This window comes from Tauraco erythrolophus, chromosome 2, assembly GCF_009769465.1.
Source record: "Tauraco erythrolophus isolate bTauEry1 chromosome 2, bTauEry1.pri, whole genome shotgun sequence".
NCBI classification, from domain to species: Eukaryota; Metazoa; Chordata; class Aves; order Musophagiformes; family Musophagidae; genus Tauraco; species Tauraco erythrolophus.
This window is the reverse complement of record NC_141466.1, coordinates 13,199,020-13,270,175: the sequence shown is the minus strand read 5'-3', so window position 1 is coordinate 13,270,175 and position 71,156 is coordinate 13,199,020. Positions and strand designations below refer to the sequence as shown.

Here is a 71,156-nt window from a genome sequence, read left to right as displayed (position 1 = left end):
TTGGGGTGCTCATTCCTGAATGTTTAGAACAAATTTTAAATATCTGAAGAGTTTGAAATGCTTATCAATAAATAGTAATAACACTGGGTATTGAAAAGTTTTTTTTCTCTTCACAACTGTGAAATTTCTTTTGAAAGTAGTAGAATGCCCTTGCTTACGCAAGTTACCTGTAGAGGAAAGAGCTACAACTGTAAGTAGATGTGGCTTAAACATAAAATTAACCTACTAATCAGTGATAGAAATGTTTTTTAACTTGATAAAAAACTCATAAAATGTCTTTTTTTTTACATATTTCACTGCAGATAATGCTCATGACACAAGTTTTGCAGCTTAATAGTTTACAACATGGGATCAGAAATTAAATTGACCTCCTTTATCTGTTCAGATGTAGAGCCCACATACCTCTGTGTCTGGGGACAGTAAAAATGTGCAAATTGATAAGCTCCATCCATTTTGGAAAGATAAACTCCTCAAATGTGGGTTTACAATGTGGAAATCATGGCCATTTCCTTCATGGTCAGCATAGGCTGTATGAGGAGGATTAAGTGGTTGTGCATCTTCTCAGGGTTCAAAGATGCTTCACAGAAGGCAGAATTCCTCACTGCTTGTCCAAGCCTATACAAAATCCCCCTTTTTGAGCCCTGTCCTGCATCTAAGATCCTGGAAATGCTCCCCAGACTTCAGCATGAGTCAGATAAAATATTCAATCCATGTTAACTTCACATCTTTATTTCATAGAATCATAGAATCATAGAATGGTTAGGGCTGGAAGGGACCTTCAAAGGTCATCTAGTCCAACCCCCCTGCAAGGAACAGGGATATCTCCAACTAGATCAGGTTGCTCAGGGCCTCGTCCAACCTGGCCTTGAACGTCTCCAGGGATGGAGCATCCACCACCTCTCTGGGCAACCTGTTCCAGTGTTCTACAACTCTCATGGTAAAAAATTTTTTCCTAATATCCAATCTGAATCTACCTCCCTCTATTTTAAAACCATTACCCCTTGTCCTATCACAATAGGCCCTCGATTTTGCTTCAAAGCCTCCAAGGACTGTGTAGGCACCACACTGAGGTGGGGAACAGTCATCCAGGTCAATATAATTATACTGGACCAAGGAGGAATTGTGATAAAGTTTTTTTTCATTGGAGAGACCATGTATAAGCCTCTCACAAAGAGGACGGGGAGATCCCTGAAGCTGCTCTGCGTGCACATTAAAGATGTCCTATAAAACCACTGCACAGTCTAAACTGATGCCATATTTAGATACTCCAGATGAAAGAGCCAGTTAGCCTCTTTCGGCCAAAGAGATGCTATAATGGCCGTCAGGGGAATAGATGGGAAGCCTGAAGAGAAGGCTTTGTCTGTGCATTGAAGTTCTCATCAGTCACCTGCTGTTGAGCTGTACTCGGCCAGTAAGCCTGTGGATTTCAATAGCTGGCATAAAATGCCTGTCAGTAGAGGTCAGCACTTCAGAGGCTGCTCGGGACAAAAATGCAAACTCACCTGAAGGCAGAATGAGGCAACTGGTAAGTATGTCCAGAACCTAATTGTGAGGGCCTCCATGTGTAAAAACGACTTCTTTAGCAGTGTCTGTGGGCTTCCTTTTTCTGTGTGTGATGGATAGAGCTGTCTCCTCTGGGTTATCGTTCTCCAGTCCATGGTATGGACAAAGAGCAGATGCACTTGGGTGATAAGTGTTTGGAGATTCCTTCACCCCTCATTCCAAAACAAGCGGGAATTAGGAGTGGTTATGCCTTCACTGGAAACAAAATGTGAACAAAAAAGAGTAGCTATAAGACGCCATTTACTTCTTTGTTGACCTGCCAGTTGCCTTTTACATTTCTATCTTGAGAATGGTTGGGAAAGGCACGGCTACCTTGGGAGAACAGTGGCAGGTGAGCGTCTAGAGAGTGCACTGGTATTTGTCATGACTTTTCTGTGATATACAAATCAGACATCTGGGTCCTTAAGGCTGTGCTCAAAAGTATTTGTCATTTAACAGCTCTTGGTGAAAATCACATTCAAATCCCCCAAAAGTTTCTTTTTACTCCAGATAGGTCAAATTGCTAGAACAAAGACAGAAGTGAAGATGGGGTGAGGAAGTGGACTCCTAAACAATGTGCACTGAAGAGCAGAAGAAAGACTTGGGCCCTGTAAGACGGGATGCCCCTAGCCCAGGGCAGGCTGGACATCTGCCTAATTTCACCGGACAGCTAGCTAGAGACTTCTGCAAAATGCTCCTCTTTACATGGTCCCGTGAAACACAGGTGGGGAAGGACTAGGGGTGATGGTAAGGTGCACACTGGAGTCTCTTAGCTGAAGTCTCGGCAGACAAAGGTTGCTGTGTGCGTGGGCTGGCAGTGAGTGTCCTCTGCCGTGAGCTGCCCCTCTCCTGCTCACGGAGGTGGTGGCTCTGGCCGGGGACGCGTGGCTGAAATCCACCGCCGATGCAGCTGGAGGAGAGGAGCGCTGAGCTGCAGCAGGTGGCAATTCCTTTTACATTTCACAGCTAGAAAATAGTGGTTGTCAAGTCTAAATTCCAGGTAAATGAATACCATAAATCTTCTCTTAGGAGACATGTCTCTGTCTTTAGATGTTTTTGAGCCTATTGAGGCAACTTCAGGCTGTGCTACCTACAGCGATGGGCTGAATCGATGCCCTTCTTATTCTGCTTCGGGGGGATGATGTTGGTATTGATGTTTTCAAGTTTAAATTCAGTCCAGCATCAGCCTCATCAATCACAGTATGAAGACAAACCCTGTCAGAGAATCCAGGCTTTATCTTTGCTTTTGCTCTTATTGAGACACAGAAAGAGGAGGGGAAAAAAGCTGTCAATGGCTTCTAGGTGACGGTACTGAGACTCAGAAATTAAAACGATACTAGGGCAAAAAAATCTTTACCAGAGGTGCCAGGAATGAGAGTCTGAATCTGAAAGGGGAACTCGGAAGGCAGACTTTCTGACTTGTTTTGCTTGCTAGTTCTGCTGTTCTGATTGTTTCCTTTTTATGGACCAAATTTTTATCATGCTGATTTTATTTCACTACTGTTTTACACTAGTACAAAAGGAAAATGTATTATCAAATCTAGTGGGTTTGTGTTTTCACTTGTATAAATAACTCTTTAGCAAGATATTTATTAGTTATTTCTACTGTACAGCATCAGGGGATAACAAGGAGTCATGGTGTAGATGCACTTGCACTACAATACGTTGTATTCCTAAGGGAGCACTAAAACTGCTCCTAAAAGGCACATGCCATGTCTACAGCCCAGTATTTGGTATTTGGAGTTCATATACATAAGGAAAGTAGTAAAGGAAGGCAACCTTAACAGAAAGCATCAATTTGGCATATGTTTCAAAACTTGCAGTATTGACAACTTCTACAGCATTGCCGAGTCAGCTGCGTAAGGGTGAAGGATTTGTGATCTTGCTGTCAGCAAAAGCATATGAAGACCTGCTAGAGAAAGTGATTGAAATATTTGTGAAGTTTTTGACCCTCACTGCTTTTTTTTTTTTTTTTTTTTCATAAATGGATATGGAAAACAAATGAATCATCATTTTCTGGTGCCAAGCATAACGTGATATTCTGTTCCTTAACTGGGTTTTTCCTGGGTGCCTGTGTCTGAATGCCTTCCAGGCGGAACTGCATGGTTAATTAGTCATTTATGACAAAGACCTTTCAGGGCGAGGGTAGACTGGTTTTGTGTGTTTCACTGCATGGATTACGTTGTTGCCTTTAAACTTAAGGATTTGGAAAAGGCGGGTTTGGGGCTCTCTCCTACAGGCAGATAAAGCACAGGAGGCACAGGCAGCATTTTTAATTGCTACAACAACTCACTTGCACTTTCCTGATCTTCCCTTGCCACTTACCTTTGCAAAAGGTAATGGGCGTGATTGAAGTACGGTCTCTGATCCTCACCAAAATCGTGGATCTCTTCTGCTATCTATTCCTATGCAGTTTGAAAACCATAATTGGACCCTTGGCATAGCATAAAACTCAATACTGTTGCTGACTTCTTCATTTTGATTTTGGAACATTACATTTCTATCGTTGAGGTCTGTTGCCCTGTCAAACAATAATGCCATTTACCGTGAGACGCACGTCAGCAGTGCAGCTGAATAAATGTAACTTCTACATGAGGAAAGCAGATTTAAAGCCCAACTTCCTTATGTGTAACAGGACTCCATGACCTCTTGTAAAATGTTAGACAGTACAAATACCTCGTACAGCTGCTAGGAGGTATCTGTATTGCATGACAACACATTGAGGGCCAAAAGCAACTGCCACGTATGTTTACATATCATCAATTCTCTTTATTTTCTAGCTTCAAAACAACATGCATCTTAGTTCTATCTCTGCTCCTCGCTATGCTCCTAGAGCACGCTTGTAGGATAGAGGCCAGTAGGAGAATAAAATTGGCAATTGGAATTTTTTCGTACATAAGCAAAACAAGTACGATTGACATTTCAGTTGTGATACGTGCAAAGTGACATGTATGTCATAACCACACAAATACTGCACTTTCTTTATTACAAAAATCTTGATAGCACTATTCTTGAAGAGGAATAGTTCCAGCTTTTTTCTAAGTGGTCATCTGATGATTTAAGTAGTCAGTCCTGGATGTGATCATCTCCTTGGGAATGAGTCGTGGGAGCATTTTCCCAATTGATTTTTGTGTACAGTCCTCAGATGAGCTCATACAACTTGTGGTAGCAGTTCATGTGCACATAACCTGTTCTGGTGGGTCAGCAATGAGGGAATGGCATGAAGGGAGTAGGTTCTAGTGACCTCAGCAAGCTTAGTAAAGGATGACTTATTACCTCCTTAGACTCATACAGCGCCTACTCCTGTTGTCCTTACACTCATCTCCAGGATGCTGAAAGAATTTCTAAGCAAATTTGTTACTAGCATCACGTCAGTTCGATATCCAGCTTTTGTCAGTCAATGGCATTTGGAAGTTCAGTGGCTCTCCTGTTCTGAAATCTCATCGAATAAAGGAGAGGCACTGTCAGACTAAATGATTATAGCTGTGACTTATTTGAAAAATAAAATATAGAAGGAATGGAAGATGACAAAGATGGAAGCCGTCTGAACAGAAATAGTCTTTTTCAAAGGAAAATGAAGAAGTGGTAGACTTTCAAATAATGAAAGTAGCGATAATTTGGGCATCTTTTCAGTGTCAACAAGAAACCTCCATCTGCAGTTTTCCAGGAGTCTGTTTCTTCAAAAAGATGTCTTCAGGATTGATTGGTATCAGGTGTGCAGTGCCATGTGATTCAGGCGTTACTATGGCAACCACTCTTTTTAGATGGGATGTCAGAGACTGTAATTGCACTTACAGCCCCCCCGTACGGTGTGATAACCTGCCCGGGAATCAGCCGCGGCCGCACTCAGACGTCCGTCTGTGCGTGGCAATTTGCCAACTGGCGACTGGAAGCCACTGAAGACTGCGCCCTGATGTTTTGGGGGAGATTTCTCTCCCCTCTCCCTTTCCGTGTGACAACCAGGCAGGACTGGCTCTATAGCAGAAGAGAAAGGACTAGGTCCTTTTGACCACCGTCCCTCCGCAGCCCCTTTTTGAGTCTGTGGCTCATTCTGTGATGTCCCAGTGCCTCTGTTTGTGTCCACCTTCTGCTAGGGTGTGTGAAATAAGGTGTTTTACTGCCATTCCAGCATCTGCGTGGTTGTACTGTAGACAGTGGCAAGCCCAAAACTCCTTCTCTGCCTTCTGTGTATCTCTGATTAAAATCAGGCTACCCTTCACAACGCTGCTGGCCCACCCTTTGCGTTTCATGGGTCCTAACACTGCAACCACACGTTTGCCTTTTTGCAGTGCATCTGGCAGTAATGTTACACTTGTTCATTACCTTCTGCAGGCTTAAGGGGGACAGGTTAACTGGCCCCTCTGCCCTCTGGCACTGCTTGTGTCCCTAGAAAGGTAGTTTGACCTTTTGGCCACCCACAGCCTGTAGATTCCTGGGTTTCTGCTTCAAGCTGAGCAAGTTGTAGCTGACATGAAAAGTAATGAGCTCGCAAAGTTTATTTGCTTGAATTCTGCACCAGTAAGATGGAAGGAAAAGAGAGAAGTTGGTAAGGAGTGAGGAAGCTATAATGTGGGTTCAAGGTCAGGAGGAGCAGTAGAGTTAGAGGGTAACGCGCCTTCCTGCCCCAATTCTCTATCACAGCTACTGTTTCTCAGCAGCAGCAGGGAGCTCCAGGCTCAGCCACCCATGGTTGCCTTTGGGCAGGATAGCATGAGCAGCAAAGGGAATCTCAGTTTTCCCTGGCTTGCTGCATCTTGGCTCTGTTGGTCTCCTCAGAGGGCCTGGGCTCAGGGCCACCACAGCACAACAGACCTACAAGAATGTGTGTCTGTGAATGGGGCTGTTACAGGAGATCAGGGAAAGGTCTACTGCTAGAAAAGGAAATCTCCCTGATGAAAGAAACCTTTCTGAGGAAGTCTTGCACATTCCTGCAATTCTAACAGGGCTTGATCTTTTAAGTTGCTAAACTTAATAACTTCAGCTCTCCCCAATGTCTGTAAAAGTCAACAATACTCAGCATTCTTCATAGTTAAGACTAGAAAGCTGAATATTTGAACCTGTTACTTTCTCTTAAGCCTGCAACTGCTATTTGAAAGACAAAATTAGAAAAGAAGATAAAATAAGTGATTATGGCCCCAGTTTAAATATGTGCTTAAGTATGTATTTTTAAGCATTCAATTACGAAAACTGAACACTTGATGGAGTGCTCCTATGTACTACAGCTATGTGGTACAACAGTGTATAGTGCTACAACTTGGAGTTCAAATGGCATTTGATTGTATATTGCACTTCAGTTTATTGATTTGACATTATCCCCTATGTATTTGAGTTGTCTTTTGCTAGGTAATAAGTGGACTCTAATACAATAAATAAATGGAACATAGTCAAATAGTTGAAGGTGAGTGTAGTTAGCAGTCCTTAAAGTTGACTTTGTCATGTCCCCACTGTATTAAGTATGTGCCCTTCAGCTGTGCTGGGAGTCTTGTAGAGGCCAGAGTGACTCCAGGAGTCAAACTCTTAAACTGAATTTTCCCATTGACTTTTAATGATATTCATGAATGAATTTGAGATCAACAAGCTGTAATTGAACATTTCCAAATATGGAAAAAAATAAAACAGACCCTAATAGAGACATCAAGCAGTTTGAAAAATTAAATATCAAAAGCAGATAAAGAGCAAAAGAAATCAGACTTTGTATAGCATAGAGCTCAGTCACTGATATGGAGACTGATTGAAATCTGAAGGGATGGCAAACAAGAGCATCTGTCCTTTCAAAGACCATGTTTGTTAATAAAGAAATAACAAGCATGTTAATTGACTGGTTTGCATCTAGCTATATAAAAAAGACTAGAAAATGCCAGCCAAAGCTACTACAGACAGGAGAGTCAAACACTGAATTGTTTGGCATAAAAGTGAGAGCTTTCACAGCTGGTTCCATACTTGAGAAAACTGTGACACAGGAAGTGACTTAACGTACTAATTATTGCCTTATTCTTCGCATTTTTACTTCTGTTTCCCTGATTTCTCACTTCTCTGTGGGGAAGGGCTTTCCCTTCTGATTTTGTTGTGTCCCTCTAAGCATCAGAAACACACAAGAGAAAACCATCTGGAAACCAGACTCAGTGCCAGCCCCATTCAGAATAAAAAAGCTGATTTTTTGATGCCTGGTTTGGAGTATCACATGCTCTGCTCTGCATGTCTCACAGCCGAACTGGAAAACTGTCACCATGCCCAGTTTCCAAAAGATGGAGGCTCTTAGAATACAAAGTCCTGCTGGATCTGCTGATAGTTCCCCATCTCTGGCACACCTGTCAGGATGAGCTGCTCAACCTGAAAGCACTTGATAACTGTGAGCATCTTATCCTGCTTTGTGCATTGCCTGCAATGAACTAAACATTGCTCACCAAGGAAGGTGAACTCATTAGACCATGTCTGCAAGACTGTGTCCAGTTTCACCCCTGCCTTACCAGAAGGATGTTGATAAACTGGAGCAGGAGACCACCAAGTTGGTTGGGGAAGGAGCACTTTGCCCTGTGAGGAGAGGCTGAGTGACTGGACCTTCTTCAGCTTGGAGAAGACTTTGAGGGGACCTCAGAGCAGCCTTCCCATACATAGTAGGTGTTACTGAGAAGATGGAGCCAGGCTATTTACAGAGCTGCAGAGCAGCAGAACAAGAGACTATGGTCATGAACCAAAACAGGGCAGATTCAGACTTGAGGTCAGAAAAAGCTTTTTCTTCATGAGGACTGACAAACCCTGGCACAAGTTGCCTGGAGAAGTTGTGAAGTCTCCATCCTTGGAGATATTAAGAAGCTGACTGGACAAATTCCTGAGCAGTGCGGTCTGAATTAAGTATTGACACTGCTTTGAGCGGGTGGTTGGCATAGATGACCTCCTGAGGTCACTTGCAAGCTGAATTATTCTATGATTTCGTATCACCAAGTTTTCAGCCTTGCTTTATCCTCTGTTTCTGTCTCTGTCCAGACAGCTCCTTCTGGCTGTGTATTCTGTCCCACTCTCAGAGGTCTAGGAGTAATGCAAAATATCATCCACCAAGTGAGCCTCGACATGATGAAAGTATGCTGGTTTGGAGATGTTGACAAACTTCTATTTTAACAAAACCCTACCTTGTCTTTATAAGGGAATTGCTTAGCCAGGACTTGTAGGCAGCTGTCCAACAGGAAAATCTTTGCTTTCCTTTCTTGCTTCCACCGTTTTCTTTAGAATGATGTTTTGTTGTCTTTAGCATTGCTGCTCATCTAGAAGCTAGTATTTAACTTCTCAAAACGATGGCTGGCAAGAAGCCATTGTAATAATTAGCAGGAAAGCAGAACAACAAATGCCTAGCTGAGACAGTTTAGTAAAACAAAAATGAAGTTTTATTTCTGCTTAATATATGAAGAAGTAATACAGTCTAGTGTTCTAGCCTCAAGTAAGTTCAAAGAACTTGTATTCAGGATCCAAATAAAGTGGAGCAATTTCTGGGAGCCGGAGCAAGAAGTGAGCCAAAGACAGTAGATACGTGTTCATTTAGGCAAAGAGACAGATGGAAAAAATAATTAAACCCCATACAACAAAACATTAGTCACTGGCAAGAGACTTAGTGACTTCCTGCATCAGGGAAGTGTAAAGCTTATTTCGCGCCCAGTCATCACCTTGACTGATCTGTACCGGAGTTCAAAGCTGCGCCAGTCTGTCCCTGTAGCCTTGTCAATCTGCTGGTGAAGGAAGGTGGTTCTGACCGATGCTGGATGTGTAAATTATTGATTTCCACCTGTCTGCCTCAGCCATTTACTCCCATCTGAACACAAGAACTGTGTTTGTTAACTTGTTTTCACTGTAAAAGAGATGATTATTCCTTTTTTATCCAGGAGATTGACATTTTAGGATATCCCTAAATTCTTTGTGTTTGGTAATTCTGAAGGAAGCATCAGTGGACTGTGGCCTCTGGGAAGCCACCAAAGTCTGTTTCCCTTCAGACTTTCTTCATGTCTCATTCACCCCATGTGTTTTTAAAGTGTTTGGCAAAGTCAAGTAGGATTCCTTGCTTTGGTTTAATTAGGTTGTGGATTTGTCTCTGAAGCAGTGACCCTAATTCATTTTCATATGCAGAACTCTTTTTTTAGAAGACTAAACAGGATAAAGTTGATCTAGTTAATTTTTTTCCTAATTATGTTACCACTTCTCTTCCTCTCCTCAGCTGACTTTTGAGAAAACTCAGAAAGCTCATGCTTTCTTCAGCAGGAGAGTCAGAATCTCTACAGAATATGAAGATACAAAGACTTCATCTAAGAAGTACCCATGAACAACCTAAATAGTGACTTAATAATAAATGTGAAATAAAGTCAGGAAAATTCCAGAATTCATTTTCTTTCCTAAAATTAAAGGAATTCAAAGGTTAGATTTCTAATGTGGATTAGTGACATGTAAAGCTTCTAAAATTGTCATAAGTAAAGTATATAACAAAGATACTTTCTTTTTGGGCCACTATTGAATGTTTGGTATTGTATCTTTTCCCCAAAACTGTTAGTTTGGAGCTAAAGTTTGCTAGATTGACTGACAATAAGGAGAGCAAGGAGTCTCTCCCAGAAACACAGGGCCTTGAGTTGACAGTGAGATAAAGTCATTAGTTTGTCTATCAAGAGTTTCATCCATCTATTTCATCTAGTTACGTCTACCTTGACAACTACTGATCTTCACTGTTTTCTTGGCAGTTGCTAAGAGTTCACCAACTTCAAATTTAATGATTAACTTGGGATGTGCTTGAGATCTTCTCTCAAAGTGGGAAGAAGCCTTTGCAGTGCTTGGGTAAATAGGCTTTCTGTGTGGTGAGAGAACAAAACAAGGGGCTTTTTTCTGATGTATGATGAAGTACGTGTTGGCATCGGTTCAGATTTCACCGTGTGATGATCCAGCTCTTGAAGTCAGTGTGGCTTGCCAGTGTTCAAGGATTGAGGTGGTAGTAGGAGACACACAGGTGATATAGATTGATAAACACAGAAATTGATGCTCAGAGTTTCCGAAATAATTGCATAATTATCTCTATTATTTTGGACATGTTGGTGGTCAGTTTTTCTCAAGCACTGTGTGTCTAACAGCCTATACTGACTTCCTTTACTTTTTTCAGGACTCTGACTCCAGTATTCCTGACAAACTAATGTATGCAATGCATTTAAATTTCACCAAGACTGGCAGGAGGCGTGACTTTTTTCCTGAGTTTAGTTGTATTAAAACTGTCTAAAACATTTTTCAGAGTAAATAATCACTGGTTGAGTGTGGTACATGCAAATAATACATATAATTGAAAACTTCTCTTCAACTTTCTTTAATCCTATCCTTTTCTTGTAGGTGTGGTAACTCCTCACCGTCAGGGACAAATTCTAATAACTGTTCCCCTAGGGAGGCAAGAACAGTCAGACTATTAGTTATGGTGAGCCAACATAGCGGCAGCAACAGAGACAATTACAACTGTCCTATCATCAGATAGCAGGTCTGTGTTGTGATTGATCTCATTTACTTTCAGTTACAGAAGCATGTAAACGTCCTCAGATGTTTTGCCACTGTTGTGGCTCCAAGAGAGCAGCATATTGTTGGTGTCCTCTTAGTGCTTTCTTTATCAGTATTTTCCTAATGTAGTACTGGCAACGCAAGGAAAATATGCTTTCAGAGAAATACTCAGCAGTTCCTTGCAGCATGGTCAAAGTTTTTAGTGTCAAGTCTTACTTAAATAAGCATAGAGCTTGGATTAATTTATTTTGGTTTTACTTATGTTTGGTTTAACCCCTTTCTAACAGCTCAGTGCTGCAGACACTTTTTACCCAGCCAGTTGGGAGCTAATTAGAGAAGAGGACAGGTAGAATTGATGGTTTGTGGGGACAAATAAGCACAGTCATTACGGTACTCAGCTGGAAACATGGGAGTTGTGAATGCTCGACTGACTCCAAGGCCTTTTCTTTTTGTATAAGAAATAGTCACTGCATAAATTACAGAAATAGTCTTTAGGTTTCAAGCATAATATTTTTCCTCTGTGTTTCAATGGTGGCCTGATGAATGCCAGTCCTGACCATTAACTTCTGTGACATACTTTAGTTCCCCCTCAAAGAAAGCATTCTATTAAAGTGTAAGACTAGGCAAACTTATGCTGACATCAAAAGAGCAGAATTTCAGCTACAATACTTCTGCACAGTAGAAAGTGCTATTGCTCAACTTAATCTCTCCCCTAGGGATCAAAGCATTTACCTAGGAAACAGAAGCTTAAGGCAATTTTTCTTCAAATCACTAGTATTCTCCTCTGGGCATGTTTTCCCAAGGAGGAATGAAGCCTGCCTGGCGATGTGGAGGAGTCATTGCAGAAGTGATCATTTCTTCATCAGCTGAAGTGAGCAGTGAGTAGGTGCAGATGCTTCCTGGCAACCCAGAGCAAGGCAAAGTCTTATGATGGGTAGGATCTCTAGGCATGCCCTTCTCCCAGGTATTACCTGTTGGTTAGTTCCAGGTAGCTTTCCTTTCATGTATGAGATTTGTAGGTTGAAGCAGTTTACTGAAGCATCCAGCTTGGTAGTGAAAACTCTGACATCTCGTTCTGCAGTTTGGCTTCTTTCTGCTTTGCAGGTCTGATACCTCAAGCAAAGGTGTCATAGCACCTTTCTTACACATACACATGCTCTTGGCTGAAGAACGAAGAAAAATCCACTCCCAGATGCTGTGAAAAATTGTGTGTGGAACAAGAGAAGAGGCAAGATGAGGTCCAGGGACACTAGTGGGCCTTCATCATGACAATCCACAAATACTCGACGTTGCATGTGGCTGCTTGCAGTAGAATTGACTCCACCTTATTCACTTTAGAGAGAAGGTGTTCTATTATCAGCTGTTGTGTGAGCCTGAACAGTGAAATCATCTTGCCTTAATGGCTCTGGCAACAGCATTTAGAGAAAAAAGAATTTGGATGACATATGTCCTTAGACTTCAGTGTAGGAGATGTGGAGTTATTAATACTTAATAATGCAAAATAAATTCAATTTACAAATAACATGAGATGCCTTTATATGCATAGGTAAGCATTTTATTTATAAACCTAATAGCATCCTGGACAACGAACCAATAATATGTCTCATGGCCTAATTTTCATTTCTTGAAAAACTTTGTACAAGATAACTTGGTTGGTCTATAAAAGGAGTGGTTCAGACTTAACTGAGCTTCTGAAGTGCACTGAACTCAAGTCGAGAAGATTTTCTTCATCTGTTAAAAAATTAATAAATAGAACTTCTTACTGTAGAAAAAGCCAGCAAGTAAGGGCCTTGGCAATATTATTTGGAAAATAAATTTCTTGAAATGAGAAATGCACAAGTTGTTTCTTAATAAATGAAGACATGCCAGAATAGGCTTTCCACAACTCAGACATGTTGTTTAGGAGATTCTGAATGCTCTCAGCACTGCAAGACCAACAAAGTTTATCTGACTTTACAGCAAATAATCCATCCTTACATATGTAATGGGCACACTTTCATTAAAGCACCCTGCTGCATATTAGGAAGCTATTACATCGTTAGTTTATCAGGCACCAAGCCACCTGTCAAACTTCCAAGTGTGAAAGTGTGGCTGCTGAGTCACAGGTTTGGAAGCCACAGTAACAGTTCAGAAAAGTCTATCCTTTAGCTGCTAGAAACCCTGGAGAGCTGCAAAGAGTATAATATATATGCTTTTGAACTTAAAATAGAAAAGAGAGAACCCATTGGCAGACCTTTTGTATGTGCATGTTGTTTTCTTCCTCTCCTCAGCACTTAGGTAACTATAAAGCAGCTAAAATCAACACATAAAATGTCAGGTTTGAAAGGGTATGTGTGCAAAGAAAGCATTTCAGGCAAGGATGTGGTTCAGAGCACAGACTGTGCCAGCGGTTTGTCCAGTCATACCTCAGCTGAGCTAAAAGCATGGTTTCTGGTCTTCAGGTGAGCAGCAGCTTTGGAACAAGAGGGCATTTTAACTTGAGATAACCTTCACCATTTTATGCTTCCCTGCTGATACCAGGTGTGTTTTATTGAAGGGAAGGGGAACAGAAGGAAAGAAAATGGGCTGGAAAGGGGGCTAATGGAGCTCTAGCGATTGAATTACCCCAGCTGGGTTGTATATGCACGTCAGCATGGTGGCAAACACATACTTCCTTTCCTCTGCTGCAGCACTGGCAGGTGTGACCCTGATAACATTTTCTGTCTCTTTTTATTCATGCTAGACTCTTCACATCCTGGTTCTTAATTAGAAACCCATTATTTCTGTGCCTTGCCAACTATACTTGTAAAATAAATGAATCATAACTCGTAACCAATGGCCAGGGACAGTCATGTCATTGAAGTTTCTTCTGGATAGTATTAATTAAGCAAAACCAATAAAATAGGCATAATCAGCAAGCACAAGCAGAAAACTACTTTTACAGAGTGCTGAAAGCTTCAGGGAAGATTGCAATTTTTCCTGTAAATTATGCTCTCTTTATTGTATCCGTTACTGTTGCAGAAATGCTGAGGTGGAAGAGAAGGTGCTGAGAAGTGTTAGAATTTATTTTGCAGTATTTTGAAACCCAGTAATCTCTCCATTACGAACCCTTGTCTACTTCCAAGTGCCAATCTGTGTAGTATTATTCTAATAACTTTCTGGAGCGGCATTTTTTATAACTAGCACCTGTGGAACAGGCAGGGGTTCTCTGAGCCCTTCGCAAAGTTTGTACTGGGTTTCATGAAGTATTATCACTTAATAGGAAAGAGAAGAGCGGGAAGAATGTTCATCCAAGAGAGAACATGGGGAAGGAAAGGTTATACTTGGCAAATGCTAAATTGTTGAATAGATCAGTGTAGACTTCAGTGTGGTTTCATACTGTACCCAAATAAATACATAAGTGATTTGAAGACTAACTTAATATAACCTTTTAAACAAATTGTTTCCTTTTTTCTCTTCTTTTTATGTCTAGGTTAAACATTTAAAACAGAGATGACACCATACAAAAAGGGAATAGGTATCTAGGCAAACTAATTTGTATTTCTCCTGCCTGACTTTATGATCCCACTGACATCCACCGAAATGTCTCATTTTCACTTTAATAACTAAGTAATTGGTTGCTATGAACGATTTGTGGGAAGACCCTGATCTCAGTTGCCACGGTGTGCATCCAGAGGAACGTAACTCCTGTGGGATTGCTCTAGATTTACAGCAGTTGAGTTTTACTCAGCTTGGGTCCTCTGTGTTGGAAGAAACCTATCCAGTGGTAAATAAAACACCACCTTCCCCCCAGTTCCCCACCTGTGAGCGACTGACCCTTGGAAAGTATCAGGTGGAGACTATCTTGACTTTATACAACAACTGAGAAGTTATTTTTTCTTCAGTGTTCCTTTCCTTTTTTTTTTCTTGCTGACGCACTCAGCACACAAGAAGCTTTTTTTATTTGTATAGCTTCAAATTGTTTCAGCCTTTCTGATCTTTAAAAGCAGGGAGGCTTTTCCAGTGTTGAATTGCTTCTCTGGTAGTTGTGTGATGGCAGGTTATTTTTGAGGAGGCAATGGAAGCCAGAGCTGCTGGCACCTTCCTGGGTGTTCCTCTGTGATTGCCCACAGCTCAAGCGGTGGCTTTCTTCTGTACCTCACGTCCAGCCCCGCTTCAAGAAGGACCATGCCGTGGGGCTGAAGGCGTGCCTGAACCATGAACTTGAAGGTACTTAGCATTTTGGGGGGCAGAATTGGGCAGATTGCCAAGAAACCATAGTAGATGACCCTCTTCCCTGCAGGCTGGTCGGGTCTCCGTGCAAATCAGCTGACAGCTAATACAAAATTAAGCAGTATTAAGTTATTTTCAGGTAGCTTTCTTGTCCGCTGTGAAACTCACTGTGCGTAGATGCTGAAATATGAACTCTGTTGTAGACATTTGCTGAAAATGTGGTGGGAAAGTGTTGTTTATCTTACAACAGTGTGAAAGCAGTTTTTATGACATAGTTAATTCGGATAGCAGAATGCCATTGAGTAGACACAGCTTGCTTTCTTACACCGTGTCCAGGCAGCAGTTGCCACCTTTGGGGTGAATGTAGGAGCACTCCTGATGCAGAGATATTCGCCCTCCTTCATAGGAGGATGTAGAATTTGGTTTATGACGTGGTTGTTAAGGACTTATTTTGTACCACAAATTCCCTGAATGGAAAGGCTGAAACCCAGAAGTCTGTCTGTAAGGCACATGCTCCTGTATGTGAATTTGTAGTCTGTTTATTTCTTTTTAATGTTATTCAAATTTTGTTTCCCTTTTGGCAACAGTTCAGCTTTCCCTTGGTGTTTTGCTGTAGTCAGCTGAAAGCCAGACATCGAGATCACGTTCTAGTTGTTTCTGGGTGTCTCTGGTATTCATCAGCCCCTTTCTGCTGTCCTGTAAGTAGTTTATTTTCGTATGCTCTTGTCTGCTGTGTTCTACCATTTGTGTTCTCTACCTCTTTTAGGCTGCTTTTAAACTATTTTAACAAGGTTTCATAAGCGTCTAGCATTCCTAATGAACTTTAGTTAAAGAGCTGTTCTTGTCTCCGTACTGCTTTGAACAAACTAGACAAACAGAGAAGTTCCCTATTATTTAACTGTCGTAGCCTTGCCAGTGTTCTCGTACTTGCTGGGCTTTACGCACCTCAGAAGTCACCTTTGTGTTTCTAGGCTCTCCGCTGAAACACTAGAGTAAGAATCTTGTTTTGTGTGATAAATGTTAGATTAAAAAAAAATAATACTCTAGATTATACGTTCAAACGTTGTCCTTTGGCTGTGACAGTCGGTGCTTTAGGGAATTCCCTGCTGAGAAGTACAGCAATGGGTTCAGTTTCTCTGTGGGTGCATCTCTTCCTCCTTCAGAGGGGAAGAGGGAACCATTAGGCAAAACCGGGGAGAGCCACCATTCACGTGGCCCTTCAAACACAGATTGTCATGTCGGTCCTTTAGAGACATCTGCAGCACAGCCAGGTTTCTGGAGCTCTCTGGGACCAGGATGAGTCTGCGATGGAGCACCAGCCGTGAACAGCTCTGAACTGAGCACAAATAGCTGCTTGTCTTTGGACCTCGCCTTCACACGGTCCTCACAAATTTGAGGGACTCTTTGCAGTTTAGGGAGAAGTGCTGAAACTTCTAAGGTGGCAACAAATCTTGCTCTTTGTTTTTTTTGTCCCTCTATCAGAAGAAATGAGCAGGGCTTTTGTGGAGGGATGTCTGCGGAGATTTGTTTGCTGTCAGCTCTCTCCTAAACCTCTGTTTCATTGAACAGATCTGTAGTGGTTTGGTGGATGTTGTAAGGAACGAAATGTTTCGCACAGTTTCAAACTGAGTGTAACAAACATGTCTGTTTGGTGGAAGGTCATGTCTTTACATCTGCAATCAAGAAAATTCAGAATTATTTCTGCCTTTTTTTTTAAGAAAAACTCAAGATATAAATAAAACAAACCTTTTGACTGCTCATTTTAAAGTGAGCCATAAAAATGTGGCAGAGAAGACCAGATGAAAATGTTTCCCATGGTCCTGTAGTCATTTATAGCTCTTCAAGAACAAGAGGTTATCTGCAGAAAAAATGAGCCCCCTGAAATCACACCATCTGCAGTTTTCCACCCAGATTCATGCAAGACTCTAGGGAGGAGATGTAGGCTGCACTCATCTCCAGTGTTGAGTGGAGTTTAGAAAAAGAGAATACACCATCTCTAAGGACATGCACTCATCAGGAGAGCATGGCAAGCATCCTTCTTATTTTTGACCTTTCAAAGATACAGTTTTTAATGCAGAAGTAAATGCCAGTGCATAAAACAAGGAGTAGGTGTTTTGAGTACTACAACATCAGCATAACCCCCACCAAGATCTGCACTTGTCAGTCAGTATCATTTCCAGATTTTTGTTTTGAAAAGCTCAAAGTCATACTTCCACAAACGAAAGTCTCATGAAGTTTCCATTAGGGAAAGATGCGTCTTTCTAGAATGTGTCCTCCAAAACAGTCTTGGTGTTGGTTTCCATCTATCTAGAAACAGAAGTGTCAGTTTGCAAAAAGATTCACTCTGATAATGCCTCACTGTTTTCTTCCTTCTCTCCCTCTCTATGCTTAATAAGGCAAAATGGGGAAAAAATCCACTTCTGAGGAATTTGCATGGGGAAAAAAGAAAGAAGAGATTAATGTACACTGTCAAGTGTCAGGCTGTAATATGATTATGCTGGCAAAGCTAAAAAAAGAAACATTCAGAGCTCATAGACTTTTTATAAGAGGTCATTAGCTTAGCAGCTGGGAAAAACTTGTTTTTGAGCATTCAGCAGTTCCTGAACTCACACAACATGTTACACAGGTACATTTACACACTGACCAAATGCCGTGGGGGCTGCAGAATCCTAAGAGGAGCTTGCAAGGGTGGTATGTCCAATTAAACTTAAAATCTGAAGGCTACAAAATGTCAGCGCTGAACAGTAGTCTTTAACCAACTGGGAATGGTTCTTTCAGGCGCCTCGTTCCTTGGCATCAGGGCGCCTTCAGGAGCGACCGAAGTGGCAGATGTGATTAACTCCTCCTCTTTGGGTTGCGTTGCTCGTTCTTCTTGTCTCTCCACTGGGAGGCTCACCCATGGTGCTGCCTGGGGAAGAGCTTCTGCGGGGAGCAGGAAGGCTCTTGCGGTGGTCCTCCTGTGAGGCAGAGTGGGAGAGGCTGGACAGGGAGACGGGCACTAGGACTTTCTGTGTGGAGTGAGAGTGTCCTGGGGGTGGTGGTGAATTTGCTGCTGTAGAAGGGCAGAGAAAGAGGAAGGCAGGCGTTTTCTGCCATGGGAGGGTAGGAAGAGAGGAGGCAAGGCTGGCGCTGCACCTTTCAGCAGGATAACTGAGGGAGGAGTTGAGGGGGAGGATGCCCTGTCTCCTACAAGGCCTCTGTGGCTGCCAGGGTTTGACCATCTTGGTGTCCATGCCAGATGAGAGCGTAGAGGAGCCACTCCGCTGTGATAAAGCCGAGCAAGGTTTGGGCTTTCCTGGCCTCCTCACATTTTAGGAAACGTCCGGTACCTCCGGGGCTGTACACAGGCTCTTTCCAGGGCGAGGAAACCCAGTGAGGTGGCGTTTGTGTGCTTGTGGGGATGGAACCAGCAAGTGAGACCTTCAGCGGTAACGAAGAGCCTAGCAATTAAGGCGCTCACTTCATCCGCAGTAGCTCAAGCTGACTGTCCTCCCACCCTGTGCCAGCCCCTGACCACAGGCAAGCAACTCTGCGGAGCAGTCGGCAGGCTCTCTCTTGCCTGAACCTAGTGAAAAAGTTGTGTTAAAATTGATGTGATTCAGGAACTGCATGGTTCCAGCAGACCCCTGTGCAGTGGAAGTGCAGATTCCCTTCCAACGGAAAACAGTTTTCCGTAGGAAAATCCTATCTGATCCTGCTCCAAAGGAAAGCAAAGTAAAAACATTTGCTAAGACAGATGTTGCTTGTTGCTTTTGCTACTCCTTGTGGGAGAATGGCTCTGGTCTGACATTGTCAAAATTAAACCCACTTCTCACTCTGAATATAGCAGAGTGAATCTTAAATTAAAAATAATAAAGACAAGGAAAGAGAAAGCTGATTGTTAAACTTCTAAAACCAAGAGATTCAGGATATGGACCTCCCAACTAATGTTGTTCATGTGACAAATAGAACAAGACTTGATGACTTTCTTATATTTTGGTTTCTGTCTCTCTACTTTTCCTTAAGTATCAATGGCCCATGTAGATTAAGACAGTTAAATAAAGTTTTATGCCTGGTGGCATTCCAGCTAAAATAGCTTAATAGTCCAGCCGTACTTCATTCAAGTCATTTATAAAAGGCACATTTTAACTTTCTACTCTGTCATCTTTTAAATGATCCTATATGTACTGGTTGTTTTCACAGCCTCATTATGATTTGAGATATAAATGCACTTTTTTTGGTCCTTATTTGAAGCACTTTATCCAGGTGTTTTGATAGCAGGGCATGTTTACTGAAGGATCATTTACCAAAATGGAAGAGACTCTTTTAAAGCCATCTGCCTTAATTAAAGATCATTTTAACTGAATTAATTTAAAATACACGCATTCGACTGCGCGGAAATTATCTGACTGCCAGCCCAGTACATGCCATGGAAATGACTGGTGCTTGTTCTTGAACAACAGATAGGCTATAACATTTGGAGGCAGGGAACTGCTTTTAGGTCTTACTTTTTTGAGACGCAATAATTTTCCTCAATCGCTGAGTAAGCTCAGGGAGACCATAAAATAATTTCCTTAGTATATTTTACTAGAATTTTGATTTAAATATGTCTGCTTTACCAAATTAGTCTATAACCATGAAGCTCTAAGATAGGAAGGCCGTTTCAATGTCCTAGGCTAAGGGCATTGGAGGGTAATAGAGAAGATTCATGCTTTCATAAAATAGAAGTATATTGAAAGGCTAAAGAAATGAAACCAAATGAATCCCAGGTGTAATACTACTGACTTGTTTAGACTTATAACTATCATGAATTTCCCCTATTAGGCCTATTCTCATAGGAAAAAGAGACACTGAAATAGCATGAAAATCAGGGAGGTTTATAAATCGCTGTGATCAATTGTATCCTTCAGCAGAGATGCAGAGGAAACAAATGGAGTCATCTAAAAATAGGAAGGCAGGAGCAAGCGTAGTACTGCAGATAAACCCTTCACCTGCAGTGTAAAATTAATCCAAAATAAGTTGCAAGAAAAAGGTCATTGTACATACTGTGGCTAATCATATAGCCTAGTTGTTTCTCTCATTAGTCCTCAAGAGATTGTGGGTTCAGGGTTATTCTATTCGTTTATTTGAACTTCTAATGCATCGGTGCTGTTCAGCGGAGCAGGTTGCAGCTGGCTCATTCCCAAAAAATTTAAGGACAAGATGGTCTCATATATATCTTCCACCATATTCCCTATTCTGTGGAAAATTTTGGTAAGCTTTTTCCCCAGTCTCAATATTTGCTGGCGGAGGAGTAAATCTGAGACTTGCTGTGTTCTATTGTTTGTGCCTGTGTGTGCACGTGAGTACCCTGCGGTGTCTGACCACTGAGGTGCACTCCCAGGCTCCGGTGCAGGCGAACAACCAGGGACTGTATCAGCAGGGGTCTCATCCACTGGAGACAACTCTTGCCTCCAAATCTGAGGGGGACAAATCCGACCCAGTGATCTGCTCCCGAACATTGAAGAGCACATTCCTGCTGCTGTCTCCTTTCTGTATTATCAAATTTCAGTGGAAGGAACAGAAGCCTTTCAATTAGATGAGTACATGCATAACTGCAGGATCAAAATGTAAACCTACACTATCAGGATATGTTTCAGTGAATTGTAATTGATTGAATTTATTTTTTTTATTTGTAAGTTAAAGTCTATTGTAAATATATTTGGGAAGTCTTCTGAATCAAGGTCATTATTTAACTTAAATTATAAGGCTAAAGGAAGACACCTTTCTTAAATCTCAATCCATTTTCTTGGTGAGTCACCATGGGATGGGGCAGATTTTTCTACCTGTAATTTCATTAAAATCAGTAAACAGAACTACTGCTAAGATTAAACAGGTATACTCTGGAGGATATGGCCTGAGTGGAATTATATTAGAGTAAGCATGATGTATGTTGGAGAATGAAATGAAAATGAAAAATTATTCATTTAATGTTGAAGAAATATTGTATCTGAAGCAAAGATGTATGCTAAAGAATAAATAAAATATAAATGGAACATACAGAGCAGGGAACTGAGGGTCCAGATTTAAAATGCAATTTTAGAAGGCTGTGCAGAAAAGTTGTATAACATAACTTTTCAAAATGTAGCCTTGTGTCCTATTGATTTTTCGTCATGAATGTTAAAGTCACTGCTATGTCGAGCACAGCAGTAGGAAACTTCAGTAACTCATTAAAGGGTGCTTCACTGCACCAAGGTGACTTGCAGCTGTGGGTTAGCTTCATTTTGTTTCTGTTAGACTTCACATGCCAAATGGCTCTTTTCTGCCCGGGCTCACTTACAGTCAGCAGATGGCTGTGAAAAAAAAGCACAGTGTTCTCTGTTGGTTCATCTTCCTCTGAGGGCAAACTGAGCCAAAATTATTTCACAGAACTTTCCAGCACCTATGGTGGCCTAAGGACATGGTCGAGACAGAGTTTTGAGGGAGAGAAAATACCTTTTATTAGTTAGAAAAATGTCATTGGAAAATTTTGAGTAGACCAGCTCTCCTTCAAGCAGAGATGGCTTTACACAACTATCCTACAATAGTTCACTTATATTTGCAAAATCAAAGCCCTTTTACTACCCTGGAATTGAGTTAATAAAATACTATTTTATTAACTAACTAAACATTTATTGAGTTGTGCAAACATGATTTTCTTTCCAACATCCTATCCATTGAAGAATGCCAAATGAAGTATTTTGGATTGGATTTCCAGTAGCATTTGTGGATGACCCAGGAGAACAGTTCAGGAAGCCCAGATCATTTGTGGAGTAGAAGCAGCAACTGAAGCGAGAGACAAAATAAATAATTATGGAGGGAAACAGTTACACAGAGCTTCGTGGTGAAACCAAAGATTGCTGAGACCCCTGAGAACTGTGTTTGAGTGGAGTGTTGGGGTGATGTCTACAAGATACCTTAGCAGCTCTCAGGCTGGTATTTGATCTTTGTGAATAAGGTGGAAGAGATGCTGGCATCAACAATAAACAGTAGGGAAATAGCTGAAGTTGTCAGCTGCTTTAACTTTCAGACTGGTGCTTAAGGAAGCTAGTGGAATAATAACAACTTGGAGTGTTAGATTTACAAACTCACTTATGATGAAGACAAGCAGGCTTTGTTGTAGTTTGCTGTCCTAAAGAAAATAAAATTAACTTTTAGTAGTACATTAGTACTTTTGATTGCCTAAAAAAGAGTTGAGGGTTAAGCTGAGTGCTTTAAATGCTGTCTCCAGACCTCTGTGAGTAAGTAGCAATTAATTACTAAGTTTCACTTCAGTATTTTTTGTTTGGTTTGTTTTTTGGAGGTGTTTGGGGGTTTTTTTAATCAGAACAGACTGCTATGAGTAATTCTTGGTCTGGAAACAGTGACTTCTCCTTGTGTGTGTTTGGCACTATGAAACCAGAATGCAGAAATGAAAAATTTAATAGGAAAGTTTTACTCCAACTTAAGGAGAAGAATGGTGCTTAGATTTGGTTACTCTTTAGCTTTTCCAAAGCATTCATCAGACATGAACCATGTCATTACAAGAGAGAGAGTATCTCCAGTCTTCAGGCGAAGAAGTGCTAAGGGGTGTGACTGCAAAACTGGCTAAACAAGTATTTCCACATCAGTAAGGTGCAGCCAAAGCTGACCAGGGAAGAAGTCCACGCAGAGAGTGGGATGCTCTCCAGATCTGATCCAGGCCATAAAAAAATACAGCTCACAGGGTTGAAGGAGAAAGAATCATACAAATAAGATATGATTAATCTGCCTTTATATATAATTATGGAATGTTATCTGGCCATGACAAAGACAATGAAGTAAAAAGTCAGCTTTCATTTGCATAACTAAAACTATAAAGTGCTTCTGAGAGCTTGCCCTTGCTTTTTAATGGAAATAGTCTCATGCTTTGAAGTGTTGGGGACTTAGCAAGGTGCCTGCTGCTGTTCACACACAGCTCACTGCCAGATTGTTACCACTTACCAGCTAGATGGAGGGAAGCACTGGGTTGTGTCCCGAGTTTCATAATGGCAAGATAAGCCTTTCACCAAACCCACTTCTGGCTCCGACGGACCCACTGAAGGTCTGAATATGAAATAAACAGGGACTTTTCTCCCTGGAAGGAAGCTGCTGGCAGGGCGGAAAAGAAGCACGTCTGTGCAGGAGCTCATGTTGCAGCTGCTTCTTCTTTTGAGGGCTCCAAACAACATCAGTTGGTAAGGGCTGTCACAAATACTGCACATCCAGTTAACAAGACGTTGCGGCACGTGCTGTGTTAACAAAATAATTTATCGCCCTCCAAAAAAAATAAATTCCTTGGTGTAGTAAACTGCTCTTCTATTTCCTGTGCTGACTCTTCTGATTTCCTACATGTGGGCATGCTGGGATAATTACACACATATTCTTTTAAGCAAAAAAAAATGCCTGCTTGCTGCTAATCCATAGGTTCTCGGTGGTGTCCATCTCTGTGCACATCCTCCGGCAGAGCTGGTCTCCTGAAACGCTCCCCAAACTTTACAAGCCTCTCACTCTCCCTGCCCCCATCCCACTTGCCCTCCAAAGAAGCTCCTCCTTACTGATTCCGTTCCTCTTCCTCAGTAAGGTTCCAGAGCTCTCCTTTCTTCCTGTGTCCCTTTAGCTTGCTGTGTCATTTTTGCATCTCACATAGACCCTCAGTTAATCTCTCCTTCTATGTACAAGCACACAGTTACAGGCCCCCCATGGCTCTTACTTCTCCATCATCCTTGTGCTCCTGACTTTAAGCCTTTTGTGCCCACATGTTGCTACCAGGCAACTTCTCCTCTTTCTCTGCAACTCCTGTTCTGTAAGCGCTTCCACAAGGATCTCCATTCCTGGGAACCTCCTGTGCATACTGGTACCCTTTGATTCACTATGAACTGGATGGAAGCGTTCCTCATACATGTCAGTAAGATCTCAAGGAGACGTGGGCCTTCTCCAGTAAGATAATTTGGGTACATAGGTGTGTCAGTTATGTGCATAGGATTGTCCTTTTCTCATATATCCACTAAATTGCAAAATTACCTTCTCTCAGTTGTGCTTTACTAGAGTGCATTATGCTGGTGGACTCCAGCATCCTACAAGCTGTTTGCTGCCTTAGCCTTTCCCAGTGGTTTTGTCAGAGTAGTTTTCTTCCACGGAAGTGGCAAGCAGAGAACCGAATCCCTCACTGCTTCCAATAGAGAATACAGTACGGACAAACGCATGCACAGGCGTAGGTAGCTGTTGAGTTGTCTGTGTTGCGGGAAGCATTCGTGGGATGCTGGGCAGCAGGTATCAAAGGGGAAGAGTCCTTTGATTCTGCCCCAAAGAATTCCCAGTACAAAGACTGAGGAACAGAGAGTTTGGAGAGGAAAGGTGCGGTGCATGTATGACTAGTAACAAAACTAAGTAGTACAGTAAAGATACTTGTTTCCTTGTGTGCTTTTGGCAATGCAAAAAACATAAATACGAGTTACCTGCGATGTTGTAGTTGCAGGGCCCCCATAAAATTAGCCTTAAAAATGGTGTCTAAATAATTCCTAAGTTACTCCTCAGGTATGTTCCCATGGATCGGCAAACTTCTTTTGGATTTCAGGCCAGATGCAAATCTCAAGAAAGGATTTGGAAGGGTGGAGCTCAGTGGCTGAACTCAGGAAGTGTACTGTGTATATTTGGGTATGTGGGACAGGTGATATTTATACATTTTGCAATAGGAATTGAAAACTCCGTGAGGATGAATGACTAAAATATAAGAGGAAGAATTGTTAAGTTGGTTGGTTCGTTTGTTTCCATTGAGTTTCATTCCTTATTCCATAGCAGGGGATGCGTTTGATTTCTTTTCAGCATAGCTGATGCATCAAAGTTTCTTCCCTGTTGAATTGTGTTTTTTTTGTGGAGTTGTCTAAAGCTTGTCTGTCATAGGTTTTGGTCACTCAGAGACATGTGGAAAGTGACTTGCTTGCTTGCCTGATATTGACTGCCTTCAGCTAGTGTCACTTCATTTATTACTTACTGCAGATAACTTCTGATTCAGTTGTCAGTATCATGACCCTATCTCCTCTCTTCCTTATTTTCTTTCACAATGGGAAAATTGTACCATTACTTAGAACTGCTGTTATTTTGTAATGTGTTCTTCCATGCATCAGAGCACTGTGCGTACTCAGGGTCAAACACAGCTCACAGTAAAGCTGTTCTGCTCTGTTTGGCTTTGTGGAGAGTGAACTGCACCATGATATCTGTGTGTTCTCTGGAACTGTAAAAGCAGCATGACTAGTAAGTACGTGGCTTTTTTTCTCTTGCCTTTTCCATGAGTAAAACACCAGCTTTATGGAAGTGATCAGAAAATTCAACTGAAAGTTTCAAAGTACCTGTCTGAGGAAGAAAAAGTCCACTTCATTTCATTTGTTTAGAAAGTGGTTTTGTGCCATACATACCTTGTAATGCTCATGTGGCATACTGGCTTATGCTAGTCCTTTCAGTTGCAGTACCTATACAAATGCACACATACACTTTTTAGGTACTGAATACAGAAGACAGCAAAAGCTGACATATATGTTGCATTTGGAGCTGAAGATTGGTGAGGTTTGTGGTCCTTAATACTTTACAAAATTAATTCCCCATCTTCAATCATTCCTCATGAAAGCATAGACAAGATTTATCTAGAAATTGGACTCACCAAGGGGCAAAATTCATCAGCTCCTGTCTTTATCCTACAGCTTTGGCCAAGGTTTTCAGATTCTGATGAGTCTGATGAGCATCTGAACAACATGATCAAGATCTTGGACCTTCATTCAATGTTCTGAGAGCACTGAGGCAGGAAATGGAGGAATGGGGTAATTTTGGTATCCTAGGCTGACCAATTTGGGACTAGAAATATCATGTATGGAAGCCATTTTTGCACATTATCAGTAAGGATGTTACCCCTGGTGCAAGAGTGTAGAGTAGGTCACGTATCCAGAGCAGAAGAAACACACAAGACACTTGTGTTAAACGTTTGTCCAGCTGTATGCACTGCAAAGAACCAAAAGTGAAAACCTGTAATACAATATACCAAACTTCCAAATACAGTCTCAAACATCCAGACTGAGAAAGATGTAGAAGGACTCAGACATGCTGCTTCTGCATTTTAGATTTACTGAGATGGGTTATAATTTAGTTTCCCTGTCTGGGAAAATAACTCATGAATTTTTCAGTGAACACGCACTAGAAAACCCGTCTCCATTGGTACCGGAAACCCAAATCATCTTTCTACATATGAAATAATAAAAGAAACTCTTGTTTTTACTTCAGTGGTGCATTAAAAAACCTGAAAGCTAACCAATTTACTTTTTTTCCTGAGTGATTCACTCCTAACTTTCGTATAGTTAGCTATATTGCTTCTGCGTGTTAAGAACAGTGTAGTCTCTTGTCCTAAGCCTCTAACAGAATCGAGGCTTCTGTGGTTGATATAGATATGGTGAAGACCACTTGCTTATCTGTCTGTGTGCTTCCCAGCTTTAGGCTTGTAAGTGTGTTACAAATGTTATTTATGTGAAAAAACACATAAAAGAAATTTTTCTCACAGAAATTGTTATGTGATTGCCCACGTTACTGTTAGTCATCATCATAATCTCTGGACTGTCTTCCTTAAGAGCATGAATGTTCCTAGCTTTTTTCCATTTCTGTGGTCCAGTAATGCTTCAGGATAAAGCATAAAGATTACATGAGTATGTATGAGAATCTTCCTATTCTGAGATCTTTGGGAAGAAGAGGCAAAGCTGTCAGGATGCAACTGCAGCAGAAGAGGATGTGAAAGCATGGCAACTGCATATCAAGGAGATGTGGTTTTCATCTCAGTTGCACAGTGGGAAGCACTTAATTCAATAAGTTTTCTGTTCTCCTTACTTAGAAACTTTTGAACCTGCAGGCTTTTGGGGTAAAGGTGCTTGGAGAACACGCTACTTGCAAGTAAATAAAAACCACCTAAACACAACTAAAAGGACTAAAGTTCTTTCTGAATAAAGTAAGATGTTGAAATGCATCTTAACCGTAAGAGACCATCAAGACACAAAATCAATCATTCTGGCTCTAAAAGTCCTACTTGGTTATTATATTTTTCAGGTGTTTGTGAGAGGATTTCATGCTTTTCCAGTTTGTTCCTACTAAGGTGCATTCAAAAGGAACAGCGTTTGGGAAGTGTAGCTTCCTCTGATAGTGCAGAGACTATTTGTAAGACCTAAGAGAAAAGTTTTTGAGGAAAGAAATGCCTGAGTGGCAAGGAGTGATGTGTTTGGTCTTTCAGTCTCCTACATGGAGTTGCAAAAATACCAATGGTAGGAACCTTTTGACATTTCCTGAGGAATAGTTTGTCCTTGAACAAAACCAGTATTTTGTCTCTGGGTAAGACAGTAAAAAGATCAGAAGAAAAAAGAGCTTTCACAAATACATATGGTGGTGATTTATCTACCTCCTAACAGATAGGGTGAGGAAGAGACAGCACTGACATTTAATGTGGACCATGGCACCTGCTACAATTGAGCACTCTAAAGCATTTTTTGCCCTTAATCCCCAACACAAGTTTTTTCAGGAGATTTATTTGTTCTTTTCCTTTGTCATTTATTTAAATACATTCTCACTTGCTTCTGTGACTCATTTCCCCCCAAGGGGCTGGCTATGCTGCCAACAAAAGAAGATTTAAAGATTAACAAATTAGCTTAGAGAAAAAACCACGGGTAGTTTACCTGCCATCGCTTTGCCTGAGGATGCTTACTTGAATGTCTGATAGGTACAGTAATTGAGTTTTACTTTTGTTTGTAGCCAGTTTGACCAAGCAGAGCATTTCCTTCCCCCTTGCGCACCCAAGTGGTCTGTAGCACATTCTGGGTGGTCCTGCAGGGATTTCACAGGACTATAAGAGAAGATTAACTAGTATTCCCAAAAACCCCTTAGCATTGTGTCATGGCCCAGTAATGAGCTGCAAAGTTAGTCTGGTTCCATGGAGTACTGATGGAGTACTAGTTGGGATACTTTTTATTTATTTATTTATCATGCCAGTCAAAGCCTTTGGGCCTCTAGTTTTAGCAGGAGAATTTTTCTGGGTAGTCCACTTGCCTTCCTATTGTTGACCTTCTGCAAACAGCCTGCTTCACTGCTCGGCTCTTTCCCACCCAGTCCCCTTCTGCTTTGGGTGGCCTGGTTTTTGCTATGAGAAGTAGGGAACCTTCTGTATGTCGCTATTGTTTTAGAGCCGCGCACCATTAGCCTGGTGAGTGGTGATATGAGAGAAAAACAACAACACTAATTTGGAAGGTGAGAGAAGCAACTGCATGGCGGCATTGGCAAGATGTAGGTATCTGTAACTTGGATACAGCAAAATGAGTTCAGTGAAGCTGAAGGAGACATTGCTAGCAGGAGGAGGAGGAGAAGTGGGAAAATAGATGCTGTGCACACTGTGATTATTATTTACCCTGTGAGGAAGCGTGAAAAAATACCACACATAGCAGATGCTGGAGTAGTCCCTCATCTTTCAGATATACTTAAGAGAACACCCTGTGCTAGCACAGTGGGTAGCCCTTAACTTTTGAATTCGGTCTTCTCCTCAACCTCTAGTACCTTAAATATAGTATAGAAAAAAACAAAAGTGAAAACTTAGTAGTAACTGCTACATGTATAAAGGATGGTATACTTTTACTATTTTTAGATAGCTATGTTTGAGTTATGGCCACTGTACTGATGAATAACAATCAGCTGATTTTCTGTCTGACAGATGTTCTAGATTTGTCTCTGCACACTTTTCAAATCAAGTGCATAAATCAAAATTTACGTACATCAAAGTGTGTCAGACTGCGTCCTTCATCATCTTCCCGGGTTGCCTAGTATTATGAGATGAAGGGAGATTACATCAGGGGAGAAAGGGATGAGCTAGAGAGGAAAGAGAGAGATTTGAAACAAGTGCACAAGGTAAGATAAAACTGTACTACAGAGTTTCATATAGCATGAGTTGTAGAGCAGATTTTCTCCATGTAAAAAGTAACTGTTTAGGGACCAAAACATCCATGCAAGAGAGAAAAAAAAAAAAAAAAACAACACTTGTCCACAAGACTTGTTTGAGAAAGTCTTTGGAGTGTTTTGATGTTAATGTCATTCTGTAGATCTTTATGTGAACAGCCCTCAGCTCACAACTGAGTATTATTGTCTCACCAACTAAATGACTGAACTGGTTGGTATTTTGGCATTTGGAACAAATTTTAACAGCTTTACCAAGCAAAAGGAGATCCTGGGTGTTTTGTATTCTGAAGCATAATTTAGTCTCTTTACTTGCTCTGGTGAGCATGTGGAGAAATATATTTAGGACACCTACAGTTAAGTAAATATGAACACCACAAAAAAAACATGAGACTTGTCTGTAAATATGGATGAATTCTCCTCATTTTGACATTTCTTGTCAAGTGCTGACCTCACCCATTTTAATGAATGCATAGTATAATGCCATATCTAACCAAGAACATTGATACTCATACTTCATATATTTTCTCAAAGTTGCATCTTGAATGTCCATGTACAGTTTTTATATTTTTGCTACTCATGGAAAAGATTCACTTGGACTTGACCTGGCTGTTTACATGCAAGACAGGAACTTTCTGCTAAATCTTCAGATCAGAACCTGCAGTTACTGACTTTGGTTAAAGAAAGTGGTTTATTTGCACGTTCAAGTTGTCTTTCAGACTTGCAGATTGTACTCATGCCTTCATTTCTCGCCAAGAAGGATTAATTTCTTTTATTACAAAGTACTTAGAGATACAGAGAAGATTAAGAATATTTATTTTTGTTGTTGAAGTGACACAGCTGAAAGGCACTTTGAGGAAGGAAAGGAAAATGTTCTTTGTGGTGGAAATGCCAGGTCAGCATCAGTAGTCAAATTTCTGCCCTCCCCCGCCCTTCCTGCACATCAGAGCAAGTCATGTTTCATCTCGTTTTTTCTGTCCATGAAATGAGAGCACTGGTATTTCCCAACCTGAGCAGAATTTTAGAAAGGGGACTATGATGCTTTGCTTCTTATATGAACAACAGTAAAATGACGGAGACTTTCCATATCCAATTCTTATTCTAAATACAGCCAGTCGTCAACCCAAAGCTGACAGCCCCATCTGTATCCCATCCCACACAAAGCACTGACCATATTTACACAGACACAACATTCCTGCTCCCACATTGCACACAGAACAGAAAATAGTTTTTAATTGAACAATTCATGTCTAATTATTAGAAATTACTCTGTTAATTATCAGAAATTATTGTGTACAATTCTGGTACCATAGTCTTTTGTGATTCTTAATAACACAGTTGCTAATGGCAGTTTTCGCACACTATCCCTGTGTTCCACTTGCAGCTAAGTATCACCTACTTCTGCTCCAGAGGCTCTCACTTAAGCTGGTACCCTGGGCTGGGATCCTGCAAACACCTCTATGCCTGATCCAAGGCCCATTTTGATCAGCAGTTTTCCCGTTCAGTTCAATGGGCTTTGAGATAGGGATTGAGGGAGATGAGCACCGTTGGTTCTATTATTTCCTGGATTCAGTTATTTATTAGATAAAAGTCACATGCACAAGCTGAGGTTCAACCAAGCTAACAAGGAGCAGAGGAAAACAAATGTATTGGTATCTGCAGGACAAAGAAATTTTATTAAGAGTTTTACTTTGTTTTTTGAAAGGTCTTTTTTGTATAATTTGCTCTTCTGTGAAAGTTTGTTCTAACAAGATTCTAAATAAGACTCTAAACAAGATTCATAATAAAGAAAACATGCTTTGCTTCATAGAGACAGTATGACAAAATAGAATTTCAGTTCCCTTCTGAGTTGTTGTATGGCAAAACCATTTAAAAAGAGAGATCAGCTCATGAAAAGACATACAAGTGGCTGGCAGAAAGGGCTGTTGCTGACCCTATCCACAGGCTTCTTGTAGGTACAGAGCTGTTCATTGTGCTAGTCTGATGTGCAAATGGCAAGGTAAGGAAATGCACAGAGATGCTTTTGTCTTCTTCTGGGGCACAAATAAAGCTTAAGCACTCAGTATTGAAATCCATTGCTTTTAATAACAAAAGACCCATTGGGAAAAGCCTATGGCTATTGTACTGTTGAGCAGGTGATTAGCATCCATCCGGGCTACAGCTGTTTTGTTCTTATGTTTGTTCTGTAAGCAGATGTTGCTATGAGGAGAGGAGTCAGCAATGACTGATGTGGAGCCTGTGGTCACAGACTTTGCAGCATCAGGACGGGCAGGCCGCCGGAACGCCTTACCAGATATTCTGGGCTCTCCTGCTGGTGCTGGGACTTCAGACCTGCCACACAAACTGGCTGAGCTCTCTGTTTCAGAAGGTAATGCTTGCACAGTCCAGAAATGGACATGTTTATGCAGTAGTCCTTTGCTTTCTGCTACCATGCAGTTTTGATGTCGATACTAATACTTCTTTCTTCATTTACTATTAAATTCAACCTTCCAAAGCAGTTACCACTTGTACCTCCTGATGAGACAAGTTAATTTTAACTCAGACTAAGTCTGCCGTATCCAACCACAGATTCAGTGTTCAGCAGCCTGACTAAAGGTGCTGAGAACTGAATTCCAGTTCCCCCGAGGAAGAGCAAACACGGTTGCATTGCTGGGCAGCTTGGAAGACCATCACTCCAGCTATAAATTAGGGCCTACTCCTGCACTGAGACACCACAAGACAGCAAGCTGTGTTGTTAATCCAATTACAGCTATTCTGACTCAGGCATATACATTAAGAGTAGCATTTACAGTGATTTCCTCCTGCTAGTAGGCTTTCAACTTTGCTATTTGAGACCAGTGTCCTCTTTTGTGATGTCCTTTAATTTGATAAGGTGCTCTGTTGCTTTAGCATAGATCTAATCAACACCAGCTTTACATTTGCGCATTTGCACGTGGGTCGGGGCAATCGCAAGCACAAGTACAGGCTGGACGAAGAATGGATTGAGAGCAGCCCTGAGGAAAAGGACTTGGGAGTGCTGGTGGATGAGAAGCTCAACATGAGCCGGCAATGTGCGCTGGCAGCCCAGAAAGCAAATCGTATCCTGGGCTGCATCCAAAGAAGCGTGGCCAGCAGGTCGAGGGAGGTGATTCTGCCCCTCTACTCTGCTCTTGTGAGACCCCACCTGGAATACTGTGTTCAGCTCTGGAGTCCCCAGCACAAGAAGGACATGGAGCTGCTGGAGCGGGTCCAGAGGAGGGCAAAGATGATCCGCGGGCTGGAGCACCTCTGCTATGAAGACAGGCTGAGAGAGTTGGGGCTGTTCAGCCTGGAGAAGAGAAGGCTCCGGGGTGATCTTATTGTAGCCTTCCAGTACTTAAAGGGGGCCTACAGGAAAGCTGGAGAGGGACTTTTTACAAGGGCATGTAGTGATAGGATAAGGGGAAATGGCTTTAAACTGAAAGAGGGCAGATTTAGATTAGATATAAGGAAGAAATTTTTCACTCAGAGGGTGGTGAGGCAGTGGAACAGGTTTCCCAGAGAAGTTGTAGATGCCCCATCCCCGGAAGTGTTCAAGGCCAAGTTGGATGAGGCTTTGGGCAACCTGGTGTAGTGCGGGGTGTCCCTGCCCATGGCAGGGGGATTGGAACTAGATGATCTTTGAGGTCCCTTCCAACTCTATCCATTCTATGATTCTATGATTTGAGTTCTTTTTACTTTCAGCGGGATTTCAGGGGGATTTTCAGATTCAGAAAAATCTGGTTTCTAATGCCTATGAACCGAGAATTAACAGGTTAGCCTGAGCATGGGTTGCCCTTAACTTTTTTAGATTCTGATTTGGAAGTAACTTTTTCCTCTCATGCCCATCACTGTTGCTGCTGTGACAAATGCCACCGCAACTGGTGGTCCTACATCGCAGAGCAGTGCTGGTGTGGGTGCAGCACAGTGGGAGGCTGGCCTGTGCTGAGGAGCAGAGGGTCCGTGACTCTGAACTGAAGCAGATTATAGGAGGGATTCCAGGCTCCGAGGATGCATGTCCTGCTTGTATGTTGCCCGAAGCAATTACAGGATGTTGAGTTTATAGCCTCCTAAAGGACCATAAAGGCTAGGAGGGGCTATTCCTTTGATTACAAGTTGTTCTTGCTGTGGTGATTTAATATATTTTCATGTATTTGAGGTTCTGTAATCTAAACCCAGCATGACCCCATCAAAGGATTGCTGAGCAGATAGAAAGAACATTTCCAGGAGGAGTGAGAAGGGACCGAATGACCACATCCTGGCTTGAACCTGAGAAAAAGAGGAAAATAAGAATCTGAATGGGTGCTGGAAGGAGGCATTACTTTTGCAAAAGGAAAGCATAAAGATTTATGAAGGAGAGAGGGTGGACATAAGAAAAAAAGGGAAAGACAACAGGTCAGATACCCTCAGACTGAAGGACGGTGGACACTGTGTTAGAGTATATTCAAAGTAAAGCTGGGAGCCCTGTGAGTCCACTTAAAACTCCTTTGTTTCAAGGAGAGGTTTTTCCCTAGGAATATGAAAAGCGTGTCCCTACAGATTTTCTCCTTCTGGTGTGTGCGACTGGAGCGCTGGAAATCCGTTCCAAAGTACAGACAGTCCCTTTACATGTAATGCTTTGGTTTTCAAATATTATGGGATTTTTTATTCCAAATAGCTCTTCTGCCTGGCACGGTTCATGCACCATGACCAGGGGTCAGGCTCCAGCAGGAGAGAACTGTTTCCCTTATCAAAGGGAAAGTAGATGGGAATTTATATTGTTATTAGTGTCAGGAGCTGTGGAAGTGAAGTGACCAGTCCAACCCACTGAAATATTCATTGCTACATTATGTGTAACTAACCTTTGTATTGTTTAGAGCAGTGAACCCTGAGGGAGATGCACCATGTTAACCAGAGCACAAAAGAATGCAACAGCTCTAGAGAAGTTTCATTTTGTTTCCTTTTGACCTCTGAAAAGTTTAGTAGTTGGAAAGAATATACTTTTCAAAGCATGCAAAATTTCTCTTTTCAGTCTTTTTTTTTTCTCCCTGAATAAAAATAAACGTGAAAGAGTGAAAGTCTTGTTAAAAGAAATGCTACAGTGCAGCATAAAATAAGTGCTTAGCCCTCCAGACAGAATAATCCTCCTCTCCTGATGCCCATCCAATCCATTAAGAACAAGAAATGAAACGCAGTTACATGAGTTTTAGCAAAATGTACTGATGCTTTCTTAGAAATACATGGACCAGCACTGCCAGGATTTAACGAACAATTAAGAGCATGGAATTATCCTTTGCTTTTGTCATTGACATATAGCCATGCCAGAGCGTGCCTGGAAGGAGCAGTTTCTGTTATCAGCAGTTTGCAGTAGTGATAATAGGAAGTGAATTCAGGACACAGTTAAGTCCACTCTGACTGCTTGGATGCTTTTCGGGGTTGGGAATTCTACAAATATCAGATGGGAATTACAATCTCATTGTGTTGTAAATTAAAGTTCTGGTGAGACAGCAAGCAAAACAAGAATTCATCAAAATGGGAAGGAAATTTGGAAGTTCAAATGCTGTGACAGGGAAACCGTTTGCTTATGAAAAACGTTTGGGGCTCTAACAGGCATCTCTTCTTGCCTGTTTCTGGCTTTAACAATGAGTTGTTTAAAAAATGGAATTTCCACCTCAGAACAAAGAAGATGGATAAATGAGAGAAGTGAGGAAGATGGAACATGTGGCTATATAAAGTATGCCCTATTTTTTTTCTACTCTGAAAGATTCAGTGAAGATTACGGAAATGGTGAGGAGGACTCTCTCTATCTTGATTCAAATTTAGCTAACGCTCATTGGATCATTCATTTCCTCTCTTTCTAAAATGCTGTCAGCTGCTGTCATAGTGAAAGGTCAGGAACAGGATGTGCTAGTACCTTTTGTCTGGCTTAGAAGAGAAAAGAGCCTTTGCTTTATTCTTTATGAATATACAAGGATCAGAGCTGTGTGATGTAAATTTCATGTACTCTGCAAACCACACCAAATTAATGTTCTCGTGAGATGGACAGGAGAGGTGTTGGCACCAGCTGTTTAGCTCAGAGCTGAACTCTGAAATGAAGGCCATCTGTATCCTGTGTGATCATCCTCCAACGGTGCATATGTTTTGGAGGGCTGAGACTTTCAGACTGGTGGCCTGGTGGGAGGCCATACTAGAATCATGTTAAACAGTTGATTGGTGTCACTGGTAATCCAAAGGATGAAGAGGAGTCTGCAAGAAGTTTGAGAGAAAAGAGGCTATACTGGTCTCCCACATTTGGTAATCTGTTTTAGGGCACCATTCTGCCAATAACCTTCATAGTTTGCTGAAATTTTTCTAGGCGATTGTGTATAACTATCTGGATACACTCAGCAGTTTAGCACTTGTTGCACACCAAAGTGCTACCAACTACGAGATTAGATTTCCTCTAACAAAACAGTTTTCCTCTACCCTGTCTGCAAGACTCCGCTAATATTGGACATCCAACTCCACACAGAAACAGCCAATAGAGGAGATTGCTCTGTCTCACTTTCCTCAACAGTGCTGTGCTACACATAACTCAGTTCTTAATTTACCAGTATAAAACTCTGAAGCCTACAAACGTCTGAGCAGACTTACAACATCAAGTGATTTCTGCCAAGAGCTTTAGCTGATGAATTGTGTACAGCAGTGTATATTTGCTGTGATATGTAGAGACCGAGATATATAACTCTTTTGGCTGTTTGTGGTATTTTATGGCAAGTCTTCAGGGCAAATAGCTGAAAATGTACCCCTTAAATTATGACTATTAAAGTGGAAGACGGTAGAGCCAGATACACTGAGCAGACCTCTCCTTGCCCCCAAAAGCTATGAGCTGTCTTAGATTTGGGTATACAAACTGTTCTGTTAGCACTGGTAAAGCCACGTGGGACTTGAAGATAGTGTGAAAATGATTATGTTTTGCAAGGAAATCGAGGCAAGAGGAGTTCCTCTTTGTCAGTGGGAGAATTTGAGCATCAAAAGCAACAGCGTGGAACTCTTCATCTAATGACCATACAAGCTGGGGAGCTGCTGAAATGACTTTGGAAAAAAGAACAACAGTAATAAAAAGTTATCTCTGATCTGCTTCTCACAACCAAATGCACATTGATCAGCATGTGCAAGGAGCAGGCAAATCAACACCAATAGGCAATTGCTTTTGGAAGATGCCTCTACAAGTTCTTCATCTTTCGCGTTAATCTCTCTTTCTAAAGCACCCATGAGTGTGGTAATAAAGAGCCAATCCAAACAGAGATGATCAGTGAACCCAAATATTTGGCTGCCTTAAAAAAGCTGTGAGAATGTGTGTGGTACTAATGTTTAATTCTGTCTTTTTTTAGATGAAGGAGCAGAGGGTGGAGAAGTGCCATCATCCAAAGCCTTGCTGGAAAGTCAAGAGGTGGAAGGAAAAAGCAATGGTTCCTGACACCTGAGAACTGCGGGATTAATGAAACCCATCAACAGACTGTCCAGTTTCTCTGTGTCATCCCTTCTGAAGTGTGGTAGCAACTTTAGCAGCACAGACAAGATTTTGCAACACACTTGTACCTAGATGCCATTAATGTGGAACTGCTGTTTTTTCTACTGTCATCCTTGAAAACCAATGTTCTACACATCCAAATGGGAAAAGAACTAAAGAATGTATTGCTTGGTTTGGGTTTTCTCATGGTTATAGTATTCATCCTAACTAATCTTCTTTGACAGTTTCAATTAATATACCTAGCAGATGTGCCACCAAATAATGATTGCTTTGAAATAAAAATCCTGTTTCTTAATTTCCAAAAATAGTTTCTTTCTCTCTGACACGGAGGTGTATTCATTCTCCCCAATTTAAGATGATATTAAGTATATATTAGATTACAGACATAATCTGTAATTTATCTCCTGAGATTTTTGTTCTCTTTAGGCATATGTAGATGGGTGTGGGAAATAAAAAGAGAAACCATTTTTTTCTGTCCTCCTTCTGTCTCTAAAAGGTTTTGTAAACTACGTAAACACCAGTGTTTGTTTTCAAATTCTCTTTAAACTCTGTTTATGGCAGATCATCTCAGTTCTCCCACTCTTAGCAGTCTTGCCACTTATGTCATTTCTGTTTTCAGGCTGAATATAGTAGCTGTTCATGTGTATCTAAAATAAAGTAGCCATGTTTGTAAGGGATTAAAATTGTTTAATCTCACTGTGGAAATTAAATAGTTATCATCTTTTCTGTCTTCTGTTGATTCCTTGGTGTTTCTCCTGTATGACAAGACTTAAAACCCCATAATACGTCTTTTTTTTATTTCATCAGGTTTTTGCTTTATTGTTTGCTGACAATGAAGATGTTTCAATCAATGCAATTTTTACAAAGATTTTTAAGCAAAGGTTTTTTTTCTCTGCTGAAAGGAATTGTATGCTTATGGAGGTCATGCTCCTGAAAATACTTAGCATTCATTCCCTTATTGTGGGAGACCTAATGTTCAGGTACAGACATGCACCTTTACTGCAGCCTACAGCAGCAGCCGTTTATGTACTTCCTGAAACCAAACCAACACTGACAATTGAATGCTTTATTTGCCCACACAATCTCTCTGCTGGGCTGTAGCCAGACGGAGGAAGCATCTCTGATGGGCACATTCCACGTTTGACCGCTATTCCATCTATAAAGTATTTGTGCATTTTATAGCTGGCAGAAAGCTTGTAAGAGGTCTCTGGGCACATGTACCATTCCTACTGTGCATTTACTCACACACCATCTTTTGGGGACCATTCAGTAAAAGATTCCATTTCATCCAACTGAACTGACAGTTCCCTCCACTTACCTATATTCATTTAACAAGTGCGACATCCCAGAATCATCTTCAGGTTTGGAAAGGTAAAATAACTTACTCCACTGGAGCAAAACAGGTGGCTTGAGAAACTCTGTGAGACTGAACAAGCTGACACTGGAGGACCAGAGTGGAAAACCCCACTGGAGAGGGACTTGGAGCTAACTATATTTGTGGTACACACTCTAGTTCTGGATTGCAGTTTCATTTTCATAAACCAGCCTCCTTTATAGCATCACAGTACATAAAATTGTTCAATTTTAAGAAGTTAAAACAATCCCATGGAAATCAAGTAGCTGAGTATTACTGAAACAGAACACCTTATATGCTTTAAGTGGAGCATATGCTAAAGTGCTCTTCTGGGTCACAGCCTGTATTGAATTCTCCTTTGACAAGTTGCAGCACTGGATATATTTAGATTCTTCTCTTACAGAATACTGAAATTTGGGTTACAGGAATAGATATTTTCCTAAAATGCTTTGAAGTTTTTTTTACTGTTAAAACACCGATTATGAACCAGCTGAATTTAGCAAATTATTCACATGTTAAACTCTATAAAAACCATCCCACAGCTATATACATACAGGGAGTTAACTGCTCAAAGACATACACCTTCAACTGGTCAGAGTGCTCAAAACTTTGGAAAATCTTTGCTTACTTTGTACTTGAGCTGTATGAACCCGTCATTGAGAAAATGCTGTGTAGAAAGAATTTTAACAGAAAATTATAAAAACTGCATAAGAAGTAAAGACTAATAGGAAGATTTAAAATGCAACTCAATTAAAAGCAGAATTGAACATTTTTGATCTAGAGTATGTGGGTCACATATTATACAGTCCTCATTTGCCTATGTATTATCTAGTTGCAGATTAATCGAGCTGCAGATGCAGAAATACACATGCATGTACAGTTTGTGTCTAAACAATTATTAGTCTAGGCTACATGAGAGAGCTTTTTTGTAGTTAGTTCAGATATAGAAGAGGAATATCTAGTTATGCCCTGGATTTTGTCAAATAAACCTTTCCAGTTCTGAGCCAGCTGCTTATTTCTCACCAGTATAAACAGAACCACGAACACTGGTTGGTGTGGGAGACATTGTGCCATATAAACTTTGGTCCAGAATAATGAATTAGTTACATATCACGCTTGAGTCAGCCAGACAGGAGCTAGCCCCCTTAGAGCTGTCTGGGGCTTTCTATGCCATGCTGTCCAGTAGCCTGGGGTTTAGGCAGGCACAGCTCAAGTTGGAAAAGCTCTAGTTCAGTTTCTTGTTAGTATCTTGAAGATAGGTAATGGCTCTACTAAACTTTCGCTAAGCCTGTAAAGAGCCAATTAAGTGCTTCTGAATACATTTCTCACTGAGCCAGTTTATCCAGCTATCAGCTGGATATTGTATCAGCTAATGGATAATTGATGACACTGCATTCTCTTAATCCACAGGGTAACAAAGTTGTGGCCTTGAATCAGCAGAGTATTTTTAAATATTCTTAACTTTAAATGCAGACTAGTCTCACAGAAGTCAATAGAACTACTTAGTGCCTAAAATTAGGTACATACTTAATTACCTTCATAAATTATGGCAGTAAACTTCTATTAAGGCTAATCTGGTATTATAATATATTAATCCCAATTTCCATTCCAGAAAGTGTGGCACAGGTAATAGCATCTTTTCTGGGCTTGTATAGAGTAAAGAAATGAATTTTAATACCAAACAAAAAAGGTAACTTTGTGGTCTCCAAATCTTAGAAATTAATGAAGCAATTATTCATTCTTCACCACCCTGCATATTTTTAAAAGAAAAAAAAACAGGCTAGAAATACCCTTGTAACTTCATTGTGCATCTTGTAACTTCATTGTGCATATATAAAACAATTTAGGTACTTCGAATATACAGAAAATTGGCCTCAATCTTTTCCAGATGTCATTAAGAAGGTAATTTTCTTTGGGTCAGCCCTTCATCAGAAGCCTCATGTAAGAGGTGGATGAACATGCTGGGGCGCATCTTTTGTTACTATAAACCAGGAAAGTTCAATTTGTTATCTGGAAGGCAATAAAGGACTAAATAGGTTTTGAGGTAGAGGACTGATTATTAAAGTGTTCTCATTTAGAAAGATTAAGAGAAGTAATTAAGCATTTTTTAAAATGAAGCTTATTTGCTATGATTCCTCATACAGCTATCTCCGCTTGTGCCATACACCATCTTTCTGGTATAACACCGTATAGACCGAGTTTGGATTGATGAAATGAGTGGCAAAGCAGTTCACAAAGTGGCATATTTTAAAAGAAGTTTCCAAATCACTGATAGTACAGCAGTGTACGGGCCACATACAGTTGTCACTAAAGACAAAGATTGGTTTTATACAAACTACAGTGTGAATTATATCTAACTTTAGTTTTAAGTCATAGAATCATAGAATCGTCTGGTTGGAAGAGACCTTCAAGATCATCGAGTCCAACCATTATGTCATGAGTTACAGAAAATTTCCCCAAACTCAGAAAGTCCATGAACACAAATGCTTGTAGGCAAGGAGGCTAGTAAGTGTAAACATCATATATATATTTGCACTATCCAAGACATAATGTTTAGTTATATGGACCTACGATCTGACCCACAGTAGCCACTTCTCTGTTGTGTGGCTTTCATACAACGGTGATCATACAGAGTAAGATAACTGCACTTGCATTAGTTAAAAATGACAACAGAGCAGTGGCTAGAAGATGCTTAAACTACATTTTACCATTAGTATTCCAAACATCCTTTATATATCCCACATACAAAGACGAATACTTCAAGATTTAGCAAATTACTTAGGACTAGTTCTCCTCTCTCCTGTCTACTAGTGCTCTATGTGTGATAAAGCCCATGAAAAGGAACTGAACAGAGATTTCTGCATGGATTTCTCCACCGGTTTGGCACAGGCTATATTTGCTGTGCTCAGCGAGCATCAGCCCCAGACTCACCTCACCGTGGTGCGTGTGAGTCCCCAGGGTCCGCACAGCACGGGCCAGTGGGGCTGAGCCCTCTGGGGTCCCGGGGCATTCGCTCTGAAGTCATATGGGTAGAAATAGCCAGGGCTTGAACGGCCCTGCCATCTAGTGGGATGCTCAGCCTGCCAGGTACTTTGTGCAAGCAAGTGGAGGGAGATGGTTTAAGAGACCTCAAAACCAGCTGGGGGGCGACTGCTGGAGAGGAAAAGTGCAAAGAGGGTACGAGCTGGGCTGGTGAGAGGCAGGCTGTCTCCAGCTAATCCAAGACATTCGCTTCAAGGGTTTTGCTAAGGGTCCATACCTCGGGGTCTGTGTATTCAAAGTTGAGTGATCGCAGACAGGAGATGCGGTGCGTTGCTGAGAACACTGTTCCAATGGCGTATGTAAGCTTGGGAAAATAAGGCTAGCCGAAGCTCCCCCACTCCACAGGGGTGCCGTGGGGAGGCGTGCAGCGCTCCTCCCTGCTGCCCCTCGCAGCTTGCTTCCTCGCCCCGCCAGCAGCCATGCGTCGCCTCCGCTTCCGAGGCCTGGACCGCTTGGTGGAAATCCACTCACACTGCTTGGGCAAAGGAAAGGTGCCGGGCTTGGGCACCCAGGGTGAACTAGCCAAAGGCATTTCCAACCTCTAAACACTGTCATAAAGCAGGTGTCTCAGCCTGGCTCGCAGCCTTCCCAGCTTTGGCTGTCCGCTCTGCGGTTTGGGCTAGAGTGCCTGTTCCACTGCCTCACCACCCTCTGAGTGAAGAATTTCTTCCTTATATCTAATCTAAATCTGCCCTCTTTCAGTTTAAAGCCATTACCTCACACCCTATTATTACACCTCCTCCTAAAAAGCCCCTCTCCAGCTTTCCTGTAGGCCCCCTTTAGGTACTTTAGCAGGAAAGCTGCTATAAGATCACCCCAGAGCCTTCTCTTCTCCAGGCTGAACAGCCCCAACTCTCTCAGCCTGTCTTCATAGCAGAGGTGCTCCAGCCCTCGGATCATCTTCATGGCCCTTCTCTGGACCCTCTCCAGCAGCTCCATGTCCTTCTTGTGTTGGAGACTCCAGAGCTGAACGCAGTATTCCAGGTGGGATCTCAAATGATGCATCAGCAGGGTACACAAAGCCAAGGAGCACGCAAGCTGCTGTTAACCCCCAGCACTATTCCCGAAGCAGTTCTCTAATATTGCACGTGGTTTCCCGAAGGAAGAGAAGCGCCTTTCGCCCGCGGGCTCTGCGGCCGTTTCTGCGCACCCGCCACCCGGCGGGCACAAGATGGCGCCCGAGCCCGCGCCAACCCCGCAGCCGCGCCTCCGCCTCAGCCCGCCCCGCGCCGCCGCGGGGGGCGAGCGAGCCCCGCTCAGAGCCGCCTTCCCCGCGGGCCGGGCTGGCGCCCACTGGGCCGGCAGCTCAACACGCAGTTTATTCACCACAACGTTGTTTCTCGCTGCCGCCCCCGCGGGCCCCCCGTTCGCCAGCAGCCCCTCCGTGGCCCGGCAGCCCCCCGCACATGGCTGCCCAGGGAGATACGCGTTCCCCGGCAGCCGCCCAGGTCTGCCGGCTTCCAGCAGACAGCAGGCGCTGAGCAACGGTATCCTCCTGTGCGCCACGGAAGAAAAACACCGTTAAAGTGAAAAATGGGAAAACTGCCGTACGTGTGTTCGCAGGGGAGCTGCAGGTCTTGAACCTGCTTGTTGCTCTCACCAATTCTGCACCTATCTTCTACTTTAGTTGCTCAACAATCCCTCCCATTCCTTCCATCTCTCTAACACCATTCGAAGCTCACATCCATCTACTCACTTCCTTTTCTCCAGAGCTCACCCCTCGCTTTGCTCTCTTGTACCTCCTCACGCCCAACATCAACAGTTAGTGCTTTAAACACCCAATATAAGAAACTAATATCTTTAATTGCCTCCGTATTGGGTAAAATGAGATGGTAGAAAGACAACTCATTGCTATTCCTCCCAGCAAGTACTGGATTGAGATCATAGAATCATAGAATGGTTAGGGTTGGAAAGGACCTCAAAGATCATCTAGTTCCAACCCCCAAATCTTCTATATGAGACAGACTCCACTGAAGAGCCTTGAGCCAGCCTCTGAATAGTTCTTGTCTTCAGCACTGAGAGAGGGAAAGCTTCTCGAGAAAAAAAATAGCATGTGATTGTGCAAATAGAGATGGTGTTGCAATATAAGAAAGCGCTGAAACAAGTTTCTTTCAGGCACGCTCTTTCAGACAGCCTTTGAACTCTTGACGTTGCTCTTTTTTTTTTTTTTTTAACGTGGGCTCTTATGAGGGGAATCTTCTAGGTAAATTTATAAAGGATAAAAATAAATGCTAACATGTAAGGAGTATATTTAACAGTGGGGGGGACAAAGGACAATGAGATGGATTTAAAAGCGTGACAGTTGTGCCACGTTTCCTCTTCATAGCCCTTCTTCTTTTAGCAGAACAGCTAAGCCAGTCGTGGTGTGAGTGAGTCAGCCTGCTCCTGCACCCTCCACTGGCTCTGAACTCTGGAAGTTCTGAGCTCTGGCTGCAGCACTGATCAGCTGCTCAAGAAAGTTTCAAAGGTCTGGAGGAAGATGCTATTAGAAGCCTTGTTTAACTATTACAAGAATAGTTAAGGATTTTGTGATAAATAAAGGGTCTGAGTTATGTTTACCACCATCACACTGAGGGGGAAATCTTTTGAAACGTGTACACATAGATGCATAGAATTAAAGGAAGAGTGGATATATCTGTACTTCCCTACTGGCACTTGCTACAGTACAGTCCATAAAGTGAGTCCCATGATTACCCAGGCAGGGACTACATGCCTTTTTTCCTTTCTGGGCATACCTGCATCTTTTCCCATAGTGGACTCTGGATTTGGCAAATACAAACCCACACTCAGCAAGTGGGATGTGTTTTTAAGTCTCCTGGTTTAGACTTGCCCATTGTGACCATCTCATGTGATTTCTTGCATAATCCAGGATGTGGAACTTCTCTGAATTACTTCCTGCATCATGTCTAATAGCTGTGGTTGTTAGCATAGTTTACAACTTGCAGAGATGAAAAGTCTAGTAAGGCTGTTTGAAAGTTGATCAAGAGGTTAAGTCTCCTCACAGCTAATATGCACTTCATTTTTAACATAAATTTCTCTAGGCTTAACTTCCCATGACTGAAGTTTCGTATACTAGACTGAAGAGATCACTCTCATTTCTGTTTCTCTGGAATTGTCTCTCAACGGCCAGGATGACTGAAGTTTTCCCCAAGTTTGTCTTGGTACCAGTCCCTATTTGAAGCCAGTAGTGAGCTACCTTAACCCTGCAATGCTTCAAGTTACTCTAGAATTTTGTGTTCGGGGAAGTTTATGTATTTACTCCTGAAAACTCCGAAATGACTCAACACTTGGTCACAAACCAATATGTAAAGCAGGGATATAGCTGTGCTCTTGAATGAATCATGTCAGGTGCATAATTCTATCTAGGTCACACAGCAAGAGTTTTCTTTTGAAAAGCATCTCTGCCTGACCTGTGTCAGGCATTTTTTCATCAACAATTGATAACCTAATTAAATTATTTATCAAGACTGTGGAATTCAGATACTTCTCAGGGGTGCATTAACACTCCCTGTAATCCACTGCTAGTTTAGAACTGCGGAGGAAGCAGCTTGTTCCGGGTGAAAGGTTCCGATTTAGAGGAAGCACACCCAGAGGAGTGTGGCTCCAGCTGCATCTGAGGGATCACTTCTGGCTCCAGCAGGCTGTGACTCTGTCCTGTCAGTCCATAGCTGAGTGGAACAGAGGAGGACCCTGGGAATATCCACATGCAGGTAGTTAATGAGCTGAGTTATTACTTTGCATCTGTTTTCCAAATACAGTAGTTATTTTTTTAAATTTGTAATTTCGTCAAATAAAACTGATTTCATTTTTTGTCTAAATCTCAGCTGGTATTGAGAGTGATTTCATGGTATCACAGCAAATTGAGTGCCTCACTATGGACAAACAGAACGAAGGTACATTGAGCTATTCCAAAATCCAGCCCTGCAGACTGCAAAATTGTCTTTTGTTATGCTGCAAGGATTTAGTTTGAGGTTGATTGTACTGAATTCCAAATAGTTGCACTTATTGTTAGATAGCCCCCATATTCTCATTTCTCACAGAAAAAGAATATGACATTTAGAGATTATCTGTTCTTTTAATACTGTAAAATTGGCGTTGATTGTTATAAAAATAATTCCCTATCCTTTGTTATAATGCAGAATCCTTGGACCTTAATACAGAGTGTTTCTGTTCCACTAATATTCTCACTGGCCTGTTCTGAACACGAAATCTACATAAGTCTTCCTGAATCAGTTGCAACAAGTCAAATGCAAGTCATCTAATCTCCTTAAACTGATGTGCTATTTTTCCATTTATGCACGTAAGGATTATTTTAACTTAGTGTGTTCAGATTATTCATATGCTTTCTAAATTTCTAAGAGTCATTATTACCCCTGAAATAGTCGATTGCTTATTTATGAGACGGTATTTCTTTCTTCCTCTGCGTATGACCTTACATTTGGCCACGCTGCAATTTTAAGTCTGGAAAGCTGATTTCTTGTATTGATTCTACCGTAACTAGACAGCTAGTGACACCTAGTATCAAACATTTCTGTTACATTTTAGAGACTTGAAAATAGTTTTTCTACTCTTAAACACCGAAGAAAGCAAAGACAAATATTAAAATAACCAAAGGTCTAATAGTACAAAGCTAAAATAGCTGCCTCTTTAATAAAGAGAAGCGGGAGCCAGGAAGGTGGCTGGCTTTAGCACAGGCTCGTTCTTTGGGGAGAGCCTTTGACCTGAGTCCTCTAAAAGGTAGATATAGTAATATCAGACAACAGATAACAACCCTCCAAATGCCTGTAAGAAGCAGAGAAGACCCTGGAGATATTTAGTAGTATTTGCTTCCTTCTTTAAACGTTGTAGACCAGCTGTCCTCTCAGCTTAAACCAATCCGAATAAATGTCTAATAGTTCATAATGAGGTATTAGCGGGTATTTACTTTCCAGGCCTCTCCTAATCTCATGTCACACCAATTTGTAACCTAAGAGAGAGTCTACAAGAATGAAATGCGTGATCACAGACCACTTCATTTTCACCAATTAGCAAGAGACACCAGAATTAGACCTTAACATGACTTGTGCTCTAATGTTAGCCTGTCCTGGCATTATTTTGGTTGAGCTTTTACAGTGGTGGGAAACCTGCTGAACATGCTTTTAAGCTTCGCCTAAGGTATATCGGGATCTTAGAAGGGATATGTTATACACACGTCTTCCCTTCTCCTGCCTGCTCTACCTTGCCTATCATCTGGTCCACATTTCCAGCAAAGCCCTTCTCATGGCATTTACTCAGCACAAGACTGGATTCATATGGCTGCTTTGTGCCTGGGGCAGTTCTGTGACCCCTTGCTTGTGCTGCTGCATAATTGGGCATCTTCTCCATAAGGCATTTATCTCTTTTGTTTAAACTGGGATTTCTAAAGAACTGCCCATCAATAGAGTAAACCTAGTGATTTTCTGTGACTCACCGACAGCACTGAGATAGTTTATTTTTGTTAGGGGATCAGCAGATCTCTTAGACAGCTAGAGGACACATGAGATAATTTTAGTTAAGGACATTGTACTGCCCAGTTTGACATTAGCTTTTTCTGCAGCACCAGAAATCAAATCACGCTCAGCCCTGAAGCAACATCATCCCATCTGATACAATAGCTACTAAAATCTGGTCGTTTCTGTATTATGCTGAGATCAAAGCTGCACAGAAATTCACAGCAGGGCTTCGAATGAGTTTAAAATGTGCTGTGTCCTCCATAAATGAAGGAAATCTCCTTGACTTTCAGCTACACATTATTTTTATATTTCCTTAAGTCAAAAGTAGCCCACTATAAGTTCTAGAGTGCTAAGAGATTGCCAAAATGCCCAAGTGATTTAGAACCCTGAACATGTTGGCTTTCAGTGGGATTCAATACCTAAGAGGCCTTTGAGTGCCTACATCTGCTTTGGTACCAGGTGAGTCAGGCTCTGGTGTCACTTTGTTGCACACATGGGTACAAGACGCTCTGCAGTTCCAGAATCTTCGTTGCCCTGAACACAGAAATGTTTGGATGATGCAGTCATCTCTAAATTATCTGAAGGTCTTATGACATAGTATCCGCTTAACTACTGATCAAACTCTGCGGAGTTAATACGTTATTCCTGGCTATTGTACTGCAAGGTTGGTGAAAGGATGGGTTTAATTGAATTGGTGTAGCAAGAGTGCCCCTCCTGTGTCAGATACACAGAGGGACACAGCAGAAGGATAGATAAACCTGACTTCAAACATTAGCTGTACCAATTCCACTACATTTCCATAACCAGAGTACTAAGCCCTTAGCGACCGGCTGCAGAGATTAGATGCTCAGCAGTTCCTGAGGAATGATTATGAGGAATCCACGCATGGCAGAACCTCTTGGTCAGACTTTTCTACCACAGAAGCCTGGTGATCATCCTGTGGTGCCCCCCTTTTTTTTTTCCTGAGCGAGTGATTTTTTTTTCAAGGACTGAATGAAGGCTGAATGAGGCTGAGAGCCTCCTTCTCTGAATGCCTGAGGGCATGTGAAGCAGAGATATTACAGGCGGGGAAGGTAGCCAAAAGCAGTTTTTGTGCCCTGTATTCAAAGGCTGAAGGTTAGACCAGTCCCCCATTCACCCTGGATGGCCTTTGGAAGCAAGGATTACTTATTACACAGGGATGTCTTGCCACAGCATTTTCATCTTCCAAGCAGGCCTTGCACAGAGAATGCAAATGTGCCCACGCACACTGCTCAGGTGGTGTAAAGAGTTTAGTGTAAAAGTGAATGAGTCCCTGGGTGTTCAGAGAGGAATCTCCAGAGACATTTTCATCACACAGGTTTTTTACAGGGGAGTATGCAGTCTGTTAAAACTTTCAAACTCTGCTGACAGCGTAAAATAGACTCCAAGCTGGTCTCTTGAGCAGCAACCTAAAATGCACACCAGGTCAGTGTATTTCACACTGCTATCTCCCTTCCAGCCATAGCAAAGCGTTCACATAGATCAGGATGACTCGTTCTAGCTGTTGACATTAACAAAACTCTGACATAAGGATCCACAAGCAAATATGGGGCATAACATGCTATGGAAAACATTTTTGGCTGTGGCTTGTCACCCCACAAGGTGTCAATAATGTAACATTTCCTACTGTTGATTTATCCTGCTCCCAAATCATCACTAACACAGACAGGTGGGATCTCACCATCATAAAACCTGATGTGATGGCTTTGGCAATCTATCTAAGCAGCAGAAGGAATGTGAACATTTTAGCAGGCCCTCTTTCACATCTGAAGCATGGTGCAAAGTGTTAAAGAATATATTTTTCTTAAGACTAGGTACTTGACTTAGCTAAATGTGTTGAGAAATCTAGGTAGAACTAAGCCATCAGTGTAGGTATGATTGCTTAAATTGTGAAGGATCCTAAAGTGGCTACCTGCCAAGGGCCAGGCTGCAGCGCCGTCTGGAAGAAGGTGCAAGGCAGAAGTGTCCTTGAGGAGTCCAGCTGCTGGCAGTGGCACTGAATCACTTTCAGGAGTTTTGTATCACACAAAGTCCATGAGGCTGGTTCTACACAACAAGTCTCGGTGAGCATAGAGAGCCAGGAGCTCTCCCAGGGCTCTGTGCACACATCTGCACCAGAAGAATGAGCAGAGGCTCCGTGGCTTCCGCAAACAGAATCTGTATGAGCAGATAACTGTCCCATCGGTACTGGGAGAGGAGACACTGTCAGTTCATGAGGATATTGGTGAGATCATTTAGGATTTACCATGGAGCGTCTCAGATGAAGGAGGTGAGTGGTGATGCCAGTTTGCATGTACTTGCATGTCAGCTGCCTGGGCGCCACCAATGAAGCTTTGTGACACCACGGCTGCAGAGTTGGTCTATGGGTGGGGAACATTGCTAAATACTCGATAATGTTACTGTGTTGAGGAAACACAATCCCCAAACTGAACTGGATTCACGGAGGATACCTATGCACAATATCAACCCCGTGTGCCCCATGCCATGACAGAGCCAATCACAAAGCATATTCCTGATCCTTATAGAGGGTTTGATTGACTACAGACATTAGATTAGTGGACATCAGTACGGGACGCACCAGTAAGGCTGGTATTCTGTGCAAACTTTGGAGATATGGCATTATTCAGCTTTGACCAAAAAAAAGGGCCTTGATTCTTTTCAGCCTCACAAACAACACCTGGTGGTCTCTTATTTCAAGCGATGCTCTTACTCTCCCTGGCTTCCTGAGTGCTGGCTGAAAAGTCTCCGAAGTGCAGGTCAGAAGAGGAAGTCAGACAAACTGAGTGGCTGCAGGAGGGCACTGTGTGTCTCTCCACTTCAAAGTAAGTAGACAGAAGGTTAAAGAGAAATAGATGCACTAGTTCATACCCTTTGGCTATCACAACTAATGAAAATCATGTTGTGTGGTAAAAGGAATTAGGATTATATTTCTGGGGTTAACTCTGAGAGGGGTTAATTATTTCTGAGGACAAGTGAAAAAGTGGCAAATTAAATTAAAATCCCATCAGAAGCCTCATTTGCCTTACACCCAAAGAACGCATCGTACTAGAAGAGCCTGAAAGAAATGCAAATGACAGTCAAAAACTAATTAAAAATATTAGGAGAATATTCATAATTATTTATATTTTGTATGGCTGGACCAGGTTGAGGTTTTGTTCCTAAATCACAGAAAGTCTCTTTCACTTAGTCCCTGAGTGTTGTTATGAGAGTTGAAGAGCTAGATCCATGACTCTGGAGTCCATCGAAGCCATAGGTCTGGAAAAGCCAACACTGTGGCTTGTCCCATGGAGCCAGGCTGCTTTCTGAAATAAAAAGAATCATATTAGATTAAACAGGTTTAGGCTCTTTTCTTTCTTTCTCCATTCTCGGCTTTCAAATGCTGCCAGTTCTGGAAGCAAGATGCTGTTCCAGCCAGCAACGGCAGATGCCAATTTCAGACAGCATCATATAGATGCCACGCAATGGTGGGGGAAAGGGACCTGTACTTGGCTAATACCACACCGGGCTTGAAAATCTTCCCGGGAAAGCTTTTAGAGAAGGTGTTCTGCAGTAGCATTGCGAGCCTGAATTTTCGTTCAGTAGCGTATGTTACGTTTGGTGCCCGCTTCTCGTTTTGCCGTGTTACTTTAACAGGGACGACGGCGTGGGCGGCCGGTGGCAGCCCCCGGGCCGGCTCAGGTCAGGACGGCTGCCGCCCCCGCCGCAGGGCCGTAGGCGGGGGCTGCCCGCTCCTGTCCCCCCTCACCGCCCCGCTGCGTGCCCCGGCCCGGCCCGGGGGGCGGCCCTGCGCAGGGACCCCCCGCGCCCCTTCCCCGGCGGCGGGGAGGCGCCGTCCCGCCGCTGCCGTCCCGGGCGGCGGGGGCGGACCGCGGCCGCCCTCCGCCTCCCGGCCCCCCGCCGGGCGCCGGCTTTAAATGCGGGGCGGCGCGGCGGCAGCGGCGCTCCCGGGCACCTCTCGTCACTGCTCTGGGCACCCGCAGCCGGCCGCCATGGTCGAGGCTTTCTGCGCCACCTGGAAGCTGGTGGACAGCCACAACTTCGACGAGTACATGAAGGCGCTGGGTAGGTACGGCCGGGCGGCAGCGGCACGGTGAGGAGAGCGGGAATTTTGCCCCATCTAAAAAAAAAAAATTAGAAAATTTAACACCCCCCCTCCGACTGCTAGAGGGGTGGGTAAGGCATTCGCAGAGGCGGGGAGGTTTGGGCGGCTCTGCCTCTATCGATAGGGTTAATTCGGTGCGGGTCGTTCAGCCGGGAGTGCTGGCGTGAGAGCCGTCCTGCTGCGGAGAGCCTGCGAGAGATGCCTCCGGGTTAAGAAAAGCGTGTGGAAGAAAGGCACGTGGTGCCTGCAGATAAGCTGGAAACAGACGGACAAAGAAAAGAATCACAGCGCTGGAGTGATGAGGAACTGGAATCCGCAGCAGCAGAGCGGTTGTCACCCGTTCCGCGGCGCCGCCCGGCCGTGCCGTGCTGCTGAATCGGGTCCCTTGCTCGGTGCTCGGAGGTCGGGCAGGATACAGAGCTGCTTCGGGGGCGGGGGGGGGGTATCTATGGATGCTTTAGGTACGAGGGCGTAAGCGAGGCAGAAGTATGATTCCGCTGTGATAGCTTAAAGGTGTGGAGCGGGGGAAGAGATTTCTGTACCTCGATGTGTGGCGAAAAAAAGATGTAAAAAACCCGACTGTCTGATGGATTTCTCTTTTTCCCTTGGTGTGGTCTAGGAGTGGGGTTTGCAACACGGCAGGTGGGGAATGTGACTAAACCCACTGTGATAATCAGCAGCGAGGGGGACAAAGTAGTGATCAGGACTCAAAGCACTTTCAAAAACACAGAAATCAGCTTTAAACTTGGAGAGGAATTTGATGAAACTACTCCCGACGATAGAAACTGCAAAGTAAGTGAACTCTCAGGCGGCAGTGGCTTCTTCTTCTCTTCTTCCTCCCCACTCCCCGCCCCTGAGGCTGTATCTTTGGTAGGGCCAAAAGAAAAAATATAACTTCTGCTACTGCCAGTTGAAGCACTACAAAGGACAGGGAAAAAAGACAAGATTGTATCTTTCTTGCCCGCTTACGCCATGTCTTGTCTGAAGCAATGTGTTATGTCACCAGCCCCCGTTCACCTTCCAGTTTCGAAGAATTGTGTTAGCTGTCCGCTTTTCTTTCAATCCAAATATTATTTGGCTTCACTGTTTCTAGATTAAATGGGAAAATGCCACCTTCTCTGCATCTTTCGGGGCTTAACATAAATGTTATCCCAAAGCACTTCTGAAATAGCAGTTCTTGTTGCCTTTGAGTTCCAGCCTCACAACTTTTTTCATCCTTTGACACAAACAGGAATTGTCTGGAGTTCATGCTTAAAAATGAGGATGATTCATGGCCTTGGCTTTAAGATGGCTAGGACTACTTTATCATTCTACATCCACATCCATCTATTGAGGAGAATTCAATAGCATGGTGGATGCTGAATGTGTGAGCAGAATCCCAAATACCCCAAATAAATGAAGGTCTTTGTGTTTCTTGGTATCTCACAGTCAGTTGTGACCCTGGATGGAGACAAGCTAGTGCATGTACAGAAGTGGGACGGCAAAGAGACAAACTTTGTGAGAGAAATAAAGGATGGCAAAATGGTCATGGTAAGTATAAAGCTCGCTGAGCATTCACATACCCTGCTAACGCTCCTCACTCGCACTATCTGATCATAAAGCTTGAGATAACTGTTACTTCTACACAAACCCTTAAACTATTTGGTGGTGAAAGCTGGCAGAGATTTGTTTTGAATATTCAGTTTTGTTTCGTGTCTTGTTTTACTGACAACTGAAAAATTGCTAGTGGTTTTAGGCAGGCCAGCCTGTGAATTTCCAGAGTGTATGTGTTCTTCTAGAGTTTGTGTAAATGCCCAAGCAAAAAAAAAAAATCCTGGTGAGCTGGAAAAGATAAAAGTTCTTGATATAGGCAATGATGTGTTGCCAGTGCTGAGTGAGATTTCTTTGAAAACTTGATTTATATATGCATGCATAAATAATATTTAATTACACGGAACAAGTATTTCCCTAGGAAAATAAAATTACAGTATTGCAGGAGGTAATAGTGTTTTCTTATTTAGTAATACGGAGTTTATTCCTCCTATCCTGTTAAAGACTATGATAAACAGCAATTGTGAGAAGAAAAGTCTTGTTTTAAATTCATGTTCTTTTCCTGACTTTTCAGGAACAGGAATTCGGGGTGAATAAATGGTGTAAGTTACTATATCTGATGTCCAGGGTGGCACTTCTCGTGCTTATTTTGAAAGTTACAGAGATGTAACTTTCAAAAATAAAATCTCTTTAGTTTAACTAATCTATGTGACTTGGCTGTTGGAGAAAACCACTAAGCTTGTTTTTTAAATACTTGAGAGAGTATCTGTATGGATGGATACTTGCAAATAATTAAAACCTTAAAAGCATACAGTCAGCGCAACACAAAGTCACAAGCGATTCAAGGGAAAATACATGCTTTGTTTTTGGGAACCGCTACATGCGTATACAGAAAACCTTTTCCTTTGGGATTTGAACACAGTGAGATGCCCTGTTCCACTTCAGGAAATGCCTCCGAAGCTCACACACTGTAGTTAGTGTTCTGCACAACTGCAGTTAACTAAAATATTTGGTAGTTATAGCTACATAAGTGCACAGAATGCATTTATTTTAATACAGGGTTCTCCTCAAGTATATATGCCTATGCATGGTAGTATGGAATATGGGTATAGAGGACTTGGATTTTTAGATTGTACATTTTGCAATGTGACCAGCTTTATGACAGTAAGTGTTAAATCTGTATTAAATGATGCTGTATTTAAGAAATTAGATTCACAAAATTAGAAAAATTAAAGAGTCATTTCTAGTCTCGCTGTAGCTGCCTTGTAGATGTGCATTATGTGCTTCTCGGGTTTGAAAGTAACAAGGGGAAAGTTAGGATTATTATGGGATCCGTGGCTTTGAGGTTTTGCCTCTTGTTCATTGAAAATACCGATAATTGAGACCAACTTGCTTTTCTGTAGATTACGTAACATAAAACAGCCTTCCTCTGGCATGGAGTTCTCAATACGTGTTAAGTCATTACAGAAACTGGTCCAGCATCTAACATGTCTGTCTTTTCCTTGGACTTGCAGACTCTCACCTTTGGTGATGTGGTTGCTGTTCGCCACTATGAGAAAGCGTAGAGTTTACCTGACCTCTGTCCAGATGTTACTTCTGCTGGATGGATTAACGTACCGTCCATAACTGAACGTAGCTAAAATGCACACTTCTGGCATGAAAGGTTAATAAAAAGTTGGGGGGAGGAGGAGGGCGGTGTTTTTTTTTTTTTAAAAAAAAACTTTATGCCATCAAATTGGCAAGCTTGTGCTGTATAGTGAAACAGGTTAAACGGCATTAAATTTCTGAAACACTTGCCTCTCTTTTTTTACAGTAAATGGAACATATTTGAATTGTTTTGGAATGCAGATCAAACAGAAATTAAAAAGTTTTTTAAACCTGTGCTCCTTTTGCATTTAATCGACTAATATTCCAGCGTTCTGGAGGGAGTTGTTGAAAGCTCCTTTCTCCGAGTTAAACAGAAACTCATGTGGTACACAACGCTGCAGCATCCTCTCTGTGCTGTAGAGTACACGCGAAACAGAAGATTGCCTTTACCCTGCTCCAGTGGCTTCTTTTTGCTGGAGAAATCTAAAGCCCTGTCTTTATACTTGTAAGCAGAGAAGTGAGAGCCTCAAGCCAGTTTCAGCTCTTCTCTTTACTGGGAACTCGTTATCCAGAGCCGATAGACAGACAGCCTTCGATGTCAGTGCAGATCCTTTAGTTTTGGCTTTAATAGTTACAAGAGTTTTTAATTTGATTTAGTGGGCTTTTTTGCTAATATACAAAAGATTGAAGTGTTGCACAGGATGGGAGGAAAGAACCAATATGACAAAGGGCAGGACTAGGGGAACCTAAAATACAAAGCTTATCTTTCATCAGTCTCCGCAGGGGTGGGAGGAAAACAAAGGGAAAACAGTACAAGGCAAACCTGAGATTCCCCACTCTGAGCTGTAGTTTCATAGCTAACATGTACAGGAGGGAACAACTTGCACTGTGAGCAATATAAAATAAAATGCTGCTTAAAAGAGAGAAATTAAAGCCTTATTCTTGAAGAATATTCCCTAAAAGACCTGGATAGGAAAACCTGCCTTATGCTTCAGATTATTGGGAAGACTGAAATAGGTTACTGGCAGTATGGAGGAGATTGTTTGGAGAGTCCATGTTTTGTGACATACTGACTCAGTGGACCACATGAAGATGTAGCTACCTCCAACCTTTCAAACAAAGGCAGAGCTGAGCTGTGGCATTTAGCTGGTCCCTGCTTGGGGACATGTGGCTCCAGAGGGCGATGCAGGAAGGCTGTCCTGCCTGACTTCCCAGGCCTAGTATTGCCCTGTGCCATCCTTCAGATCTGCAATGTGGTATCGTGGGAAGTGGCTTCTTGCTTCCCTGGGCAGCTAGGATAACATGGGTAGCTCCTCTTACTTACCTGATAAAAGTTCAGACGCAACTATGGCACCCAACCAACACAAACACGAAATTTAATTTTGTTAGCTTTACTTTTGCACAAAGAAGCTGCCTGAACGGAACACTGAAGTCTGTTTTCTCTTGTGGAGAATGCCGAGTCCTTAATTATGAACCATTATAAATATGTTTTATTTGGTGGATATCGAATGTTTTTAAAATCTACGACCTAACTTTTTTCAGCAGAGAAATGAAAAGTAGAACTTGTTCCAGTGGTACGGGGAGCTGCAGTCTCTGTTTTGAGCTGCTTCAGCTGCTACAGTGCAAGTTACGTTTAAACAGCATCTTCTGCCCTTCATTTTTATTAGCTCATTTACTCCTCAGCTGCAGTACCTAACACAGCTTTCATCTGCCTCCCCTCCATTGCTGCCTGTTTGCCTGCAGGTGCATTCACCACATAACTGTCCTTCCCATCCCACCCCTTCTCAGAAAGGTGGGAGCAGCTGCTTTTCCTTTGTCACTGGAGAAAAGTTGGGTCCTCGGTACTGGCATTCATCCTCATTACATGTGATTTGTGGGGATGTGAATTAAAAGTTTTTTATTAAACATAAGGAAAGGAACACAGAGACAGATTGTTAAGACTTGGTTTACAAATAAACCCTGAATGATAAATATTTTACGTTACAGTCACTTTTAAACAAACATTACTTTTCCCTACATACGTATGTTCTATAAATCACATGAAACCCTCAAGAAGCTTACTGGTGAAGTTTTTTGCTATTCTAAAGATGAACAATAGTAATGTCAAATTAAATAAGGGAGAGGAAAATAGAGAAGTGATACCTGTGGCACTGCTCAGAGGAGTGGAAGAATGAGGAAAATACCGATAGAATCATAGAAGGGACTTCCAGCTGCTGGTAAGACAGCTTTGCAAAGCCCTGGAAAGCAGATCTGAACAGAACAGCACAGTGAGCAGCCGGATGTTTGGGGGTAGCTATGGGATCCATGGCATTAGTATTCTGGTCTGCTTTTAAAGCTGACACCAAGTACTCTTCCTCACGGGAAACTACTCTGACTTCAGCAACGAATGGCAGCTCCGCTACCGTAAAGCCTTAGCAATGGGGACTCGTGTTTACAATACACCTCAGCACTTTCCTTGAGCTGTGTTAAAGGTGCACTTGATCGCAGATTTAATCAGTTTTCTTTAATTTTAAAGCGTCTTAAGTGGCAAAGATTCATTTTCACACATATACTGTGAGAAACCTGCCTTCCAAAGGATGCTCGAGACTCCGGTATGGCGCCCGAGCGCAGCCTGCTTGGGGCAGGGTGAGGTTGTGCCCCAGGGCTGCTGGTACAGCACAGCATGGTATCGCACGGTACAGCACAGCACGGTACGGTATGGCACGGCACAGTATGGTACGGCATGGCACGGTAGTATGGTATGGCACAGCACGGCACAGGCTGCTGCCCGTCGGAGGCATTTCACACCTCAGCTGTGCCGGTCGGTAGCGTCGGTGGGGCCACGGCTGGCTCTGGGGGGAAGGATTTCCAGCCACATGTCCCATCCAATTCGGAGCTCCGTGACCTCTCGCTGGGAGCGCACGGCTGGAAGGGACAGGCCTGCCGGGCGCCACAGGCCAAGCAGCGAAGGGACTCCCGGCTTCGGGGCCGCCTCAGATCTGCCGGTGCCCTGAACTGAGCCGTGCCCGCGGCCGGGCTGGCTCCCACGAGGGCCTCAGCGGTGAGCCGCGGGTGGCACCTCCTGAAGGTCACCCCGGCACGGCTGCCGCTCGGCTCCGGGCAGGAGCGCGTTTTGGCCGCCGGTCGTGCGGGCGGGGCGCGGTGGCGGCTTCCGGCAGTGCCGGGGCAGCAGCGCAGGGCCGCGGCTTGCACAAGCCTCCCGGGGCTCGCCCCAGCCTCCCGGGGCTCGCCCCTTTCCTCCGCGCCGGGGCGGTCACATGAGCGGCCGCCAGCCCAGCGGGCAGGGCGCTCCCGGCACGGCCGACATGGAGTGGCGGGGGGTACGCGCCGCCCGCTTGGCCCTCGGCCTGGCGCTGCTCTGCTCCGCGCTGGAGGCGGCGCCGGCCGCCCCGCGGCCCCGCTCCGCCGTCGGTGAGTCCGCCCGGGGGGGGGCAGCGGCTGAGCGGGGCCGCCCCCGCGCAGGGTGACGGCGGGCAGGGACCCGGCCGGGGCCGCCCGCGGAGGGCGGGGGAGGCGGGTGAGGGGCAGCCCGGCCCCGGGCGGCAGCGGCGGCCCGCGGTGCCGCCCGGCTGCGGGAGGCCCGGCGGCGGGGGAGGCCCGCGGTACGCGCTCCCCTCCTGCGCCTCCTGTCCCTCCCCGTCGCGCCGTTGCCCGCACATACGCTGCTGCAGCGGTGTTCCTGGCTCCAACTTCCTGTGGCTTTCAGACAAGTAAATACCCGGCTGTTCAGGTCGGGGGGCGTCGAAGGGGGTTTGTGTTTCGTGAGGCGGTGGCAGGCGAGGTGATCCCTGCCCTGCCTGTGGCACGGCGTCCTGGGGCACGCACTGCAAACATTAAATTGGGTGCCTGTGCTGTCAGCAGGCACGCACATGGTCTGCCCGGTGCCACCCGTGGTACAGCGGCGTACGCACGTGAGTGCTCTGGAGTGGTTTCCACAGGATTTTCCTTCCCTGTGGCACCTGTGTGCCTCGGACCAAACGCGGAGCAGAGTCCAAGCAGTTCCCTGTCTCCTGTTGGTACGAGTCACAGTTTTGCGAATTTCGAAGATCGCTGCTGATCTTTACTTCCCGAAATAAAACTCGCTGGGGTCCAGTGGAGTGCTGCCCGCTCTGCCACAAAGCGAGCATGTGACCTCGGGAAAAATCAATTTATATCTGTACTGGTTTCACAACCTCTACCCCAGATACAGGTGTGCCTTTCCCAAGTGCTTTGAAACTGGCAGAAATTCCTCTTACTTTACGTGGAACTTGAGGGCTGGTAGTCTAATACAAGCTTAATTCATCTTATTCACCATGTTCCTATACTTCTCAGCTCCTTTTTTCATGCAGTGCTAAGTAGCAGTGGCTGAGTGTGTCAGCCTGGAAAGCAGTGAGTAGGTAAGGTTGACACACCTGTCTCTGATGAGAAGCCCAGTCTCTTTGCTGCTGGAGAGAAGAGCTTTGAAATTTTGAAATCTTTACACACATGCTGTTTCTTGCTTGCTTTCTAGACTCTGATCTTTTATAGTAGCTTCCAGCCAGGGGAAGTCTGGAAGAATAATTAAAATGCAACTCCCTCTCTTTTCAGGTGGAGTGGAGAAGTCCTATTGCTGCCTCTACTCTCCAGTTTCCAGATTGCTATTAATGAAAAGGAGCTGATTTTCCAGTCCCTACCAACCTCTATTTTTTTCCTGCTGAATAGCTTAAGCCTATGCCTCTGCTTCTGTTTTCAGTTTTTCTAAGCACACTACGTGAAGGACTCTTGTCAGGAATGCAGAACTCGCCCACACTTACTGGGCAGGCTAATCAACAATTTGTTAAATTTATTCTTCTTTTCAAAACTTGGAAGAGGAATAACAGTAGACAAACCGGAGCAATCTTGGCATTACCCATGTGTATCCAGTTCAAATGCAAATAATGCATTTTCTTTAATCTTTGTTTTCTGGAAACAGGGCAGTTCTGGCATGTATCTGACCTACATTTAGATCCGACTTACCACATTACCCCTGATCGCACCAAAGTTTGTTCTTCTTCCAAAGGAGCCAATGCCTCCAACCCAGGCCCTTTTGGAGACTTTTTGTGTGATTCTCCATATGAACTTATTTTGTCAGCATTTGCATTCATGAAGGATTCAAAACAGCAGGTTTCATTCATGATTTGGACGGGGTAAGTCTTCCAGTCACTTTGCAGTTTAAGCTTTTAACAGCTGGATAACCATATAGTGCAGTAATTCACAAGTTTCTATTTGCACCAACAGATCTGAGTTCAGTATCTCACAAATGCTGCTTTTAAGTAGTCCCTTTAGTTGTCTGAATGGTTAGTATGTGGAAGACTGAGTGAGAATATAAGGCTTGAGGAACAGATTTTGATCTATGTAATAATTTCTGGATATTGTTGGACCGTTCGTGGGGACATTTACCACATGCCTGTATTAGCCTAAGTTAATAGAAATGGTGTGGGAAGTGGAAAAAGCAAAAATAAAGATCAGAGGAATAACTGACTGGAATTAATTATTGTGCAAGCTATTGGATTTTGTAGGTCTTAAGGTCATTAAATCTAAAGTGCATTCCTTTTTAGAAGATACCTTTTAACTATATTTCATCTGGTGCTGTAAGGAGTAGCTAGAATCTGCTATAGCTTATGTTGTTTGTTCAAGTGTGTAAAGTTACTATTGAGGTTTGGTGCGTTTATGAATGCTAGATCAGGGGCTAGTGGGGACAGGATAACAGTGTTGTAGATGCTGTCTCTCTCTTCGTTACCGTCACTCATAGCTGCACGTGCTTCTAAAGAAAGTGTGGTTTCACGGGCCCTCATTGCAGTATTTTGGATGTGCGCAGTCCCCTGTTGAGCAAAACGTTTTCCTTTTCTGTGCAGATCTTCCTTATTAGAAAATGGGCGTAACACTGCTCTCTCTCTCACACAGGTGTTATCTGGGAGGCTTTGTGTGCCTTAGCAGTGGGACTGGAGAAGAAAGTGTGAAAGGGAGGCGTATGAGTAGCTCGATAGTACCATGCCCTGTTGCTTTCTAGCTGTTCATAAAAGACAGCATTAATTTACCCTTCTGCCATAGCAAAATTTTCCATTCTACCGTCGCATAGTTAATTTTATGGTATACATCAATGGGTAGTTTGTCAAAGAGATTAGTATCTTTACATGATTGTGAGAAATAGTCTCTTCGGCTGGAAGGGTTATAGATGTTATGTCACTTAATTTTGCTGAGGGAAGAGTGTTAATAAATACGAATATGTAAAGAGAAGCGATTAATTTATTTCACTTACCTTATTGTACTTCATTTTTCACAGAATGTTGTTAAAAAGGGAAAAATAAACTTTAAAGGTTGTGCAGATAACAGAAGATACGTAACACAAACTGCTCAAAATGAAGGAGTTGAATTAATTTCTAAGCAGCCTTAGTTATTTTAAATGTGAGTCATAGGATAAACATTAGTCTACTCATTTGTGTTTTTTTTTTTTTTAAAAAAAGCCTTTTCACAGGGCCTTTCAGGCAATTCTATGATTTTAATTAAAGAGTCTATAGTAGGATTACATGCTATAATGTAGATGTGTGTGCAGAATTTTTTACCTTGCCTTATGTTGCTAATAAACCTCTGTTAATAAAGCCTTTTCCTTTTTCAGAGATAGCCCTCCTCATGTTCCTGTAAAAGAACTCTCCACAAAGTTGGTCGTTAGCATAATTGGCAATATGAGTTCTACTATTCATAATTTCTTTCCAGATCTTCAGGTTTTCCCGGCCTTGGGAAATCATGACTACTGGCCACAGGTAAAACAAGTTAGAAATTCTTTTATGTATCATACTGACTGTGTTTCTAATCCCTCAGAAAGCAGGTGTGGAAAATAAGAGTTAAATTTGTCTAACTCTTATTCTGGAAACAGAAATCTATGATTCTCCAATTAACATTTTAAATTATAAATAGTTCCAGTCAAGAACAGAAAGTACATCTCTCTCTCTGTGTTGTTACCCAAGCAAACGTTGATGCCAGGTAAATCTGCTGTTAATCTTTGCCCGTGGCTTGGAACCACCAGGTCTCATCGTAGTTAGTACGCACTTTTTTCTTGCTGTGTAAGTCGTGTGTGTGAACAGTAACTTAATCTAACAGAAATGACATCCTTAGTGCATCCGTGAGCCTGTGGTAAGATTCAAGGCCTACTGGAAAGCTGTCTGCTGACATCACTGATTGTTTTTTTATCAGACTAAAGGCAGAATTTTTGTAACGTTCCCATAGTTTTGCCACTATTATTAAAAATACGTCTTTTTTTTTCTTTCCTTACTGGACACTTAGAAACATTCACATGGATGATTTTCTGGGTACATATGCCACTGCAGCTGAGGACAGTGCTTTTTTTACTGTCAGTGTTCTGCGAATGCTGTTCTTGGCATAGCTGAAAAGTAAACAGTTGCATCATGTGTCCTTTAAAGCATATTGAGGGTTGATCTGGCAGCACACAGGACTGAGAAGCAAATTCTATCATTGGATCTGAAACAGGTCAACTAAAATATTTTGTTTGAAATGCCTAATGGGAGTTCAGTAACATCCCTTCAGACCCCCAAAGACTTTTATTCCAGCTTTTTGTGTCATTCATCAGGCCTATCAGGGTATATCTTGGTGTAGTAGGTGATTATGTTATTGCCTGTATCATTGCTGGAGTTAGTGATTCCCGAATCAGGGAGTAACAGAGGTGCTCAAAGCAGGGAAAGGGAAATGTGAGAGACAAAATAAGAGCTAAACGTAATGTTGGAAATGTGAGTGCACAAACCAAGCTGGGACTTCAGTCTCTGTGTTCTTACTCTGATAGTATAGCTTCAGCTTGTCGTATGCACTGACACGGGGCCTGGTTGGTTCACCAGAAACCACTGGTAAAGCATTTTGATGAATAACATCTTAACTGAAGTCTCACTCAGTGTTTTGTTTTCGTTTTGTTTTATTTAAAAAGTCTTAACAGAGAATAGTTGTCATTCAGCAGTCTCCTTTGATAGGGATGAAAAAAACTGTATACAATAACCCTGTAGCCAAAGAACATAGTGGCTTTTCCAACAAATAAGAGTTTTGTTTGTGAATTGAAATCAGAAGATGGAAAAAAGATGGTCAGGAGGGGCACCTAGGCAGCAAATAGATTTTGAAGCAGGCTGCTGATTGGAATAACTGTTGCAGTTCTCTCTGCGCAAAACCACACAGGAGCGACTGCTTGATGATGGCAGGCTTCACCGATGGGCAGAGCTGACATACTTTGCTGTTTGAAAGAGACCATGGGATCAGAAATTCCCCACTCTGGGGTCGTTTCAGGTTGTTGGATTTGTTGTTTTTTTCTGTTGATGACATTTCTGGTTTTGATGTGGACATGCTTGGCAAACGTCCCGTAGGCTGGAAGCGATGTGGAGCGAGCCGTGCACTGTGGGCTGTTCCAGAGCAAGGGTGGAAGCTGCGCGCTCACCATGCGCCAAAGAATTTTATTGCTCTCTGTTGCGTTCTGATCTGTCCGTCTTAACAATTTAATGGCCTCGGGTGATTTTTCTTGCAGAGCCTATTAAAAGTACAACTCAGGTTAATCAGGCATCGGGGTACCTTTCAGATCGTATAGCGTGACCTCGGTCTTTCTGCATAGTCAGATTTGTTTCACATCCTTGCCCCTGCTTAAAACAAATTCCCGAACTGCTGTGTAATCCACAAGTTCACAGAGCACCGACTTGCCTGGGTGCAAACCACCTTCAGTCCATAACATGGCCTCTTATCTGAGATCAGGTTTTGCTGTGTCTGTTAGTGACTGTTAGCTCTGGCTGAACTGGTTTGGCTCAGAGCTTTCTTAATGACTGGTGTCTGTGCACTGCAAGCAACAGATGTCTGAGCAGGCTTCTGATTGCACTGCTCCTAGACAGAGACTTAGTGCCTAAGCCTCTGATAACAGAGGTTTCGTTTCAAAGATCTTAGAAAGGTCAAATTTTATGTTTAAGAAAACAGGCATTGTAATACTGTTCCTATTTTTTGACCTCTGTTTTTTTCTTCTAGCACTAAGAGTCCAAGCAGGTATTTTAGGAAAGGCAAGGACAGGCTGGGTTCTTGCTGTCAGGATTAGATGAGAGCATGGCTCTTCTCAGCCTGTGGGCATTGCGTGGCTCAACCTGAAGAGTGCTACAGCCCTAATTAGAGCCGGTGGGAGAAGACATTGACAAAACTTTTATTTTATGTTTTAAATGCTTTTTTACTAGAACTACAGGATATCATGGAAATATTTGTGAATTTCACCAGAATGTTTCTGAAGGTTGTAGTGGAGTTTTGGGGAGCTGGTATGAACCCCAAGTTGCTTGAAAAATTCACCTTTTATAAAAGAAGCTTATGTTCAAGCTTTTCCTCCAAGAAACTTTATCTTTAGTCTTTGAATCTTCAGTTTATATATTTATTAATTTTGCAGAATGTATGGTTTTCCACTCTGCTGTGCTCCTAAGGCTTGAAATATTTCTGGCATAGTTTATTGATGCATTAACAAGGCCACGCAGTTAGTTCTGACTAAGTTCAGGTGTTTGTTCCTGATCAGCAATACTGGATGTTCAGAAGGTTTTTTCCTTTCTTGAGTTCCTCCTGGTGATGACTGGATACACTTATGTGTTATGCAAGAGGTCAGGTGGGATAATTTAGTGATTTTTTTCCCTGGGTGTCTGAATGCTGAGATGCTTAGGCAGGTTCTGCTTTCTCACAGGATCAGCTTCCTGTAACTACCAGTGAAGTGTACAATGCTGTAGCAGATTTCTGGAAACCTTGGCTAACTGATGAAGCACTCAGTACCTTCAGAAAAGGTAAAGTATGCCAGTAATGCACTGTAAATCTAGGGCTCAGAGAACTAATGTTTCTATAGATTTGTCCTGTTTGTTCAGCTAAATCTCATAGGATGAATCAGCCCAATGGATTTTCTGTAATGCTTCTTCTGGAAGAAGTTACTTGTCTTTTTGAATAGCAATGCTTATGTTCAGGGTATATTTATTCTCTTCTGATGCAATAATTATTGCTTCTTGTAACACGTATAGTATTATTGACTTTGTACCAATGCATGTGAAATATCTTACTGCCTTCAAGACCTCATAACACTTTTTAGATAAAGGCATATGATGCACAAGAAGACTTAAATTTGGTTGTGAAAGAATAGATGAAATGTTGTTTCTGATTTGGATCTATATATAGAGCAAATTCAATGGGCACATATTTGTTCAAGTTATGATAGCATGTAGTCTTGGTGATTATACTTTTAATTGTATCATATTTAGTGGCCAACTTGCTAAACTGGGAGAATATTGATATCCTAACTATGATTTTCCTTTTTAGCAAAGAACCGAAAAGTTCAACCCGATTTCTAATCCACTCAAAAATTAGGGATTTGGACGTTTAATTTGTGTTTTTGTGTCCTGCATGAGAAGGAACTCTGGGTAAGAGTGGAAGTAGAAACTTAATAGGAAAAAAAAACCCTCAAAGGAGCTAGACCTTAAGTAAAGGTACACTGTTATAGCTCTGTTGCCATGGTTCCATTGAAAGCCAACCGTATCCTGGGCTGCATCAAAAGGAGCGTGGCCAGCAGGTTGAGGGAGGTGATTCTGTCTCTCTACTCTGCTCTCGTGAGACCCCACCTGGAATACCGCTTTCAGCTCTGGAGTCCGCAACACAAGAAGGACATGGAGCTACTGGAGCGGGTCCAGAGGAGGGCCACGAAGATGATCCGAGGGCTGGAGCACCTCTGCTATGAAGACAGGCTGAGAGAGTTGGGGCTGTTCAGCCTGGAGAAGAGAAGGCTCTGGGGTGATCTTATTGCAGCCTTCCAGTACCTAAAGGGGGCCTACAGGAAAGCTGGAGAGGGACTTTTTACAAGGGCGTGTAGTGATAGGACAAGGGGCAATGGCTTTAAACTGAAAGAGGGCAAATTTAGATTAGATATAAGGAAAAAGTTTTTCACTCAGAGGGTGGTGAGGCAGTGGAACAGGTTTCACAGAGAAGTTGTAGATGCCCCATCCCTGGAAGTGTTCAAGGCCAGGTTGGATGAGGCTTTGGGCAACCTGGTGTAGTGGAGAGTTTCCCTGCTCATGGCAGGGGGGTTGGAACTAGATGATCTTTGAGGTCCCTTCCAACCATGCTATGATTCTATGAACTATGAAATTGCATCCCTTGAAGAAGCTCTGTATGCCATGGAGAGTTTTAGGAGCTTGGATTGAAAAACGTGATTTTTATGTTATGTCATATGCCACTCTTTAGATAAATGACTTCCGAAGTACAAGGCTATTAAACAATTCTTCCAGAAGGAACCTATATGTTTTGCAGTATTTCAAGAAATGTGAACTTTTTAACAATTACTGCATCTCTCAGTGTGGAAGAAATGTTACAGGGCACTTCTTGCATGTCAGTTGGATAATTGCATCTGAAAACTGTGAAATAAACGCAACGGCAATTACAGGCAAGAATTCATAAAAAATTAAGTGTCAACTTTTCGTACTAAAATGTTGCTAAAACCAGATTCTTAAGGTGTTCTGTTGTGATAAGGTGATGCATGACTTGAATAAACATGACATATTTTATTTTATTAGAAAGAGTAATGCTGGGTATTTTGTCAGTGCTGTGTTTCCATTCTGAAGTTGTGCTTTGAAGCTTTTCGTTTTTCAGATTATGTTGGTCTTATTTTCACAGGTGGCTTCTACACGCAGCTGTTTGAATCCAGCGATAGCTCTCAACCACTCAGGATAATCAGTCTGAACACAAATTTATATTACAGCCCCAACAGTGTAACTGTGAATATCACTGACCCAGCCAACCAGTTTGCCTGGCTGGAGGGAATACTAGAAACCTCTTCACAAAAGAAGGAAAAGGTAGGGGCTGTGAACAGAACCCATCAGCATTATTTGTTTAAACTTTGGAAAGAAAAAAAGGAGTAGTAAAAAGTAGAGACAATGAAAATATGAACACGATTCCAGAAGAATATTAATGCTGCCAAAGATACTGCAAAAATTGAAATTTCATTTTTAAAATAATTCTTCCTTGAATATGCACATTATGCTACAACAATTAATAAAATAGTTGAATACAGTTTCTCAAAATATACAGTAAAATACCTTTTCTTTCCTACTATGTAAAATACTGTAGAAGCCAGGATGGGAATACTTAATGCTTTCATTTTTGTTTCTGACATTTTTTACTCGTAGCTTTTAGTGTTAAAATGTACATTTTGCGGCCTGAGACAAAAGCAAGCGTGTTTCGTTTACATTTCGATGTAATTACAAGTATCAAAAATAAAAATCAGAAAGGAGTTTGTCAACCACAAAACTTAGCCAAGCTGCAGCAATTGCTGTGACTTGAGTGTTATAATAAATTGTCTTATAATACTCAGGTTTCGAAGTGAGGTTATAAACTGTTGGCTCATATTTGATTGATTGGTGCAGGATCGGCTCATCATCTGACCAGGAAAAGTGTTTAATTTGGAACATACTTACATTTTGCTCCGGTGTTGTAATTTAAAAAATACTGTATTACAGTTGGGGGAAAGGAGAGGTTTCCCTTCCTGACAAAGCACTGCAGCATATTCGTTGGTGTGTGCAGCTGGAACCAAGTCTCGACCTCAGACAGAAGCGTTGTAACCAGTTCATCCATGTGTCTGTTTCTGAGGATGCTCTGACCACGCAGGCTTTGTAATATTCTAACATGTTTTTCTTACTGTCTCCTTGGGAAGCCAAATCCTAAGTCTTGCCCTAGTAACTTACGTTTTCATTTGAAATAATTGATGAAATCTTCCTTTGGCCTAAAATCACACATAGATTTATGGGAACTTTTTTCCCAAGAATGCACTGAATTCACTTAAAAAAATCTGTTTGTTTTTTCTCATTATGAATAGAAACATTCTTACTGTTTGTGTTTTATGTAACAAAACTGTCATGACTTACAGCTTTCAGAATGCCATTTCAGAGATAGCATTATTGTGAAATTGTGGTGGCCGTTTCTAAGTTACAGCCACAAGTGGAAGTTTCAAACGAAGGTGCTAGTTGTGCTTTCTGTGTCTCATTCCTTAGGTATATATAATAGGACACGTACCAATAGGCTACTTGCCATACGCAAAGAATACTACAGCTATCAGGGAGTCCTACAACGAGAGATTGGTAAAGATTTTTCGGAAATACAGTCGTGTTATTGCGGGGCAGTTTTTTGGACATACACATAGAGATAGTATCATGGTCCTCCTGGATGAAGAAGGTAATGATGCTTGTTGAATCCTTCATCTTTTTCTTCTTGATTAAAAGCAAATTAATACTTTCTTGCATGCCTTTACTAGTCAGCCTGTTACAAATAATTGAAAAGGAAACTGGGAAATACAGCTATTTATCTACAAGAGTTCAAGCCTCACACACTCACCATTTTTAAATTTTTTTCCAGAGAACCTTGCAAGGCAGACTGTCTTTTTTTTTTTTTTTTTTTTTTTAAGTCAGAAGAGGCTACCCAAGCTTCCTATTTTTTTTAATGAAAGCTTATGCCTAGACAAGAATTTCTAGTCTTTCCGCACTCTCAGTGACACAGGCAGATTATACTAGCCAGTTGCTATTGTGTAATGTGTCAAAGGGAATGTTCTCAGGCCAACTGGACATGCGCTGCATTCTTGTGTTTCCTGCATCATTACTGTGCCTCTCTGCTGAGTTCCCTGCTGCTTCAAAGTTAATTAAGATAAGGGTGAGCAGGAGGCAGGGGAAAGAAAGTCTCTGCCTGTTGCATCTCTTAGATCAGCTAATTTCCCTTCAAGAAAAGCATCCAGGTTTGAAAATTTTGTTTATTGCTTTGAAATCCTGTAGTTTTAAGCATGAGCGTGGCCATATGAAGCACTCTGACGTCTTTAACAGATCTCTAACAAGTAGCTGGTTAAATATTTGTGTCTGTACTATAGAACAGTGAGAGGTCCATTGCTTGGTTTCTGTAAAATACTCAAATATTAATTGGCTCTTTATCTGTGTTTTATATGAACTCATAAAAGCAATGTCCAGAATGCTGAGTGGGGTAACAATATCCTAAATCATTTACCTTTTTACATGGCATTCTCATGGAATTGATCTCCAGTAAAAAGGAATCCAGCCCTAGAACTGGCTTTTTATATTTTTTTATTTTAATGGTATTCAAGGCAGTCTTACACCTGCATATTTTTAAACCTTGTCCCATTTGTGCATGAAATCATCACCTCGACTGCAGATTTCTCTGAGGACAGACTGGTCTTGGTGCCTTGTCATTGCAGTTTGCATGTGCAAGTAGCTGCTTCCAAATTATTTTTAAAATTTTGCATCTTTTGACAAAATTTAAGCAGTGAAGTTTCATGTAGCTAAATACAGTTTGTGTTTATCTGTACAGTTTTAGGCTGTCTTCTTTTCATGCCAGTATCCTCTTGATAAAATTCCGGAGAATTCAAGATGAATGTAATATTGTAGCCAAGATTGGTGTACTGAGATACAGAGATCAGTTTTGTCTTCTGCAGAAGAATCTACTGATTTCCAGGCTTTCAAAGCTTCTTGTCATATGTGGAAGCTGACCTTGTGATTTCACTGCTGTGATGTGTCGGAGAAAGGAATAGTTAGGGCTTCCTTTTTGTTCCACTGAGAACCTTTCAATATACTTACCTGTGTATCCTGGCTGATTAAAACCTGTGTAGATGTTTCATTTGCTGTGAAGATGGGTGTTCATATACTAGGTGCTGGGCTAGTCTAAATGAGTGCAGTCAGGGTCAGGTGATGATACTCTGGTGTTTCTAATAACATCATAAATAAATAAAGCAACATGTAAAATAGAGCATGGAGACCACAACTGAATGTTTTGAATATTTCTTCAGTAGAAATACGCAAAATAGAGAGACCTTACATATAGGCAAGTCCATTTTGCTCAGGTAGTAAATTGATGGGAAGCCTGTAGTACAGACAAACTTGACTGGTACACACTGGAATGTGTACTGTGGTATTTTATGCAGGTTTTGGTCTATCCAGTAGTTCACAGTGATATAGCTAATTGAGGGGGAAAAAAAATGCTAATGTGCCTAAGCCAGTCACTCTGGTTCTTGCTGTGTTGGTTTTCTACAAAAAACATCTCTTTGAGAAAGAAATTACTAAAAGGAAACTTTCCTCTCCTTCCCTCTTCCTACAGAAAAGCCAGTAAATTCCTTGTTTGTGGCACCTGCTGTAACCCCAGTGAAGAGTGTATGGCAGATGGAGTCCAATAACCCTGGTGTCAGATTGTATCAATATGATCTTGACTATACCTTGCTGGTAAGTAAAGATTTTAAAGCATTGTTTTAAGAGTTTAAAGAGTTTAAGAGTTTAAATATAAGTGTTTAAGAGTTTAAATATAGTGTCAGTAAAAATGACATGTCATTTTGTCATCAATACATGTCAAAGTGAGATGTCAGCTTTTGGGCTATTGGTAGAACTTTGGTGCTTACTCTTATCTTTCTTCCTGGACAAAGGAAAGGAAACCTGAAGGAGAACTTGGTCAGTCTTTCTGTGCCTGCGGGACTACCCAGTACCTCCTGTTCTCTGTCGAGTATTCTTACGACATAGAATCAAAGACAGTCAGAAATTTTCTGGGCAGAATCCTAAAACTGTTTGCAAGGAGCTCTGCAACAGGGAAAAAGGTTCACCTAAATCCTGGGCTTATTTACATACCAATGTTGTTTGCCGCTGATAGCCGGAGCTTTGGAATGCAGTCCGTGAAATCTTCTAAAGGGGGTAGAAGAGCAGATGAAGAAAAGCACTTTTAACTATGTGATGTATTTCATAATCATGCACCTTCCTATACAGCTTATACTTTTTGTAGGAAATGATAGATAAATTTAGAAGGAAAAAAAGTAGAATACTTCTGTTCTGTAGTCTCATGTGATCTTTTGGAGATAAAGTGAATCCTGTATAATTATTTTGCCTCTGAATTCCTCGGATATTCTCGCTGTAATTCAGGGTAAAGTCTTTACGTTGCTGAGTTCAACGACCGTGCATCCTGCAGCTTGAGTGGGACTGGGGTTTCTCTCTGGAGACCTATGCTAATACAGGCTGCTCTTTCTTGTGCAGATTTCACTCCTGCATCTCCGTCTCTCCCTTTCCCTTAGATTCTTGCTGGGCCATTCTTTTTCTGTCCATTCTGCCCGTCAAGCAGTGCCCACAGAAAAAAAAATTCTAGTTCTCACTCTTTCGCCCCACTCCTAAAGCAGACATGAGCATAATGGAGTTTGGTTTACCGTTTGGAGAGGAAAGACCTCTAACACTGCCACTGCTGCCTTTTGTGGCTCCTTTTTCTTCTCCTCCCCATCCCCCCACCATTACCGCACTGCAAGTACCAGCTTTGGGTGTAAGCCCAGCTCGTGGGGTGGGACGTGACCTTCTATTCGGTTGTGAGTAATGAGGAGTGACAGCTTCCTAATCAATATATCACTCTCGAGACTTAATGAAGCAGGGAAGAAAGCAATACAGCGGTGCCTATTTTTTTCTTTCTTTTTTTTTTTTTTTTTTTTAAACTGTAGGATCTTTGGCAGTTTTACTTGGACCTCAGAGACGCCAACAAGAAAAACGAATCGAACTGGAAATTAGAATACATCCTGACTAAAGCTTATGGTATTGAAGACTTGAAGCCAGAAAGCCTGTATGAAATGGCCAAGCGGTTGTCTGTGCCACACAGCACACTGTTTGAGCAGTATTACAGTAACTTCATTGTGAGTTATAACAAAACCATTGTCTGTGAAGAGGGGTGCAAGACCTGCCAAATATGTGCAATCCAATATTTGGATTACTCCTCATACACAGATTGTATCAATCGGGAAGCAACATGGAGATGAAGTCTCTGTGCGATCTGTGCTGATACTGACTTTAGCCTGTGGTTTAAAGAACCTGCTCATCCTTTCGTTGAAGCACTGACATGCTGACAAGGAGCCTGTGTGACTTCTCTGAATTTCAGGGAGCGATAAATCTCCCTAGATCTTCTTTTCCTTCCACATTTAAATAAAAGTTTATTCGCTATATAATAGTGGCCAGATACTTTGCTGTTGTTTCAGGTGTCCTGTACCCTCTGTGACAGGCATCTCAATATGTGGGAGTAGAAGTTACTCACTCAGTTCTTTGGAAACCCAAGTCTCTCTTCTCAGGCTGTGTAGATGCAGGCAATGCCATTTCAGGCATGGGGTTTGTATGGGGGCAGGTTTCAACCATCTGCTGTCACAATTTGCAAACTGAAATCTGCAGACCCCGCGTTTTCTGAGACTGGAGTGCAGTTATGTTGTTGATTCGATGCCAGTATTTGGTATCTCCCTGTTCCAAGTATCTTTTTCTGTCTTAACCCTTTAAACCCGCCTCCGTTTAAGGGCATATTCTAATGACAGCATGAATGTGACTT

At 42.3% G+C, this 71,156-nt stretch overlaps 3 protein-coding genes across 3 annotated transcripts; all 3 read left to right on the top strand.

The window, feature by feature from the left end:
* Positions 1 to 31,416: 31,416 nt before the first annotated feature.
* PKIB (cAMP-dependent protein kinase inhibitor beta) lies at positions 31,417 to 36,634 on the top strand. The gene is made up of 2 exons (XM_009979957.2): positions 31,417 to 31,567; positions 36,549 to 36,634. Exons 1-2 carry the CDS (start codon positions 31,420 to 31,422, stop codon positions 36,632 to 36,634), a joined length of 234 nt encoding a protein of 77 aa, XP_009978259.1. The 5' UTR covers positions 31,417 to 31,419.
* A 13,931-nt stretch (positions 36,635 to 50,565) lies between these two features.
* On the top strand, positions 50,566 to 53,773 carry FABP7 (fatty acid binding protein 7). The gene is made up of 4 exons (XM_086632106.1): positions 50,566 to 50,638; positions 51,298 to 51,470; positions 52,107 to 52,208; positions 53,723 to 53,773. Exons 1-4 carry the CDS (start codon positions 50,566 to 50,568, stop codon positions 53,771 to 53,773), a joined length of 399 nt encoding a protein of 132 aa, XP_086488232.1.
* Positions 53,774 to 57,100: 3,327 nt separating this feature from the next.
* SMPDL3A (sphingomyelin phosphodiesterase acid like 3A) lies at positions 57,101 to 70,602 on the top strand. Its single transcript, XM_086632105.1, has 8 exons — positions 57,101 to 57,206; positions 58,726 to 58,939; positions 60,409 to 60,553; positions 63,484 to 63,580; positions 65,451 to 65,629; positions 66,824 to 67,004; positions 68,925 to 69,046; positions 70,291 to 70,602. Exons 1-8 carry the CDS (start codon positions 57,101 to 57,103, stop codon positions 70,600 to 70,602), a joined length of 1,356 nt encoding a protein of 451 aa, XP_086488231.1.
* The last annotated feature ends 554 nt before the right edge of the window (positions 70,603 to 71,156 follow it).

Bases quoted from the DNA above. Each gene is read 5' to 3' on its own strand.
- PKIB (XM_009979957.2), top strand. From the start codon at position 31,420: ATGACTGATGTGGAGCCTGTGGTCACAGACTTTGCAGCATCAGGACGG. The intron at 31,568-36,548 runs GTAATGCTTGCA...GTCTTTTTTTAG, and splicing joins TGAGCTCTCTGTTTCAGAAG to ATGAAGGAGCAGAGGGTGGA.
- FABP7 (XM_086632106.1), top strand. From the start codon at position 50,566: ATGGTCGAGGCTTTCTGCGCCACCTGGAAGCTGGTGGACAGCCACAAC. The intron at 50,639-51,297 runs GTAGGTACGGCC...GGTGTGGTCTAG, and splicing joins CGAGTACATGAAGGCGCTGG to GAGTGGGGTTTGCAACACGG. The intron at 51,471-52,106 runs GTAAGTGAACTC...GGTATCTCACAG, and splicing joins CCGACGATAGAAACTGCAAA to TCAGTTGTGACCCTGGATGG.
- SMPDL3A (XM_086632105.1), top strand. From the start codon at position 57,101: ATGGAGTGGCGGGGGGTACGCGCCGCCCGCTTGGCCCTCGGCCTGGCG. The intron at 57,207-58,725 runs GTGAGTCCGCCC...TTCTGGAAACAG, and splicing joins GCGGCCCCGCTCCGCCGTCG to GGCAGTTCTGGCATGTATCT. The intron at 65,630-66,823 runs GTAGGGGCTGTG...CTCATTCCTTAG, and splicing joins CTTCACAAAAGAAGGAAAAG to GTATATATAATAGGACACGT.